General features: G+C 47.3%; 1 protein-coding gene across 4 annotated transcripts; it reads right to left on the reverse strand.

Annotated features, from left to right (window-relative positions):
• Nucleotides 1–29,263: 29,263 nt before the first annotated feature.
• On the reverse strand, nt 29,264–50,605 carry ADGRG5 (adhesion G protein-coupled receptor G5). 4 transcript variants are annotated; one of them, XR_009548288.1, is made up of 12 exons: nt 49,644–50,603; nt 49,320–49,401; nt 48,560–48,737; nt 47,946–48,050; nt 46,934–47,050; nt 45,312–45,464; nt 44,241–44,356; nt 43,757–44,025; nt 38,427–38,538; nt 35,121–35,410; nt 33,677–34,904; nt 29,264–33,334 (listed from the first exon to the last, which is right to left on the reverse strand). XR_009548288.1 is itself a non-coding variant. In XM_060185488.1 (11 exons), the coding sequence occupies exons 1-11, from the start codon at nt 49,705–49,707 to the stop codon at nt 34,804–34,806; spliced, it is 1,584 nt and encodes a 527-aa protein (XP_060041471.1). In that variant the 5' UTR covers nt 49,708–50,605; the 3' UTR covers nt 29,264–34,803. The 4 variants fall into 4 exon arrangements, 2 of the variants coding, with proteins under 2 accessions (XP_060041471.1, XP_007520191.1); XR_009548289.1 differs by having other exon boundaries at nt 29,264–32,537; nt 33,174–34,904; XM_060185488.1 differs by having other exon boundaries at nt 29,264–34,904; nt 44,241–44,353; nt 49,644–50,605.
• Between the last annotated feature and the right edge of the window lie 10,343 nt (nt 50,606–60,948).

Raw genomic sequence — 60,948 nt, forward strand, 5'->3', positions numbered from 1 at the left:
GTAGCGCAGCGGGTTGGGTGCACGTAGCGCAAAGTGAAAGGACCAGAGTAAGGATCCCGGTTCATGCCCCCGGCTCCCCACCTTCCAGGGGAGTCGCTTCACAAGCGGTGAAGCAGGTCTGCAGGTGTCTGTCTTTCTCTCCCCCTCTTTGTCTTCCCCTCCTCTCTCCATTTCTCTCTGTCCTATACAACAACGAATGACAACAACAACAATAATAACCACAACAAGGCTACAACAACAAGGGCAACAGAAGGGGGAAAAAATGGCCTCCAGGAGCAGTGGATTCATGGTGCAGGCACTGAGCCCCAGCAATAACCCTGGAGGCAAAAAAAAAAATGTTTTTAAAGCTTACATCGAAAAGAGTTCTGCTAATGTTTTCCTCTAAATATTTTATGGCTTCTAGTCTAACCTCCAAATCTTTGATCCATTTGGAGTTTACTTTAGTATATGGTAAATATGATGGTCCAGTTTTATTCTGCACATTTCAACTCAATTTCCCCAACACTTTATGTTGAAGAGATTCTCCTTGCTTGTGGTCCGGGAGGTGGTGTAGTAGATAAAGCATTGTACTCTCATGCATGAGGTCATGAGTTCAGTTCTCAGTAGCACATGTACCAGAGTGATGTCTGGTTCCTTCTCTCTCTTCTCCTATCTTTCTCATTAATAAATAAATAAATAAAATCTTTAAAAAATATTTTTTCTTTTCTCCATATAATGTTTTGGGTCCACCTTGTCAAAAATTAGCTGTCTGAAGTTGTGAGGACATATGTTGATATAACATAAGTATTCTTTTTTAATATTTTTATGAAAGGAAGATGTATAGAGAAATATCAGAGCACTACATAGCTCTGGCTTAAGATGGTGCTGAGCATTGAACCTGGGACCTCAGAGCCTCAGGCAGGAAAGTCTTTTTGCATAACAACTATGCTATCTCTTCAGCTCAACAGGTTTTTTTTTTGTTTATTTGTTTTGTTTTGTTTGATTTTTTGCCTCCAGAGTTATTGCTAGTGCCTGCACTACAAATCCACTGTTCCTAAAGTTTGTTTTTGTTTTTGTTTTCAGTTTGTTGCCCTTGTATTGTTGTTGTTATCGCTGTTATTGTTGTTGGACAGGACAGAAAGAAATTGAGAGAGGAAGGGGAGACAGGGGAAAGACAGACACCTGCAAACCTGCTTCACTGCTTGTGAAGTGACCCCCTCTGTAGGTGGGGAAACTGTGGCTCAAACCAGGATCCTTACTCCAGTCCTTGCGCTTCGTGCCATACGCACTTAACCAGCTGCGTTACCACTGCCCCCCACAACCAAAGTATTCTTGACCTCGCAGGGTAGAGGAAGGTCAAGGGCTCAGCCTATGAAATCAGGCTTCAGAGATTCAAATCCCTGCTCTGTCACTGACCATCTGTGTCACTTTGGGTAAGTTACTTAATTGCTCTGTGCCTCAGTTTCCCCATCTGTAGACTAGGAGTAATTGTCATTCTATACTACTAGCAGGTACCATGAGAAGTGAGAAGTGTGAGGCATTGCTATTCAACACACCTGTCAGTTGCGTGTGCCACCTTTAGCAAAATACGGTTAGTATGCTACACAGACTTTGGCAACTTGCTCTCTGTTCTCTTGCCCAGATATAATAGATGTTGTTCCAGGTAAGAACAGAAAGTTCTATTTCGTTTTATCGGGTAGATGCAAGAATCCAATTGCACAGAATCAATTTATTCATAATCCCCTATTGAAGGAAGTTCAGGTACCTGCCAATTTTTAGAATAACACACTGTACTGTCATTGTTATATTTAGGACAGGTTACAGAGAAAGTCTACTGGATCACAGAGTTTGTGCAATGAAGGCTTTTATAAGCACTGCTAAATTTCCCTCTGCCAGGGAAGTGATTTAGCAGGTAGAGTATAGGACTTGCATGCTTGAGGTACCAGGTTCAATCCCCAGTTCTACATAAGTCAGCATGGTGCTCTGGTCCCTCTTCTTTTTTTTTTAAATAAGTAAAGAAACAAACCACTTTTCAAGCCAAATTTGTTACTTGTGATTAATAGTGGTTTACAAGATTATAAGATTATAGAGTGTAGTTTCACACTGCACCCACTAAGTTCTATGCCCCCATCCTCCCAACAATAACCACCATAGTTCTTACAAAGCCGAGACAATTCGTTTACCTTGGTTTTTTTCCCCCCTTTTGTTGCCCTTGTTGTTTGTTGTTGTTGTTGTTGCTGCTGTCGTTGTTGTTGGATAGGACAGAGAGAAATGGAGAGAGGAGGGGAAGACAGAGAGGGGGAGAGAAAGAGAGACACCTGCAGACCCGCTTCACCGCTTGTGAAGCAACCCCCCTGCAAGTGGGGAGCCAGGGCCTTGAACCGGGATCCTTGTACAGGTCCTTGCACTTTGTGCCATGTGTGCTTAACCTGCTGTGTTACCACCACCACCCCCTGGTTATTTTTTAGTTGTTTTTTTTGTTTGTTTATTTTTGCAAATTCTTATGTATCAGTGGTTTAAATTCCATATATGAGTGAAACCATCTGGTACTTGTCTTTCTTCTTTTTATGTTTATTTCACTAAGCACAATCACCTCCAGTCCCTCCATTTTCTCTCAAAGGACACAGTATCATCTTTTTTGACTGCAGAGTAGTATTCCAAAGAGTATATATCACATAATTTCTTTATCCAGTCACCTGTCAATGGGCATTTAGGCTGCTTCCACTCTTTGACTATTGTGAATAATGCAGCTATAAACTTAGGGGTGCTTGTGTCTCTTTGAATTTTGTTAGTGCTTTCATGTCCTTTGGCTAAGTGGCTAAGAGTGGCATTACTGGATCATAAGATATTTCCATTTTTAAATAAATTAATTTATTAAAAATAGCATCAAATTAAACTCCTGTCAATACTATAGGGCAGTGCCTACTTCCTAGTAGACCTAGCATTGTTTTGTTTTTTTTTTGAGGGGGGTTGTCTACAGGGTTATCATTGGGTCTCGGTACCTGCACTAGGAATTCACTTCCCCTGGAGGCCATTTTTTTCCCATTTTTGTTGCCCATGTTGCCCTTGTTGTTGTCATTATTGTTATTGTTGTCATTGCTGTTGGACAGGACAGAGAGAAATTGAGAGGAGAAGGGAAGACAGAGGGGGGAAAGAAAGACACCTGCAGACCTATTCCACCGCTTGCAAAGTGACCCCCCTGCAAGGGAGGAGGTGGGGGTTCAAACTTAGGCTGCAATCCTTAGGCTGGTCCTGGCGCTTGCACCATGTGCACTTAACCCACTATGCTACCACCCGGCCCCCCCAGCTTTGTTTTTTAACCCTTGCTTATCTGAAGAGAGGAGTGAGCTCATAAACATTTTCTCAAAACTTCTTTATCTATTTTCTTTTTTTTTTAATAATTTATTTCTTTATTGGGGAATTAATGCTTTACATTCAACAGTAAATACAATAGTTTGAACATGCATAACATTCCTCAGAATCCATTTAACAATACAACCCCCACTATTTCATTCATCATTTTTCATGGACCTGTATTCTCCCCACCCACCCCAGAGTCTTTTACTTTGGTGTAATACTCCAATTCCATTTCAGGTTCCACTTGTGTTTTCTTTTCTGGTCTTGTTTTTCAACTTTGGCCTGAGAGTGAGATCATCCCATATTCATCCTTCTGTTTCTGACTTATTTCACTCAACATGATTTTTTCAAGGTCCATCCAAGATCGGCTGAAAACGGTGAAGTCACCATTTTTTACAGCTGAGTAGTATTCCATTGTGTATATATACCACAACTTGCTCAGCCACTCATCTGTTGTTGGACATCTGGGTTGCTTCAAGGTTTTGGCTATTACAAATTGTGCCGCCAAGAACATATGTGTACACAGATCTTTTTGGATGGATGTGTTGGGTTCCTTAGGATATATCCCCAGGAGGGGAATTGCAGGGTCATAGGGTAGGTCCATTTCTAGCCTTCTGAGAGTTCTCCAGACTGTTCTCCACAGAGGTTGGACCAATTGACATTCCCACCAATTGACATTCCTCCTGCAGTGCAGGAGGGTTCCTTTGACCCCACACCCTCTCCAGCATTTGCTGTTCCCTTTTCTGATGTATGACATTCTCACAGGAGTGAAGTGATATCTCATTGTTGTCTTGATTTGCATTTCTCTGACAATCAGAGACTGGGAGCATTTTTTCATGTGTTTCTCGGCCTTTTGGATCTCTTCTGTGGTGAATATTCTGTCCAAGTCCTCCCCACATTTTTGGATGGGGTTATTTGTTGTCTTGTTGTTGAGTCTGGCAAGCTATTTATGTTGGTTATTAAACTCTTATCTGATGTATGGCATGTAAAGATCTTCTCCCATTCTGTGAGGGGTCTCTTGGTTTGGGTAGTGGTTTCTTTTGCTGTGAAGAAGTTTTTTAATTTGATGTAGTCCCATAGGTTTATACTTGCCTTAGTCTTCCTTGTAATTGGATTCGTTTCATTGAAAATGTCCTTAAAATTTATACGGAAAAAAGTTCTGCCAATATTTTCCTCTAAGTATCTGATAGTTTGTGGTCTAACATCCAAGTCCTTGATCCACTTGGAATTTACTTTTGTATTTGGTGAAATACAGTGATTCAGTTTCATTCTTCTGCATGTTTCAACCCATTGTTTCCAACACCATTTGTTGAAGAGACTCTGCTTTCCCCATGTAATAGTCTGGGCCCCTTTGTCAAAGATTAGAAGTCCATAGGTGTGGGGCCTCATTTCTGGGCTCTCAATTCTATTCCACTGATCAGTGTGTCAGTTCATGTTCCAGTACCAAGCAGTTTTGATGACAATGGCCCTATAATACAGTTTGAGATCTGGGAGTGTGATGCCTCCGGTTCTGTTCTTTTTTCTCAAGATGGTTTTGGCAATTCTAGGTCTTTTCTGGTTCCAGATAAACATTTGTAGCATTTTTTCTATTCTCCTAAAAAATGTGCTTGGGATCTTGATGGGGATAGCATTAAATTTGTAGATGGCTCTGGGTAATATATTCATTTTGATGATGTTAATTCTTACAACCCATGAACATGGAATATCTTTCCACTTCTTTGTGTCTTTTTCAATTTCTTTGAGTAGTGACTCAATTTTCAGTATACAAGTCTTTCACCTTTTTGGTCAGGTTTACTCCTAGATATTTTATTGTTTTTGTTGCTATAGAAAAAGGAACTGATTTCTGGATTTCAATTTCTTCTAACTTAGTGTTTGCATAGAGGAATGCCACTGACTTTTGAATGTTAATTTTATAGCCTGACACATTACTGTATTGCCTGATGATTTCCAAAAGCTTCTTGCTGGATTCCTTAGGTTTTTCCATGTATACTATCATGTCATCTGAAAATAAGGAGAGTTTGACTTCTTCTCTTCCAATCTGTATGCCTTGAATTCCTTGCTCCTGCCTGATTGCTATGGCAAGAACTTCCAACACTATGTTGAATAGTAATGGTGATAGTGGGCAGCCCTGTCTAGTACCTGATCTGAGGGGAAATGCTTCCAGTTTTTCACCATTGAGTATGATGTTGGCTGTAGGTTTGCTATATATAGACTCCACTATCTTGAGGAATTTTCCATCTATTCCCATTTTTTGTAGTGTTTTGATCATAAAGGGATGTTGTATTTTGTCAAAGGCTTTCTCTGCATCTATTGATATGACCATGTGGTTTTTGGTCTTGCTTTTGTTGATGTGGTGGATCACATTGATTGATTTACGTATATTAAACCAACCTTGCATGCCTGGGATAAACCCTACTTGGTCATGATGAACAATCTTTTTGATATACTGTTGTATCCGGTTGGCTAGAATTTTGTTCAATATTTTCGCATCTATGTTCATCAGAGATATTGGTCTGTAGTTTTCTTTTTTGGTTGTGTCCCTGTCTGCTTTTGGTATCAGGGTGATGTTGGCTTCATAGAAGCTGGCAGGGAGTATTCCAGTGTCTTCAATCTTCTGGAAGACTTTTAAAAGTAGAGGTATTAGTTCTTCTTTGAAAGTTTTGTAGAATTCATTTGTAAAACCATCTGGTCCAGGACTTTTATTTTTGGGGAGATTTTTGATAACTGTTTCAATTTCATTAGCTGTGATGGGCCTGTTCATGTTATCCACTTCCTCTTTACTTAGTTTTGGAAGTTGGTAGGTATCTAGGAAATCATTCATTTCTTCCAGGTTCTCTAGCTTGGTGGCATATAGTTGTTCATAGAAGCCTCGCATGATATGTTGAATTTCTGCAGCGTCTGTTGTGATATCTCCTCTTTCATTTACTATCCGATTTATTTGGGTCTTCTCCCTTTTTTGTTTTCTGAGTCTGGCTAAAGGTTTGTCGATTTTGTTTACTCTTTCGAAGAACCAACATTTACTTTCGTTGATCTTTTGTATGGTTTTCCTATTCTCAATGTTATTTATTTCTGCCCTAACTTTAGTGATTTCTGTCCTTCTAGTTGCTTTAGGATTCCTTTGTTGTTCTTCTTCTAGATCTTTAAGATGTGCAATCAGGCTGTTTATTTGTGCCTTTTCTTGTTTCCTAATGTGTGCTTGTATAGCTATGAACTTCCCTCTTAGGACTGCTTTAGCTTTGTCCCAAATATTTTGATAGCTTGTGTCTTCATTTTCATTGAACTCTTGAAACATTTTGATTTCTTCCTTGATTTCCTCTTTGACCCAGAAGTTGTTAAGAAGTGTACTGTTGAGCTTCCACATTTTGGGACTGTTACTAATCTTTTGTTGATTGTTAAGTGTTAGTTTAATTCCACTGTGGTCTGAGAAGATGCTTGGGATGATTTCAGTGCTCTTGAATTGGCTGATGCTGTCTTTGTGGCCTAACATATGGTCTATCCTTGAGAATGATCCATGTGGATTTGAGTAAAATGTGTATTCCAGTTTCTTGGGATGAATGACTCTGAAAATGTCCAATAGTTCTAGTTTATCTATCTCTTCATTTAGCTCCCTTATGTCTTTACTGATTTTCTTCCTGGATGATCTGTCAAGTTGAGATAGTGGGGTGTTGAAGTCCCCTACTATGATTGTGTTACTGTTAATATATTGCTGTAGCTCCTTCAGTAGAAGTTTGATGTATTTAGATGGCTTCTCATTGGGTGAATAGATATTAATAATTGTTAAGTCCTCTTGATTAACTGATCCTCTGAGCATTAAGTAGTATCCATTCCTATCTTTTTTAATCTTATCTATTTTAAAGTCTATCATGTCAGATATGAGAATAGCTGTTCCTGCCCTTTTTTGTGGGCCATTGGCTTGTATGATAGTTTTCCATCCTTTCACTTTAAGTCTGTGTTTGTCTTGTTGAGTTACGTGAGTTTCCTGTAGACAACATATTGTTGGGTTGTGTTTTCTGATCCATCTTCCTACTCTGTGTCTTTTAATAGGTGAATTCAGGCCATTGACATTTATTGATATCAAAGATTGAAGATATTTTAACGCCATTCTTGTAGAGTTTTAAAGTGTTTTGATATATGTCCTATTTGTGGTGGTCTGGTTGTTTATAGGAGACCTTTCAGAACTTCTTTCAGGGCAGGCTTGGTGATGGTTGCTTCCTTCAACTGTTGCTTGTCTGAGAAGGTTTTGATGCTTCCATCTAGTCTGAATGACAGTCTAGCAGGATATAGTATTCTTGGCTGAAAGCCTTTCTCATTGAGCACTCGATAGATATCTTGCCATTCTCTTCTGGCCTGTAGTGTTTGTATGGAGAAGTCTGCTGCTAATCTTATGGGTTTTCCTTTGTAGGTGACTCTTTGTTTTTCTCTTGCAGCCTTGAGGATCCTTTCTTTATCCTTATTCCTTTCCAATCTAAGTATGACATGTCTTGGTGTCTTTAGGTCAGAGTTAATTCTGTTTGGGACCCTCTGCGCTTCTTGAATCTTTATGTCTTTGGTGTTGTCTAGACTAGAGAAATTTTCAGCTATTATGGCCTGGAGAATGCTTTCTTCCTCCCCTTCTCTTTCTTCCTCTGGTAAGCCAATAATGCGTATATTGTTTCTTTTGAAGTCATCCCATAGGACTCTGTTGTTGTTTTCAGCATCTCTTAATCTCTTTTTGAGATCTCTTACTTCTTTTTTAGTTGTCTCTAATTCATCCTCAATCTTGCTAATTCTGTTTTCAGCCTCATAGATTCTATTCTCTCTGCCCTCTACTGCTTTCTGGAGTTCATCTATTTTGTTGCCCTGCTCTGATACAGTTTTAGCTTGTTCAGCTAGTTGCCTTCTTAGCTCAGCGATTTCAGCTTTCAGCTCTCTAATAACCATGAGATAATTAGAATTTTCTTCCATTTTCTCATTTGTTGTTCCTGCATTTCTGATTACAATTTTTTCAAATTCTTTACTCACTCCTGTTATTATTTCCTTAGCTAATGTTTGGATGTTGAACTCGTTGTTTTGTGCTTCACCCTCTGGAGGACTTTTAGCTGGACTCTTGTCCTGGTTCGAGTCTCCAATATTTTTTCTTGTTGTTTTAACCATTTTATATGTGTTAACAGTTTTTTCAATCCCTGAGTTGGAGCTCAGTGGTGTAAAAGCCTCTTTTTTTTTTTCTCTTCCCTGTAGGCTATGGGAGCCTAAGGGCTTTTAAACTATCAATAGGCTTCTTAGCTTAATCACTGACTCCTGACCAAGAGATAAAGCAGGGTGTGGCAGAGATAATCTAGTGGTTATGCAAAGAGACTTTCACAGCCCCTCAGCTATGCCATCAAGGTATAGGTCTTCTCCTGAGTTTCCCGGTTAGATCTCTGTCCCCTGGTGTCCCTCCCTGTTGCTGCTCCAGATTCTGAGGGTAGTAGCAATGGAGACTCAGAGTTGCACTTAGTGAGTCTTTGGGGAGTCCTTTCCTCCCTTCAGCTGTCCCCTTGTTGGTGGAGCAGACTGGAGGTGGTGTCTCCACTGATAAACTGTTGAACTGTTAGCAGCCACTTAATCTCTCCTTAGGCCCCTCTCTCCTCTCTGTCACCAGCCACGCGTGTTTGTACTCACGGGTGATTTACTGGGTTTCTGTGGTCATTCTAGTCCTGTCTTGTTTTGGTCCGGGTGGTCTCCTTTGGTATTCCTAGTTGATCCGGGAGAGAAGAGGAGAGGAGAGGAGAGGAGAGGAGAGGAGAGGAGAGGAGAGGAGAGGAGAGGAGAGGAGAGAAAGCGATCTATCTGCTGCTCGTAACTCCGCCTCTGGAAGTCGAAAGATCCTTTATCTATTTTCTATTTTTTCTGTGGAATAAATATTTGTATCCCTTAGCCATCTTTAATATTTTTTTATCATTTTCTTACTGATGTGTAGGGCATGAATTCTTTAATACTTAAGAAGAAAATTCTTCCACCAGCCTACTATGTATCTTTTAGTTAAACTTGTGGTGTCTTTGAAGAAGTTTTATAGTATGCCACAATCAATGGACCATTCCTTCTGATTTCTGGCTTTGTGCTCCACTTTAAATATTTTTAAAATCACAAGCACAGGAAAAAGAGAAAATGCATTCCTTTTTTATTTAATATTTTTATAGTTCCACATTTAAACCATTCATCTTTAATCCAGATTACGTGAGGTAGGGGTCAAATTTCTTACCCTCTTAACTGGAGAGACACTTGTCCCAAGTCTCTTTTCAGAATCACCAGTCCCCTCTTGGATGACTTGGGGTATCCTTTTTCCAAATGTAACTCCCTGACATGTTGTTTGGACAGAATATGAGAGAGAGAGAGAGAGAGAGAGAGAGAGAAAGGAGAGAAAGACTGAGACCACAGCATGAAAAGCTTCCTTCAGTGCACTGGGTGTGACCTGGCTCTCATATGTGGCAAAGCTGAGCACTACCCAAGTGATATACTTCACTGACCCTTCTCGTTGACATTTCCAGGTTCTTTATTGTTATGAGCACCTGGCAGAACTCTGTCAATGTTGACTTTGGGGCAGCTGAACTGATGGCAGATGGGAGCTTGCATGTAATACAGCAGAACTCAGAACTGGAAACAAGCACGAGAGGCTCCTGACACGAATGAGCATTTGTGGCTTTGGTTTTGATTTGACTTTCGAATCAGCTTATTTGCCTACACATTTGCACATGATGAACATGCTGCTCTGTGACCCAGAAAATGTGCACACTCACATAACAAACATCCAACCTGTGAAGCATCCTGTCTTTCCAGAAAGTTCATTCATGCCCCTTTGCAGCCCACTGCCCCTCCATTCCCACCCCACGATTACTTTTAAACCACATGCATGGAGAGCATTGATAACATTTGCGGAGAAATAAATAACCCAACTGGAGCATGAGCCCCTTGACAGAGGAGGAAGGGGACTTCCCCTGAAATAAAGGACTTCTCTCTGGGGGGCTGAGAACCACCTTCCTTCACCTGTTTAGTTAAGTAATGGGGTAACCCAGACTGAATCGTCCCAATATCAGCTAGAAGAGCCCTGTTTTCAGCTATTTTTTATTCCCTCAGGGCCACAAATTAAATCCACAGCGTTTACTTAATACTTTCTTTTTTGATGTATGGCTATATTTTAATTTATTTCAAAATTATTGCCTCTACAAAAAGGCACATACTCTTTGTCCCGTGACCAGAGTCAGATGCACTTATAAATGGAAGGCTATTCATGGACCAGATGACAAAATGAATCTCTCTGGGAAACTAAAATCACATTACTGTTGCCACATAGGAGCTGTATGGATGGAAGAAGTAAGCAAACAGCAGAAGAAGGATCTCGAAATTGAAGACAGAAATCAATGACTTGAGGGGCAAGGTAAAAACTGGAGTGGACGAGTGGCCACAGAGTGGGCTGAGAGTTGAAGTCATAGGGGCTCCCTTCATCACTAAAACAGGCAAGGGGCCAGGCGGTGACGCACTCAGTTGAGTGCACGTGTTACAATGTACAAGGAGCCTGATTCAAGTCCTCAGTCTTCCCCTGCACCTGGCTAAGCGCATACATTGTAGTGCACAAACAAGCACGAGCATGAGAGGCTCCTGACACAAGTGAGCATTTGTGGCTTTGGTTTTGATTTGACTTTCGAATCAGCTTCATTTGCCTACACATTTGCACATGATGAACTTGCTGTTCTGTGACCCAGAAAATGTGCACAAGGACCAAGGTTCAAGCCCCTGGTCCTCACCTGCAAAGGGAAAGCTTCATGAATGGTGAAGCAGGCCAGCAGGTGTTTCTCTGTTTCTCCCTCTCTCCATCCCCCAGCCCTCCCAGTTTCTGTCTCGATCCAATAAAATGGAAAAAATTCTCCCCAGGAGCAGCGGCTTCATAGTGCCAGCACTGAGTCCTAGCAATAACCCTGGAGGCAAAAATAAATAAATAAAAATTAGAAAAAGTCTAAATGATTTAAAAAAAAAAAAGACAGATTACACCTGGAACATTCCTGAAACAAGAATTACTTAACACCTATTCCTGTCACCCCCAAGTCCCACGGGATGCCCACCCACCAATAGGGACAGCAGGCTTTGCCTGAGTGACCAGGAGGGGAATACGATTGGTCCCTGCTGGAAGGAGTGACTCCCGCAGACGCCAGCTTTATTAATTAATTGCTCCTTAAAGTCTTCCTGGTTGGCTGATGGGAGCAATTTGGTTGGAGGCCCTAATTAAATGACAACTCATTGTGGCTGAGCCAGAGGAAAGACAGATGCTGGTACTGGGAGCCTCAATCCCATGCTAGGGGCTGGGGGTCACTCCTACTTTGGGTCAGCCAAAGCCCCCACACATACTGGTTGAAGGCTGAGCCCTGGAGGCCCTGGCAGGGCAGGGAGGAGACCTGGGTGGGATTACTTTTTTTTTTTTTTTTTTTTTTTGTATTGCTGAGCACTGCCACTGCACCTGGCCCTGGGTGGATAAAGGAGAAATTATGTTACATAATTCATCCAGTTCTACTTGTGGCTACTGCTCTGTCCCTGCTCCCGTGTGAGGCACCACAACAAGGAGGTAAGGGGCAGTGGCCAATGGGCCCACACTTAGCACTGCCTCCCCACACACCCCTGCACAGGGGAATCAGGGGCCAGGATGGTCAGGGTCTGCACACCCCTTGTCCAACTTCAGAGAGAGACAGAGCCCCAGAGGGAGGCAGAAAACTGCTAAAAACACAGAAAAAAGCAACCAGAAGCCTGGGATCGTGCCTCAGCCTCAGGCAACCCTGCTAGAGCACCCCCACAAATTCTCACCCAGGGTGCCTCCTGCCCCTCCTCCGTGAGAAACTGCCACCTTGATCAGCTGTTGGGTAACACCTTCTGAAGTGCTGTAGGTGTGGCAGTAGTGGGCTCCAGGCTACAAGTTCTCCAGCCCAGAGCTTGCAGCCACAGCACCTCCCCCAGCCTCTCTGCACCCTGGAGCAACCTCAGCAGTCCCCTCCCCACCCCTGCAAAAAAAAAAAAAAAAAAAAAATCTCCTAATAGATGAGACTTTGAGGCCTAGTCATAATATCCCCCATTGGTCACAGGGATGACCGGCCCTGCCTTGTGATTCACCAATGGGGACACTGAGGCTGAAAGAAGGAATAGATTAGGGCTCCACGTGATGGAGCACATGGTTGAGCACACACATTCCTACCCACAAGGACCCAGGTTCAAGTCCTGTGTCCCCACCTGCAGAGGGAAGTTTCACAAGTGGTGATGCAGTGATACAGGTGTCTCTCTCTTCCCCCTCTGTCTTCCCCTCCCCTCTCAATTTCTTTCTGTTCTATCAAAATAAATAAATAAAAACTTTAAAAAGAGAGGGAACAGAACCAGACCACACACCACACCACACAAGGTCAAAGATCAGAGCACACAAGGTGAGAGGGGAATTCGAGCAGGGCCCTGAAGTAGCGGGTCCCTGGTGACCTCAGACAGGAGAACGGTGGAGCTGTTCCTGCTGCCAGCTTAGTAGGTCTGCAGGGAAGAGGACACTGCAGAAACTGACGCGGCATAATTCAGAATCCAGGCTCTTCCTAGCACACAAACACACAGGCTCCCCTTCTTTTTTTTTTATAATATTTATGTATTTATTCCCTTTTGTTTCCCTTGTTGTTTTATTGCTGTAGTTATTATTATTGTCATCGTTGTTGGATAGGACACAGAGAAATGGAGAGAGGAGGGGAAGACAGAGAGGGGGAGAGAGGGACACCTGCTGACCTGCTTCACCGTCTGTGAAGCGACTCCCCTGCAGGTGGGCAGCCAGGGCTCCAACCAGGATTATTGTTGTTGTTATTGATGTCATCGTTGTTGGATAGGACAGAGAGAAATGGAGAGAGGAGGGGAAAACAGAGGAAGGAAAGAAAGACACCTGCAGACCTGCTTCACCATCTGTGAAGTGACTCCCCTGCAGGTAGGGAGCCAGGGGCTTGAACCTCCCTTTATAGACTGCCCACAGAGGAGGGTGGGAACTAGCTAGGGCAGTGACTGAGGAGGGGACACTGAAAAGTGCTCCAGTACTGGGGGTTGGGCTCCACCTTCCTGCCTCCCTAAGAAGGGCAGGCACCTGGTCTACCCAGAATTCCCACCGCAGATCCCACCCACTTATTTTCTTTCTTTTTGTTGGGGGATTGATGGTTTACAGTTGTTGACACATGGATAAAATTTCTCAACTTTTTTGCAAAACACTCTCATCCTCAGCCCAGGTCCTCCTCTGTGGGGCTGACTACTCAGGGTCCCGCCTGCCTCCCCTGGCCATTGGGGAGATGGAGGTCAGAGCGGCCCCTTGGGGGTCCTGGGGTAGCTCCGTTTGCCAAGGACAAAGTGTGCAGAGATACAGGCCAGTCAGCTCTGGGAAAGCCTCAGTGGGACAATTCATTCATTGAAAGAAAAAGCGGGTAAATATATCCATAACTTAAGGGGGGGGGGAGGTTGAGGTGACCATTAACCCAAACACAGAGCAACACAACGCATAGTCACACTTTGACCAACAGAGTGTTTGATCACAAGTAAAAGGTTACCATACAAGGTTTGGTCACAAGCTTTACAATGTACATTTTTCCGGAGGTAAATTGCAGGTACTTTAGGGCAGCAGGGGGGGAAAGGGAGGCAGTTGAGTAATCAGGATGTTTGCTGGCAGTTTATAGGTTAACCACACACAGTAATCTATGGACTTCAATTAAAGAAGCAAGTGGTGGAGGTGGCATGTGTAAAAAGGTGGCCATCATAAATTCCAGAGACCTGGGGGGGGGGAACCTGCCCTTGTCTCAACCCGAAGGGAGAGTTGGGGGTCAACCCGCTTGGACCTCGTGGAAACAACGGCCTGGACATTCCTGGGCCCCACTCTCCAACACTCTCCACCATCATGTAACAGGGTCTGAATGGCCTCTGCCACCATCACTCCTGCAGGAGTCCTTTGCTTTGGTGCAATACACCAAAACCTAGTCCACGTTCTGCTTTGTATTTCCCCTTTCTGTCCTTATGTCTCAATTCTGTCCATGAGTGAGAACATTTTCTCTATATATATGTGACTTTCTGGTTTATCTCATTATACATGGTATCTTCAAGCTTCATTCAAAGTACGGTGATGAAAATGAACTCATCATTCTTAATAGCCAAGTTAAATACTCCATTGTGTATATATACCACGACTTCCTTAGCTCCTCATCTGTTGCAGGACACCTAGGTTGATGCTCACTTATGCTCACACCGTCTCAGGACCCCATGCTGCTGCTAAGTCATGGCTGGACATGTGTGGAGACCAACAGCACACAAAGAGCATTCTGCTCCTTGCAGATCTACATGAAGTCTGACTTGGGAGGGGCAGTCAGATGAGCATTGGGAAAGGAGTACAGGCACCGGGAGGGCGGGGTAGGGGGGTAGTAGGTGGAGTTGTAGCCCTAAAACAGTCTTAAAGACACACAGTCTTAGAAACCAACTTACCTCAACAAATAGCAAGTACATAGTTTTTAGATTTAATATTGACTGGGGACAAGGAGCACCTGGTAGAACATACTTGTTACCATGCTCAAAGACCCAAGTTCAAGCCCCCAGTACTCACCTGAGCGGGAAAGTTTCACAAGTGGTGAAGTCGAGCTGTAAATGTCTCTCTCTCTCTCTCTCTCTTTCTCTCTCTCTTTCTCCCTCTCTATCTCCCCCTTCCCTCTTAGATTTCTCTGCCTCTAACCAAACTATGAAGAAATAATATAAAAACTTTAAAAAATATATTTATTTATTAATGAGAGGGGATGAATGAGAGCATCATTCTGGCACATGGGATACTGGGGATCAAACTCAGCTCCTCATGCTTGGAAGGTCAACACTTTATCCATTGTGCTACTTCCTAGGCCCAATAAATACATTTAGAAATATATTTGTTTAGGGAGTCAGGCAGTAGCACAGCGGGTTAAGCACAGGTGGCACTAAGTGCAAGGACCTGCAAAGCATAAGAATCCCGGTTCAACCCCCTACTCCCCACCTGCAGGGGAGTCGCTTCATAGGCAGTGAAGCAGTTCTGCAGGTGTCTGTCTTTCTCTCCCCCTCTCTGTCTTCCCCTCCTCTCCATTTCTCTCTGTCCTATCCAACAACAACATCATCAATAATAACAAAAAACAAAAAGAAAAAAGAAATATATTTGTTTAGTATTTTGCTAGGACAGGGAGAAATTGAGAGGTATAGGGTAGATATGAAGAGAAAGAAAGATACTTGCAGCGATGCGTTACCACTCATGATTCTCCTCCGCCCCCCCACCCCTTGCAGATGGGGACCAGGGACTTGAACTTAAGTCCTTGTAGATGGTAACATGTACACTTAACCAGGCACCACCATCTGCCCTCCCCCAACAAATACACTTTTAAGTGGCCCTCAGACCTTCAAATGTAGTGGATCTGAAACTGATCTCAAGATTCCCACTTCCAATGATGATAGACTTCATTTTCCCCCTCAATACACAGCTAAAAACAAAACAAAACAATCCGAGTGAAACATTTGAAAGCATTGAAAATATCAAAGTGGGGAAACGGCCTGGTAAACTGAGGTGGTTTTAAGTTCTGAGAGGTTAGCAGAATAACATAACCACTGAAACCACGTTTGCTCTAAGGGTATGTGCAAACACTCGGCTCCAGCTGGAGTCTGTACCTTGAAAGTAAGCAGGATGGAAGGCAAGGTTGAGGGCCTGGTTAAGGAGAGGAATCCTAAACTAAGCACTTCTTGTGCAGACTGGGACCCCTTCCTGGGGGAAGGGGGTGAACCAGAGTGAGAGCTGCTCTAGGAGCCTTGCCCCCCCCCACCCCAGGGAAGGAGAGGAAGCCCGTTCTGAGAAATGGCAGCCACAGGCTGACATGTGTACAATGCGTGGGCTCTGCCACCTAGGCCATGGCCTGGAACAAAGAAGTTCACGCTGTGAACTTAACCTGACGTTTTTCCACTTGTAGGTGCCCCAACTACCTATGAGAAGCAAATATAAGGCTGGAGGGGGAGCTACACTCATCCCAAGCCTTGGGGAATTCCCTCCACAATAATTTTCCAAAGTCAATGACCATAACTAGGTCAAAGATAACAAAATTGGAACCAGCAGTGTTAGACCTGTGGAGACCAAAGGTGAAGGCTGGGATGACTACTCTCAGTATGAGTCTATCTGCAGGGAGTAATACACTACAAAAAGTTACACAACGTGTTTACAAATGAAACTTCTAGAAACTGGGGGCCGGGTGCTGACGCACCTAGTTGAGCACATATGTTACAATGTGCAAGGACCCGGGTTTGAGTCCCTGATCCCCACCTGCAGGGGGAAAGCTTTGCAAATGGTGAAGCAGTGTTGCAGGCGTCTCTCTGTCCCTCTCCCTCTCTATCACCCCCTCCCCTCTTGCTTTCTGTCTGTATCCAATAAATAAAGATCATTAAAGAAACTTCTAGAAACTGCAAGTGTATGTGTGCCTCAATTAAAACAGAAGGCAATGTAGATATTTAGCAGTAGACTAGGTGGAGTAAAAGAGAGAATCAGCAAACTTGAGGAGATGGAACAGAAAGAATCTGGACTTCATAGAGATATAAATCTGGATAGTACTGATAGAATGGTAGGAAATAAAAAATAATAATGATGATGGGCCGGGTGATGGCGCACCTGGTTGAACGCACATGTTATAGTGCGCAAGGACCTGGGTTCAAGCCCCTAGTCCCCAGCTGCATGGGAAAGCTTCACAAGTGGTGAAGCAGGGCTGCAGGTTTCTCTCTGTCTCCTCTCTTTATCTCCCCCTTCCTCTCAATTTCTGGCTGTCTCTATCAAATAAATAAAGATTTTTTAAATTTTGAATAATAATAATAATGGCAGAAAATAGAACACATTTCATCCCAAGAATCTCAAGGAAAGAGAAAATCAATGGGTCAGTGAGAACATCTAAAGAGACAATGGCTGAATATTTTGAGTATATTTAAGAATTAATGGGTGCAGGAAGTAGCACACCTGGTTGAATGCACATGTTACCATGCACAAGCACCAGGGTTCAAGCCCCCAGTTGCCACTTGTGGCAGGGGGTAGGGGGGAAGCTTCATGAGCAGTGAAGTAGGGTTGCAGGTGTATCTCTCTCTCCCTCTCTATCTCCACCACTCCTTTCAACTCCTCTCTGCCCTATCTAAAAGAAAGGGAGGAAAGTAAGAAGGAAGGAAGGGAGGGAGGGAAGGAGGGAGGGAGGAAGGAAAGAAAGAAGGAAGGAAGGAAAGGAAAGGAAAGGAAAGGAAAGGAAAGGAAAGGAAAGGAAAGGAAAGGAAAGGAAAGGAAAGGAAAGGAAAGGAAAAACTAGCCACCAGGAGTGGTAGATTCATCATGTAGGCATCAAACCCCAGCAATAACCAAGGTGGAAATTTTGTTTATAAAATTAAATAACAAGAAGAAAGAAAACAAAAGAATTAGCACAAAATATCCATCAACAAACTTAAATAGCCAAAAAAAAACCAAGTATACTAAATAAAATAAATTTGATACTAAAAGTAAATAAAATTTTTAAATACTTTAAAAAAACCGAGGAGCAAGACAATTTGCTTTCAACAAAATGCCAATTAGACTTACAGGTCATTCTCAAGAGAAATAATGGAAACGAGAGAACAGTAGAAGAATTTTAAGGTGATGAAACAAAATGAAGTTGCTAACCTCAAATCCATACTCAGCTAAAATACTTTCCAAGAATAAGTGCAAAATGCTAAATAAATGAAGTCTGATGAAGCCGAAGATGACTATGCTGACTGAAAAAAAGTAAAGAAAGAAAGGAAAACTACCGAATGGTTTCATTCGTATGTGGAAATTTGAGAACTGTTACATATGAACTTACAAAAAATAAAATAAATAAACAGAAGGAAGCACACTGTTTTTTTCTTTTCTTTTCTTTTCTTTTTTCTTTTTTTGTAAGCAAACTGTTTCTAAGACTTGTGAGGTTATCTTTGGGATTTAGGAGGGTGGGGACACAGAACTTGGGTGGTAGGTATGGTGTGGAACACAAAAGTAAAAGTTTGATCAGTTAGACAACTTTAAATAGAAGAATTTCTGACCATCACAAGACTACATGGAAGAACTGGGAAAAGAGCACACAAGTTTATGCAACCAAACCACCATCAGCCAGGAAGGAAGGAAGGAAGGAAGGAAGGAAGGAAGGAAGGAAGGAAGGAAGGAAGGAAGGAAGGAAGGAAGGAAGGAAGGAAAATGGAAGGGAGGGAGGAAGGAGGGAGGGAGGAAGAAAGAAAGGAAGGAAGGAAGGAAGGAAAATGGAAGGGAGGGAGGAAGAAAGAAAGGAAGGAAGGAAGGAAGGAAGGAAGGAAGAAAAGAAAGAAAGAGGGAGAAGGGAGGGAGGGAGGGAGGGAGAAGGGAAGGGAAGGGAAGTGGAGGGGAAAGAGAAGGAGGGAAAAAACTATACAGAAAAGAGAAAGAGAGAGCACACAAGCAGGCAGAAGATAGTTCATCTGGTAGAGCACAAACTTGACTTTGCATGGGTTCAAGGCTCTGCGCCACATCTGGACACCTGGGATGACACCAAAGAGCTCCATAGGTGGTGGAGGTGCTATGGTGTCTCCTCTCTCTCTCTCTCTCTCTCTCTCAATCTCTTTCTCTCTCTCTCTTTCTCTTTCTCTGACTTTCTATCTTTACTCTCTCAAAGAAATAAGTGAATGGGAAAACTGAGCCAGGGAGGCCATTCAGAATGTTGGGGAGATCAGGACAGGGCAGGTGGAAGCCCCAACACGGTATTGACACCGAGGTCCTGGCCATAGATGGTAGGGCCTCACCACACCTGAGGAGCTCTGGATGTTTGTGAAGCTCTTCTCTGCCAGCCATCTGCCCCCTGGAGAAACCCCTGCAGCATAATGGGGGTAAACCCACTCCCTGACAGCGGAGTTCACATTAACACCAGTACCTGAGGCATCTTTTTGTTTGTTTGCTTGCTTGCTTCACTGATTGATTGTTTTGCTTTTTCTTTTTACTTGATAAGACAGAGAGAAATTGAGAGGAGGAGGTATAGAAGGAGAAACACCTGTAGTACTGTTTCACCACTCCTAAAGCCCCCACACCTGCAGGTGGGGACTGGATGCTTGAACCCTGAACAATGTGCACAGCAATGGGTGTGTTCAGCCAGGTAAGTCACCGCCAGATCTCACCTGAGATATCTGTTACAAACATCCTGAGAGAAAGCAGACATGAGACTGAACAGAAAAAAGAGAATCCAGGGGGTCAGGTGGTAGCGCAGCAGGTTAAGCGCAAGGACCGATGTAAGGATCCCGGTTCAAGGCCTCGGTTCCCCACCTTCAGGGGGGTCGCTTCACAAGCAGTGAAGCAGGTCTGCAGGTGTCTATCTTTTTCTCCTCCTCTCTGTCTTCCCCTCCTCTCTCCATGTCTCTGTTCTATCCAATAACAATGATATCGATGGCAACAATAAACATAACCACACAACGATAAAACAACAAGTGCAACAAAGGAAAAAGAAAAAATTACCTCCAGGAGCAGTGGATTCATAGTGCAGGCACCAAGCCCCAGTAACACACGGAAGCAGTCTAGCTCTTCAACTGCCCTGGAAATGCAATTTACAGTAACAGTGCCATGCACTGCACACCCAGCAGGCTGCCAGAAAAGAGTAAGGCCAAGTTCAACACCAAGGACCTATAGGAACACGCATCCCTGCCGGCTGGGACTGTGAACCTGTTTGACCACTTGAGAGAACAGGCACCATCCGACAAAGGCCTTTTCCTTATGACCCAGAGCCCAGACATTCTACTTTTAGCCATGTAGCCTGGAGAAAAACATGTCCACACACACAGCTCACATTTGAGAAGGCTCCTAAGAACCTTGCATACAACAACCCAAAGTGCAATCTTCCAACAACAGCAGGATGAGTTCACAACCTGGGGCGTGTTGGTGAACTGGAATTTCACCCTGCAAGGAGCATGAGTGAACAAGTCAAATGCTACAGCCTGCACAGACACACTGTTCAGCACTGAAGTCTTCAAAGTCCTCTGCCTTCATGAAGCTTCCTCCCCCATCCCCTCACACAACCCAGGCTGCACTTGGCCCCTGTCCTTGCCCAGACACCATGCCCAAGGAAATGGTCAAGACCACAGACTTCTAGGCACTGAACGTAGGGAGTTTTGTGCTCCTCTAGTCGAGGCACCACAGTGAGAGCATGATGCCAGGACCTGGGTAGATGGTCAGATTCTGGACAGAACAAGGAGATGAATAAATAAACAAACAGAAGATAACAGAGGGGGCTAGACAGGGTGCAGTCAGTGGAGTGCTCAAGGTATCATCATGCAGTAGTGCTAAGGAGACAGCCTGAGAATGTGGAAAGAGGGTCACTAAGTGAAGGTGGCCTCAAATGGGACGCCATCCAGATCCCCCTTCAATTAAAGCTACGTGGAAGCATTGAGCCCACAAATACAATATGGAAAAAAAGAGTATATGAGAGGCCAGGCAGGGGTGCACCCAGTTAAGTACACATTATAGTGCAGAAGGACCTGGGTTCAAGTCCCTACTCTCCACCTGCATGAGGGAAGCTCCACAGGTGATGGAGCAGCACTACAGGTGTCTCTCTTTCTCTCTCCCTCTGTATCTCCCCTTCCCTCTCAATTTCTATCTCTATACAATAAAATGGAAGTTTCTATTATCTTCAGAAAAAAAGAGGATAGTAATATAAAGCTCTGGTGGACAATCAAATAGATGACTGGATGGGGGGGGGAGGGTCGGGCAGTAGTGCAGCGGGTTGCGACGTGGCACAAAGCACTAGGACCGGCATAAGGATCCCAGTTCGAGCCACCAGCTCCCCACCTGCAGGGGAGTCGCTTCACAGGCAGTGAAGCAGGTCTGCAGGCGTCTGTCTTTCTCTCCCCCTCTCTGTCTTCCCCTCCTCTCTCCATTTCTCTCTTTCCTATCCAACAACAAATGACATAATCAACAACAATAATAACCACAACAAGGGCAACAAAACGGGAAAAAATGGCCTCCAGGAGCAGTAGATTCATGGTGCAGGCACTGAGCCCCAGCAATAACCCTGGAGGCAAAAAAAAAAAATATAACTGGATGAACAACTGGGTGAATGAGCAAATAGATGGATGGATGAATGGATGGATGGATGGATGGATGAATAGATGGATGGATGGATGGATGGATGGATGGATGGATGATCGATGGACATTCAAATGAAAAATATCCAGGCAGAGGATGCAGTAAGCTTACCCATTTTTTTTCCTTCAACAAAGATGGAAAAGCTAAGTCTGGGCCTCAAATACATTCTAGCTCACCAGGATAGCGCACTTGCTTTACCATGAGAATGGCTTAGGTTTGAATCCAGCCCCCACCATACTGGGGAAGTCCCAGTGTTGTGGTCGCTCTCTCCCTGAAAATGTGAAGCCCAAGCAATGATAAAAAAAAAAAATTCTTGTTCTCTGGCTGGATATAGACCACCTGATCATTGGCAGACAAGGGTCCTTTATCCCCCCAATCACCACCCCAAGCACTAGCCATAAATACTGGAACCAAGGATTAAAGCAGATGTACCCAGCAGTGACCCCTGGTGGTCACTGTAGGATTGTCCATCTCAACCGTCATTGCCTTGGCTGCTCAGGCTATGAGCAGTCATCTGGGGAGCTCACTGAACCCAGGATAAGGTCCCCATCAAAACCTTCTTAGAAGAATTGCCAGGTTGGGGCCGGGTGGTGGCGCACATGGTTGAGTGCACATGTTACAATGCACAAGGACCCAGGTTCGAGCTCCCGGTCCCCACCTGCAGTGGTGAAGCAGGGCTGCAGGTGTCTCTCTGTCACTCCCCCTCACTATTTCCCCTCCCCTCTCAATTTCTGGCTGTCTCTATCCAATAAATAAATAAATATAATAAAAAAATGTTAAAAAGAAGACTTGCCAGGTCATTGAGGAGGGGCATTTCTAGCATTCTGAGAGTTCTCCAGACTGCTTTACACAGCGATTTGACCGATTTGCACTCCCATCAGCAACATTGCTGGGTTCCCATAAGCCAAAAAGAGAAAGATAAATACCAGATGATCTCAAGTCATAGGTGGAACTTATGCAAAAAGGACAGAAAGGGAAAACACAAAATAAAACTGGAACTGGGTTTAGAGTAGTGCACCTAAGCAAAGGACTCTAGGGAGGGAGGCAGGGTAGCGGGGGAGGGGAGGCTTCGGGGTCCTGGTTCATGATGGTTTAGGTGGAAAAGGACGTAAACTGGGGGGTGAGACTGTTTTGCAGAAGATGAGAAATTGTACCCATGTGTCAACAACTGTTCAGTAAAACAAACTCCCCAAGAAAATGATTAAAAAAAAAAAAAAAAAAAAAACCTCTTGGGAGTTGGGCAGTAGTGCAGCGGGTTAAACGCATGTGACACAAAGCACAAGGACTGGCATAAGGATCCTGGTTCAAGCCCCTGGCTCCCCACTTGCAAGGGAGTCGCTTCACAAGCAGTGAAGCAGGTCTGCAGGTGTCTTTCTCTCCCCCTCTCTGTCTTCCCCTCCTCTCTCCATTTCTCTCTGTCCTATCCAACAACAACGACATCAGTAACAACAATAATAACCACAACAAGGCTACAACAACAAGGGCAACAAAAGGAAAAATAATAAATTTTTTTAAAAATCTTTTTTGACACTATTTGCATCTACAGTGAGTATCAATGGTGGGCCAGGTACCACAGTGAACATTCATATTCAGCAGGGCCTGCTCTTGGCCACCTCAGGGTGAAAGATGGCCAAAGGAGAGCAGCTATTAAGGATGTCTGCAAACAGGTAGCTCACAGCCCATGCTCGAGGCCTCACTCCTGTCTGTCTTTGCTTTGCTCTAACAGAGAGGCAGAGGCTAGTCTGGGTCTTAGCTCCAGCATTCAGCAGTTGTGTGACCATGGGCAAGCCTCTCTCACCCTGTTACTTTGCTTTCTTAAGGGAGTAACAAGTCCAGTAATGAGCAAACTCAGGGTCACAGGGTTGCTGTGGACATTAAATGAGCGTCAGCCTGCAGTGAGAGCCTCCAGCACATAGTAAGAGCTCCCTGCAGTCACTGTTAGGGGAAACAAGGGTCAGAGAAGGAAACACATAAACGCTCACTGGTGTGGTCACTCTGACTTTCATCATGTTTTGTTTTGTTTTGTTGTCAGCACAGTTTCACTGCTCCAGGCTGACTTTTTAAGATAGAGAGAGACAGAGACAGAAAGAAATATCCCAGGGGGTCAGGCAGTAGCTCAGTGCGCACACGTGGCACAAAGCGCAAGGACCTGCATAAAGATCCCAGTTCAAGCCCCCGGCTCCCTACCTGCAGGGGAGTCACTTCACAGGCGGTGAAGCAGGTCTGCAGGTGTCTGTCTTTCTCTCTTCCTCTCTGTCTTCCCCTCCTCTCTCCATTTCTCTCTGTCCTATCCAACAACGAACAACATCAACAACAACAATAATAACCACAACAAGGCTACAACAACAAGGGCAACAAAAGGGGAGGGGAATGGCCTCCAGGAGCGGTGGATTCATGGTGCAGGCACCGAGCCCAGCAATAACCCTGGAGGCAGAAAAAAAAAGAAAAAAAACGAAGAAAGAAACATCCCAGAGCATCCAATTTCCCTCAGTGTGGTGGAGGTCAGGCTGGAAACTGGAGCACCTCAACAATGCAGGAATACTGTCTAGATGAGATGCCTTGCTAACCCACTTCCTATTTATTTATTTGTTTGTTTGTTTATTCATATTTTTGCCACCAGGGTTATGGCTGGAATCAGGGCCTGCACAACAAATCTACCACTCCCATCAGCCATTTTTTTTCTTTTTCTCTTATTTATTTTTTTTATTATGATGGTAACAGAGAGAGAGACAGGACGAGATAAGGGAAGAGAGAGGGAAAAAGAAAGAAAGACACCTGCAGCACTGCTCCATTGCTCGTGAGGCTTCACCCCTGCAGGTGAAGACTGGGGGCTCATACCCAGGTCCTTGTGCACTGTAACAAGTGCATTTTACTAGCTGTGTCACTGCCCAGCCCCCTCTCACTTTCATTATTTTTTAAAAATATATATATAATGAAATCATATCACTGTTTTCTCAAAAAGAAAGGAAGGGAAGGAAAGAGGAAGGGAGGGAGGGGAGGAGGGAAGGAGGGAAAGTCTTCCCTTTGTTTTCTAACAAGATCCAGATTCCAGAGTCCCTCTTTCCTCCTTCTTCCTTCCCCTGTGCCCAGGTTATCCTGGATTCTGTGGGTGTCACTGGGTCGCTCTGTCTGCATGTCTTAGTATAGTATACATGCTTAGATAGTATTTACTTCTGTGCGGCTCTGAATTATATTAAAAGGTCATTAGAACATCAATAGATGCAGCCTCTGGGACCCTGTTTTTTCACTCAGGTCCATGGATGGCAGATTTACCTGGGCTGGGTCCAACCTGTTGGCAATTGCAAGGAGTGCTGTCAGGATTAGCCTCAGACATGGCTCTGGGACCCAGTTTCCTCTATCTGCACCCCAGCGTTGGCAGGCATAGGACACAGGTGTGACAGTGTCCTTCAGAACACAGTAGCAGCAGGCTGGCTTTTCTTGGCACTTGGGCTGGGGAGTCACAACCCTTCCACCAATTGTGAGAGTTTCTATTACCCCACACCCTTGCCAGGACTAATGCCTGACACCAAACAATTCTCATTCTTTTGACCAGAACATTGCTTAAATCTAGCTTATGGGGGGAAGGGATACCAGAGATTAAACCTGGGGCCTTAGAGACTCAAGCATGAAAGTCTGTTGTGAGGGCTAGGTGATGGCGCACCTAGTTGAGCGCATATGTTACAATGCACAAGACCCAGGTTTGAGCTCCCAGTACCCACCTGTAGAGGGAAAGTTTTGCAAGTGGTAAAGCAGGGCTGCAGGTGTCTCTCTGTCTCTCTTCCTTTCTATCTTCCCATTTCCCTTTTGATTTCTGACTATCTCTAGCCAATAAATAAAGATATTAAATTAAAAATAAATAAACATCTGAACTATCTCCCGGTCCCTAGCATCATACTTTCTAGCAAACAAACAGAAGACAATGTCTCCTCCTGCTCACCCATGAGTTTAAATATTACTCCATGTTTGCTAGTCACAGCTGTTTCCTTTCATGAAATGCCACTTCACATTTTTCTCATTTTCTCCTTAATTGCCTAACTTTTCTCACCAATTCTGAGAGGCTCTTGCTCCAGCCCTGGGTCAGTGTGTGTGTGTGTGTGTGTGTGTGTGTGTGTGTGTGTCTTTCCAGACAGGGCCTGACTTTCCACTTCCTTGAAGTTGTTCCTCCTTTAAGATGTCTTCTGAGAAACAGAAACTACTACTTTTCTTTTGGGGGGGAGGGATTTTTATCACTTTATTTCAGAGAGGAAGTTAATGGTTTCCAGTAAAGTTGTTCTATTTCTCATCTCCCTGTAATAGATGTCTGCAAAACACTCACATCCCCAGCTTAGGATTGGGGTTTTGAGAATCAGAGGCTGAAGGAAGCATATGATTCTGTGGTATATTAATGGAGAGCTTGTTACTGGAAAATTCATGAGCAGTATGCATGATATTTAAAAGTACATGTGTGTGTATATGTGTAGCATATATGTGTAGAAGCAAAAAATAGATTAGGAAAAGAATGTAACAGAAATACAGTCTTAAATAAAAGAGCAACCGCAACTTTGAATGGGGTCAGCTATATCAATCTTTCCATCATGGCTAGTACTTGAAACAAGTACAAGTTTTACTTTGGAATTATTTCACCAAGCCAATGTCAGAAATATTATAATCAAACAGTGTTAAATTTGTGCTCTGGAAATGTGAGCACTTAATCCCCCCTGGCGCAGGCCCCCTAGTCTGCTCCATGTCTCCCAGAGGGCCTCTTGCTCACTGGTCTCGAGCTCTCAGACCGTATTCCAGAACCCACAAATGCCTCTGTTCTCAGCTCTCCTTTTGCTCCTTGAGTCACCTTCTCTGTGAAAAATTCAAATACGGGCGGGTTTTGTTTTGGTTCTATTTTGATCGTACACGCAGGTAAGCCCAGGGCCTCACATGGCACAACCTGAGGCACCTTCCCACCCCAGTTTTTTGTTATTTTTTTTAGACAGGACAGAGAGAAATGGAGATAGGGCAGGGAGACAGAGAAAGCATGAAGCTTCGCTCATGAAGTGTCCCCCCTGCAGGTGCGGGGCAGGGGGCTCAAACCCAAGTCCTCACGCATGGTAAAATGTGTACTTAACTGGGTGTGCCACCTCCCACCCCATCCCCGTTTATATCTTACTCTTTTCTAGAGGGATTTAAGAGAGCCAACACCAAAGCACTGCTCCACCATCCATGGAGTTGCTCCCTGCTATCCATGGTGTTCCCATGTGGTGCTGGGAATTGAACCCAGGACCTCACACACATGGAAGACATGCACTTTACGTGCTGAGTTATTTCCCATGGCCCTTTAAGTTATATTTCTGTTAATGTTTTCTAAATTAGCTTCATTGAGGTTAAAGTGTGCTCTGTATAATTCCTATACTTGGAATACCTTGGTTGTTTTTTTGTTTTGTTTTACTTTGATTTCTAATCTAATCGATTCCCACCCCCCAGGGTTATCACTGGGGCTCGGTGCCTGCACTATTAATCCACTGCTCCTGGAGGCCATTTTTCCTTTTTTTACTGTTGCTGTTGTTGTTGGATAGGACAGAGAGAGAAACTAAGAGTGGAGGAGAAGACAAAGAGGGAGAGGGAAGGATAAGACACCTGTAGACCTGCTTCACTGCTTATAAAGTGACCCCCCTGCAGGTGGGGAGCCAGGGGCTTGAACCCAGATCATTGAACGGGTCCTTAAGCTTCATATTATGTGCACTTAACCCAATGTGCCACCTCCCAAACCCCCCTAATCAATTTTTTTAAACTAGTTCTCAAGTGCCTGGGAGATATCTGATTGTGGGATACAGAATTCAAAGTCCAGGAGATCAAACATCTTATTCCTGTTGTTCAAATCTTTCTTATCCTGGAAGACTTTTTTTTTTCCTTCTTTCAGTTTTGCTGTCAATAATGAAGCGAAGCTGTTGAAATACCTCACTTTGGGGGCCGGGCGGTATCACAGCGGGTTAAGCGCACATGGCACAAAGCGCAAGGACCAGCATTAAGGATCCTGGTTCGAGACTCTGGTTCCCCACCTGCAGGGGAGTTGCTTCACAGGTGGCGGAGCAGGTCTGCAGGTGTCTATCTTCCTCTCCCCCTCTCTGTCTTCTCCTCCTCTCTCCATTTTTCTCTGTCTTATCCAACAACAACGACAACAATAATAGTAACAACACCAATAAACAACAAGGAAGGGCAACAAAAGGGAAAAATGGCCTCCAGGAGCAGTGGATTCATAGTGCAGGCACCGAGCCCCAGCAATAACCCTGGAGGCAAAAAGAAAGAAAGAAAGAAAGAAAGAAAGAAAGAAAGAAAGAAAGGAAGAATTAAAAAGAAAGAAAGAAAAAGAAATACCTCATTTCACTAGCAACTTTGTCTATTTCTTCCCTTTTTATCAGTTTTTAAAGGTCAAGCTTATCAAAGTAAGTGTGCACATAATAAAATTCACCTTTTGAATCACTAGTTTCGTTTTTTAATATTTTATTTATTTATTATATTTTCCTTTGGCCTGTGGCCTGTGAAGCAACTCCCCTGCAGGTGGGGAGCTGGGGGCTCGACCAGGATCCTTACGCCGATCCTCAAGTTTCTTGCCAAGTGCGCTTACCCCACTGCGCTGCAGCCCGACCCCCACTAGTCGAGTTTTTATCAATACAGTCAGGTAGTCATCATCACTCTCAAAATCCACAATCCGTTTATCACCTCAGACAGACAGTTCCCCATAAACCTGACGTATGCTACATCAGCCAGGTGACAGATAGCAACATGGAGGGAGATGACCATGGCTTTTTGATCTCTGTGTTCTTCCCAAATAAGTGACTCAGTTTAACCATGTGAAAACATCAGACAAACCCCAGATGATGGACTTGCTACAAATTCCAGAGCTGTACTCCTAAAACTGTCAAGATCAACAAAAACAGTCTGAAAACTCTACAGCCAAGAGGAGACTAAGAGAGCACTGTGACTTAGTATATAATATGATAGCCCAGATGGGACTCTGAAAGAATTCCATTAAAAAAGGAGGGGGGAGGTCATTAGCAGGCCGGGAAGTACTGCACTGGCTAAAGTCCTGGACTCTCCAGCAAGAGGTCCTGCCTTTTCTCTCCGACTGCTCTCAACAGCTCTCTGCCTTTGGCAAACTGCAGTTCCAGCCAGTGTTTGTAAGCATACTGCTTCCTTTTATTTATGGGAACGCATAAAACACTTTGTGCTTCCTGGTTCTCTGGATATGTTTTTCATCCTGCTAGAAAAATATTTGTCTCATGTCTTCAAACGCTACCTTTTCTCTACTCCCTTTGAATTCTTTTTTCTGGCATCCCAAAATATAAGATCTTCCTGTTCAGTTCTCTAGCTCTTCATCTCTCTTTCATAATGTCCATTTCTTTGCTTCTCTTTGCTACTTTCTTCACATACAAGTGGCTCACTCTCAATCAACCTGTTGACTATCCACTGATTTTTAGATTTCAAAAATTAAATCTTTTGTTACTAGAATTTCCACACATTTTGCGCCCCCCTCCCCATATCTCTCTACTTCTAATGGTTTTGGTGTGTGTGTGTGTGTGTGTGTGTGTGTGTGTGTGTGTGTGTGTGTGTGTGTGTGTGTGTTTACCAGAGCACTGCTCAGATCTGGCTTGTGGTATAAGGGATTGAATTTAGGACCTAGGAGCCTCAAGCATGAGTCTGTTTGCATAACCATTATGCTATCTCCCCTGCCCATCCTATTGGTTTTCTATGTTCATCTTTATCATTATGTCCTTTACTTCTTTTCTATTTTATAGATTTTGGATAGAAGCAAAGAGAAATTGAGAGGGAAGGGGGAGACAGGGAGAAACAGAGAGAGATAGAGAACTGCAGCACTGCTCAGCCACTGGTGAAGGTGAGGACCCCCGCAGGTGAGGACTGCAAGCTTGAACCCGGGTCTTTTGATCATTGTGACATATGTACATTGCCAGTTGCACAAGCACTTGGACCCTATTTCTTTTTATTTTAATTTCTTTATTGGGGAATTAATGTTTTACGTTTGACAGTAAGTACAATAGTCTGTACATGCATAACATTTCTCAGTTTTCCATATAACAGTACAACCCCCACTAGGTCCTCTGAAGGACCTGTATTCTCCCCACCCAACCACCCAGAGTCTTTTACTTTGGTGCAATACACCAATTCCAGTTCAGGTTCTACTTGTGTTTTCTTTTCTGATCTTGTTTTTCAGCTTCTGCCTGAGAGTGAGATCATCCCATATTCATCCTTCTGTTTCTGACTTATTTCACTTAACATGAATTTTTCAAGCTCCATCCAAGATCATGGACCCTATTTCTTTATTGATCATTAAGATTTATTGATTTACTAATGGAGATAAACTTAGAGAGAACCAGAGCATCGGACTGTAGTCTGTGATGCTGGAGAATCAAACTTGTAAGTTCAACACTTTTAACTACTGCACTCGTGGGAGCTAACATTCACGGGTCAGTTTTGATTTGAGCAGATCACTTGACTTTACGGGGGGTGGGGGCAGAGAGTGAGAGGCCCCTCCTGAGCTACCAGGGAAGCTTCCCTCTACTGAGCCTGCTCCCCACCCAGTTGGGTCCTGGGCCCAGGACCAGCTCACCTCTCTCCAGAGCCTTTGCTCAGAACAGGCCCCACTTCCCACCCTTCTGTCCTCAGCTCTTCCCCAAGCCACTCTCCCCACCAGAAAAAAACCTTCGGGGGGGGGGGGGTGCTGAGAGGATAGAGCACTGGGTTAAATGCACACAGTGCGAAGCACAAGGATCCTGGTTAGAGCCCCCAGCAGTGAAGCAAGTCAGCAGGTATCTCTCTTCCTCTCCCCCTTTCTGTCCTCCCCTCTTGTCTCAATTTCTCTCTGTCCTATCCAACAACAACAGCAACAACAATGGGAAAAAGATGGACACCAGGAGCAGTGGATACATAGTGTAGGCACCAAACCCCAGTGATAAACCTGGAGACAAACAAAACCCCAAAACCTCCCTTGGCTGAGGGCCTTGGGATTGGCCCTCCTTACAGACAGACAGATAATTCAGGCCAGTCAGTCCCCCCTCTGCTGAAACCCGAGCCCTCCTTAGTTCTCCACCTGTGGCACTAGGGTCATCTGTTCATGCCTGGCTGGGTGGCACCTGTCCCCACTAGAATGTGACAACGTGATATGGTCAGTGGATGGATGACTGTACAAGGAGGCACTGCACCTGTCGCCACAGTGTCCCGGGTCTGGCAGCTGAGGCAGCTGTGAAAGAGAGGAACAGCTGCTGTTGTGGGGGAAGGGCAGGGGTGTAGAGCCAGGAGGCTGCCCCATCCTGGGTCAGGGTGTGGGCCCAAGGTGGCTCTTTGGTCCAAACATCCAGAGGTTAAGGGTGGCAGGGAGGGTACAAACTGAGATAGACATATATTTTAAATATAAGAAAGTGCTATTATTATTGTTGTTGTTGTTTTCACCAGCATAGTACTCAACTCTGGCTTCTGATGGTGCCTAGAATTGAACTTGGGACTTCCGGTGCCTTAGGCATGAAAGTCTGTGGAGCTACTATGGATGATGCTTCCACCACCCCACCCACCTCCAAAGCTGGGATCTTAAAGATGCCTCAGGACAGTTCTCCAAGCAAACAGGAGACATACATGGTGTCAAGGACTAAGACCAGAAAGAACCAGTTCAGGAAGCCAGAGCAGCTCACCGCAAAGGTAGAGGAGGGCGAGGAAGGTGGGGTGGGGGGCTGGAGAGGGGGAACAGGAATAAGCTCTATTTGGAGCCTGGAAAGGAGGGAGGAGAGAGTGTGGGAGGGTTTCAACAGAACAAGCAAACAAAGCCTTTTGGATCGAGGGCAGCTGGGCCTGGCATGGGGAGGGAGGGAAGTCTGTGAGAAGGACTGATGGGGGCAGAGTGGATGGTGGTGGATCAGGGGTCCTGGGGGTGACTTTGGCTGCACAGGGGTGGGCAAAGTCCCACACTGAGTCTGAGGACTAACTAGTTAGCAGGGCTAACTCAGGGGGCAGAGAACTTCCAGTCAACACAGCTGGGTTGATTTGAAGGGTAAAGTGTGATACATCAGACACCTGGGTTAACACTGCCTTTCAACAGAGCTGCCAGATGAGGCAAAAGAAAAAAGGGACATGGAGATCTTGCACAAACAGGCACAGAAAGAACATCAGAGGTTCCTGGTTCAATCCCCAATGCCACCTGAACTGCAGTAATGCTCTGGCTTCTCTCTCTCTGTCTTTCTCTCTCTGTCTCTCTCTCCCTCCCCCTCCCCTCTCTCCCTCTTGTGAAACTCTACCTCATATGCAATAAGTCTGAAAAGGGAGGAGGGGGGAGATCTTGCAAAGATGGCTCATAGGTAGAGCATAGGATTTAACTATGTAAGGCTCAGGGTTCAAGTCCCAGAATCATTATCTTCTTTCTCAATAAGTGAATTTTTTTGTCTACTTTTTTGTAAGATTTTATTTATTTTGGATAGAGAGAGATAAACCAAGAGGGAGGGGAGACGGAGGAGGGGGAGAGACAGAAAGACACCTGCAGCACTGCTTCATTGCTCACGAAGCTTGCCCCTGCAAGTTAGGACCAGAGGCTTGAATTTAGATCCTTGTGTACTGCAATGAATGAGTGCATTCAACCAGGTGCACCACTGCCCAGACCCCAAATAAATACATCTTTAAAAAGATGGAGACCTATAAGGTGCCCAGCTACACTTGACTTTCAGATAAACTATGAATCGCTTTACGTATAAGGCCCCCACAACGGACTCCCAGTATTTCATCTGCCAAATCTGCTCTCAACAACCTGCCCCACCCACCACACACACAGAGACCTCTTGTCTGTGGTCCTAAAAAGTGGCCTCCAGACTCTATCACCCCATCTTCTCAGGGCCTGGGCAGGCCCAGACCCCACCAGGAGGAGAGGTATCCCTGACGTGCACCTTCACCCCATATGGAGCCTCTCCAGGAAGTGGTCCCTGCCCAGAGTCTGGACCCCAACCAGCCAGGGCCACATGCCTGGGGCTGTTTCCTGGAACCAACAGATGCATCTCGTGTCATGGTGGCCACATCCGCAGTTGGGTCACTCTGGGCTTGGTAGAGGCTGAGAAACAGGACTCAGAGTTGGGAGCTGGAGTTTGGGGGGATCACATCAACAGACCCAACCTGAATCACTGGTGCTGCCGATAAAGGGCCTGGGGTTCCTGTGGTCCCAGCACCCCCACCCCACCCCACCCCAAGCATGGAGACCCACCCCAATGCTTGAGTTGCCTGGGACAGCTCAAGCTTAGGTGGAAGCCAGGGAGCCAGGGAGGGTCTCATGGGGGGTGGGTCTTCTTGGAGTCCAAGTGAGAAAGCGCCCTGGTAAAAGCATGATTCAGTGAGCCAGTGGGAACTTAGAACGGTAATGGAGGGCTGAGGACATGAGCAGCAACCTGGTGACTTGAATCAAGTGACAGATATTCCTAAAAGGCAAAAGGCCAGCAAGGCTGGGGCACAGGTCACTCTGGGGAAAGTGGGTGGAGGAGGTAACAAAGTTGAGGGGCAGCAGGGTGTACCTAGCTGTCCAAGTGCTGGACCTGGGGGTGTGAATGGCCAGCCTCTGACTCTAGTGACAAAATCACAAAACACTAATAGCAACAGCAATGCCCCTATATGGGGTACTGACTCTGAGCTGAACCTTCTGATGGACTATCTTAACTCATTTTTAAAAGAGTACTCCTATTTTGCTATACCCCACCTCAGCGAGTATCCTGTTTTCCAGATGGGAAGTGGCTTGTCCTCAGTCAAAGCTAGCAAGTGGCATTTGAGTCCAAACAAGCCGGCACCAGAGCCCACCATGCACCATCCATGGAAAGGCTGTTTGCCTGGAGAAATGGACAGACAGCGCCTGCTCCCCACCTAGAAGCACAGAGGTCCAGCATTAACTCCCTCCCGTGGCAGTTCAGAATCACTACAAGGTGCCTGGAGCCCTCCGCAGTGCCCACAGCCGGCTCCGCATGTCATTCACTCATGGCCCCTGCTCCCCCCCACCCCCCACCTCCGTTGTGTGATGAGGTCATGGGCAAAGACAGTATTTCCAGCCCAACTTTTGGAGGTGATAGTCTCTGCGCATGGGGCAAATAGCGCCACCTAGTGTGCAGCCTGGGGAAGGCGCTGACATCAGGAATTGTCTCCTCTTGCTCTGAGAGGTAGGTCAAGGGCACCACACCCTCACTTTGACCAGAGAAAATCCAGTCCTACCCATCAGCCATCATCAGCACCGGAGCACCGGGTCCAGCTGGCTCAGGTAGAGGGGAAAGCAGCAGTCCTCTGCCACACTGGGGTCATCAGGTCTAACGGGTTATAGGGGTCCTGCAAGCAGAAGAGGGGCCTCTGGGGAGGGTAGACGAAGGGCTTAGAAGGAGGGTCAACGTGGTTTTTTTTCTTTCTTTTTCATTCTTTCTTTGGGGTTTTTTTATTGCCACTGCTCCTGCTAGTCATCCCCCCATTTTTTCTTTTTGATAGAGACAGAGAGTAATTGAAAGGGGAGAGGAAGATAAAAAGGGGAGCGGGGTGGTGGTACATCTTGTTAAGTGCATGTATTACCATGCACAAGGACCTGGGTTCAAGCCCCTGGTCCTCACCTGCAGGGGGATAGTTTCATGAGTGGTAAAGCAGGACTTCAGGTCTCTGTCTGTCTCTGTCTCTCTCTCTCTCTCCCTCCCCCTCCCCTTAAACTTCTCTGTTCTATAACATAAAATAAATAAAGTTTAAGAGAGAATGAGACCTGCAGACCTGCTTCGTTGTTAATGAACCTTCCTCCCTACAGGTAGAGACCAGGGGTATGAACCCGGATGCTTGCACATAGAATTATGTGTGTGCTACCTGGTGTGCCAGAGGAGTCAACATTCTTCACAGGATTAAGGCAAAACAAGTCTGAGGCTTAGATGAACCCATGTGGTCTCAGATACCAGGTGGGCCTCTATACCCAGAGCTGGGGGTGTCCCCAGCCAGAGTGCTGCCTGAGCCTTCCTAAGGCAGTGTCTTCTGTGGCAGACTGACCACATATGACCCCTCCTGCAGCAGGCAGGCAGCTGGAGGTGATGGGGCCAGGCCAGTGTGAGACTCCCCCAGCCACCGTGGCCCTCTTCCTCCCAGACCTTATTCAGCCTGAGGCAGTACCAGAGCACATGCCCCACCAACACAGATGTGGAATCCCTGAGTTAGTGAGAAATGACAGGCCCACAGCTAAACAGACCCACAGTCTAGCCCTGTAATGAGACCTCAGGGCTTGGGGAAGCCACTCCACAGGGCACCTCTGAAAAAAGCTATTAGGTCTGGGCTGCAGCAGCCAGGTGAGCTGGAAGGTCCACGTCAGGTGGTCCAGGCTATCTCGTTGTTTTGGTGGAGCTGAATGTCTCCATCTCAGCCTCAGCCTTGGCCTCTGAGCGACTCCACCGGAAGCAGAACCACAGGAAAAGGAAGAAACCTGTAGAACAAGGGCCTGTCATGGGAGCCATGTGGGGTCTCCCCAGGGCCCAGGAGAAAGCCTCAGACCCCCTTACTGGGGTGGTCAGAGAGACAAGAGGGCTGCCCACTACCAGTCCAGAAAGTGCCTGCCGCAGAGTAGGCCGTCCCTCTTATAGGAAGATGTCATCCCAACCATCCCCCAACTTGCCCCGTCCCCCACCGTCTTGGGGCCTACCGTGGAGCGAGTTGAAGATGGTGAAGAGGAAGAGCTGGGGCTCCAGAAAGTCCCCAAAGGAGAAGAATCCCAGGCCCCAGGTGGTGCCTAGCAGCACAGTGAGGCCCAGCACGGTGCCCACATCCCTCCAGGGCCGAGAGCCCAGTGTCTGCTCCTGTGCCCGATCCCGAGCCCGCAGCCTGTGCAGCACCCACAGCACCCACACCAGCACCCCCAGGTTGAAGAAGCACGTGAGGCCACCGTAGCCCAAGACCAGGACGGCGTGCACTGTGGAGTCCCGCACCCAGCACCTGTGGGGAGAGCAAAGCGTCAACATCGGTGCAGCTCAGGGCTGAGGAAGCCATGTTTGAGCAGGACACTGCTCAGCACTGCTTAGGGTGCTGCTGTGGATTGAAACTAGGACCTCAGAGCCTCAAGCGTTAAGTCTTTTCCCACTATAGGCTCCCACGGCTACAGCAGCGCTTGGGCATTGCATCCTGGCTTCCCCAGTTGGATGAGCATAGCCAGGGAGCACTCTTTCTTACTGGAAGCTAACAGCCTGGCAGGCACCTCTCCATCAATCTAGAGGCCTGCCAGCAGGGATCTGGGTAACTGTCAAGGGGGTCATTAAATTGCTTTTTTGTGTCTAAGAGGACACAAACATGTCACCTCACACCAGCAAGAATGGCTAGTGTCAAAAAGACAAAAGAAAGGCTGGGTGGTATAATGTGTGGTAGTATGCACACATTATAGTACACAAAGACTCGGGTTCAAGCTCCCTAGTGCCCATCTGCAGGGGGGAAGCTTCATGAGAAGAAGCAGTGCTTCAGGAGTGAGTGTGTGTGTGTGTGTGTGTGTGTGTGTGTGTGTGTGTGTGTGTGTATGTGTGTGTGTCCACCCCATATCTACCTACCCCTTCCCTCTCAATTTCTGTCTATCCAAAATAAATAAACTATTTTAAAAGAAAAAGAAAAGAAAAAAATCTGCCTGGAACAATGAAGTCTCAGTGGCGACACACACACACACACACAAAATTTTTTTCTTAAACATAAGAGAGAAATGCTGGAAAGTGTGTGGAAGAAAGGGAGCCCTTGTGCACTGCTGGTGGGAATGGAAATTAGCATAGCCAGTGTGGAAAAGCGTAAGAACTTTCCTCATAATAAAACGATACTGAACTGCCACATGATCCAGCAATTCCATTCTGGGAATTAAGAGAAAACTAAAACATAAATTAAAAATAAAAGTTCATTGCAGCTTTATTGTGACCATGGAAAGAAGCTTAGTGGTCTTAGGTGGATGAGTGAAGATTAAATATGGTATATAGGCAACAGAATGTGATTTGGCCGTGGAAAAAGGGAATTTTGTCATTTGCAACAAGACTGGTGGGTGTCGAAAACATTATGCAAGTTGAAATAAGCCAAAGTCTGACAAATACTATATGATCCCCATTTATATGTAGAATTTTTTAAATTTTATTTATTTATTAATGAGAAATATAGGAGGAGAGAGAAAGAACGAGACATCACTCTGGAACATGTGTTGCCGGGGACTGAACTCAGGACCTCAAGCTTGAGAGTCCAATGCTTTATCCACGGTGCCACCTCCTGGACCACATATGTAGAATTTTTTTTAATGAAGCTCATAGGAGCAGGGAGATAGCTCACTTGGTAGAGTGCACACTTTACGATGTTCAAAGTCCTGAATTTGAACCCCCAGCCACCACATGGGAACACTGTGCAATGAGGAAGCTTCATGAACAGTGAAACAATGCTGTGCTGTCTCTCTCTCCTCCCCCCCCTTTCTCTCTCTCATTTTCTCCTGCCTCAGAACCCATGTGCAGAGCCACACCAGGTCAGCACTATCTCTCATTTTCTAAAAACAGAAATCACTGCAGCAGTGCTTGTCAAAAAAAAAAAAAAAAGGAGTCCTACATCACCTCTCTTCTGAGCAACCAAGCTGACTGTCACTGTGGGAAGACTAACCCAGCTGCGCTCCTCTCTATGCCGAGTTCTCTTGTCCTGGGGGCCGGAAGGGGCAGTGGTTGGGGTCAGTCTCTGGAACCAGCCTGCACATCACCAACTTCCAGCTCTACCACTGACCTCTGCCATTGGTCTCCTAGGCAGGCTTCTTCAACTGCCCTGCCTCTGTTTCCCTACAGTGAGGAGGACAATGGCAACCACTTCTTGTGCAGCGGAGACAGGCTAATGGGGTCAACCAGTCAGCTCACCTGGGCAGTGTTTCTGCATTGTCATTCATATAACACAGGTTCAAGCCTGGCCCCCACTATGCTGGGGTGTCTTTCCCACACTTCCCATCTATCTGTCTCTGTCTCTTTCTTTCTATCTGAAAAAGTCTGAGTAGAATGGTAAAGACCCAATGATGAAAGAAAGAAAGAGAGGAAGAGAGAGAGAAAGAGAAGGAAGGGAGGAAGGGAGGAAAGAAAAGAAAAACGGAAGGAAAGGGAGGGCAGGCAGTGGAGCACTTGGTTAAGCGCACATAGTACAAAGTGCAAGGACCCAGGTTCAAGCCCCCAACTCCCCACATGTGTGTGGGGGGAGGTCACTTCACAGGTGGTGAAGCAGGTCTCCCTCTCTATTTCCCCTTCCTCTCTCAATTTCTCCCTGTCCTATCCAATAAAATGGGGGAAAAAAATGGCCACCAGTAGTGGATTCGTAGTGCTGGGACTGAGTCCCAGTGCCAACCCTGGAGACAAAAAAAGGAGAAGGCAGAGGAGGAGGAGGAGAAGGAGAAGGAGAAAGGAAGGAAGGAGGGAAGGGGGAAGGAAAGAAGGGAAAGAAGAAGGAAGGGAGGATACAGAGACAGGCTGACACACAAAGCTGACAGTCCTGTGCTGGAGACCTCTTGCAGTAGAGGAAGGGCCAGAGGACACATGAAGTGCTTCATAAACTATTCTCCCTAGGTTGGCTGCTGGAAGCACATTATCAAAAGAAAAAAAAATGTCCTAGAGCACAGAAAGAGGCTGAGCCTGTTCTCCACAAGTGTTTGGAGGCTGTCCAGGCTGAGGCCAGGAGGAAGACCTGAAAGAGAGCAGTCAGGAACAGGCTGGGTACTGGCAGGACAGGCCCCAAACAGACAGGGGTCCACACCCTAGCACAGGGGTTTCCAGGGGGGCCTCAGAGTCAGTGCCTGGGATTCCTGAAGCTACCTGAACACACACCCCCATGCTGGGGACTCAGCCAAATGGGTATGGCAAAATCTTCCTCCCCAAGAAGTGTCCCAGCTAAATCAAAGAACCCTTCCCTGCCCACTGGATACACTATCCGGGTCCCCCGTGGCCCTCCCACCAGAGCCAAGGAAAACACTCACATGGACATGTTCCGGGAGCCACTTCCTTGGCTGTTAGAGAAGGTGATGTTTTGGGGGCCATACACGGAGCTTTTGATGGCCAGGAGGAACAGCACAAGGAACACCGGGATCCCTGAGGAACAGCACAGAGACCTCAGAGGCAGGTGACTATAAGTCCTGGGGCTGCTGAACAGAACCCTCTGGGGTGGGATGGGCTGAACGAGCCTGCTCTGAGTTCCCTGCTGCCCTGCTCAGGCTTCTGAGCCATCAGCTCAGGGCTCTCAGGAGACTGTTCCCCACAGTGACAAGAGAACAAGGTGCCATAAGGCGGGGGAGTGGAGGTGGCGGTTGTAGTGGTGATATAGGACAGGTGGTGTCTGGAGGTAAAGGGACAAAGGGCTGAGGGACAGGGGAGGAAACAGATAATGAAGAGTGAAGTGAGGGTGATAAAGACAAAGGTGAGGGGGTGACGGTAAGGATGGAGGGGTAGAGATAAAGGAGGGGGTGGAGGGGTGGTACTGGACATACAGATGGTGGAAGTGATGGTAGTGCTGAAGGTAGAGGTTATGGAAGAGGTGATGGTGGCCCTGAAAGCAGAAGTTATGGAAGAGGTGATGGTGGCCCTGAAGGCAGAGGTTATGGAAGAGGTGATGGAGGCCCTGAAGGTACAGGTTATGGTGGCCCTGAAGGTAGAGGTTATGAAAGAGGTGATGGTGGCCCTGAAGGTAGAGGTTATGGAAGAGGTGATGGTGGTGCTGAAGGTAGAGGTTATGGAAGAGGTGATGGTGGTGCTGAAGGTAGAGGTTATGGAAGAGGTGATGGTGAACCTGAAGGTAGAGGTTATGGAAGAGGTGATGGTGAACCTGAAGGTAGAGGTTATGGAAGAGGTGATGGTGGTGCTGAAGGTATTGGTTATGGAAGAGGTGATGGTGGTGCTGAAGGTAGAGGCTATGGAAGAGGTGATAGTGGTGCTGAAGGTAGAGGTTATGGAAGAGGTGATGGTGGTGCTGAAGGTAGAGGTTATGGAAGAGGTGATGGTGGCCCTGAAGGTAGAGGCTATGGAAGAGGTGATGGTGGCCCTGAAGGTAGAGGTTATGAAAGAGGTGATAGTGGTGCTGAAGGTATGGTTATGGAAGAGGTGATGGTTGCCCTGAAGGTAGAGGCTATGGAAGAGGTGATGGTGGCCCTGAAGGTAGAGGCTATGAAAGAAGTGATGGTGACCCTGAAGGTAGAGGTTATGGAAGAGGTGATGGTGGTGCTGAAGGTAGAGGTTATGGAAGAGGTGATGGTGACCCTGAAGGTAGAGGCTATGGAAGAGGTGATGGTGGTGCTGAAGGTAGAGGTTATGGAAAAGGTGATGGTGGCCCTGAAGACAGAGGTTATGTAAGAGTTGATGGTGGTGCTGAAGGTAGAAGTTATGGAAGAGGTGATGGTGGCCCTGAAGTTAGAGGTTATGGAAGAGGTGATGGTGGCACTGAAGGTAGAGGTTATGAAAGAGGTGATGGTGGCCCTGAAGGTAGAGGTTATGGAAGAGGTGATGGTGGTGCTGAAGGTAGAGGTTATGAAAGAGGTGATGGTGGCCCTAAAGGTAGAGGTGATGGAAGCAATGATGGTGGCCTGAAGGTAGAGGCTATGGAAGAGGTGATGGTGGTGCTGAAGGTAGAGGTTATGTAAGAGGTGATGGTGGTGCTGAAGGTAGAGGTTATGGAAGAGGTGATGGTGGCACTGAAGGTAGAGGTTATGGAAGAGGTGATGGTAGCCCTAAAGGTAGAGGTGATGGAAGCAATGATGGTGGCCCGAAGGTAGAGGCTATGGAAGAGGTGATGGTGGTGCTGAAGGTAGAGGTTATGTAAGAGGTGATGGTGGTGCTGAAGGTAGAGGTTATGGAAGAGGTGATGGTGGCCCTGAAGTTAGAGGTTATGGAAGAGGTGATGGTGGTGCTGAAGGTAGAGGCTGTGGTCCTGAAGGTAGAGGTTATGGAAAAGGTGATGGTGATGCTGAAGGTAGAAGTTATGTAAGAGGTGATGGTGGTGCTGAAGGTAGAGGTTATGGAAGACATGATGGTGGTGCTTAAGGTAGAGGTTATGTAAGAGGTGATGGTGGTCCTGAAGGTAGATGTTATGGAAGAGGTGATGGTAGTGCTGAAGGTAGAGGTTATGGAAGAGCTGATGGTAGTGCTGAAGATAGAGGTTATGGAAGAGGTTACGGTGGTGCTGAAGGTAGAGTTTATGGAAGAGGTGATGGTGGCCCTGAAGGTAGAGGTTATGGAAAAGGTGATGGTGGCCCTGAAGGTAGAGGTTATGGAAGAGGTGATGGTGGCCCTGAAGGTAGAGGTTATGGAAGAGGTGATGGTGGTGCTGAAGGTAGAAGTTATGGAAGAAGTGATGGTGGTGCTGAAAGTAGAGGTTATGGAAGAGGTTAGGGTTTAGGTGATGGTGGCTCTGAAGGTAGAGGTTATGGAACAGGTGATGGTGGTGCTGAAGCTAGAGGTTATGGAAGAGGTGATGGTAGTGCTGAAGGTAGATGTTATGGAAGAGGTTACGGTGGTGCTGAAGGTAGAGATTATGGAAGAGGTGATGGTATTGCTGAAGGTAGAGGTTATGGAAGAGGTGATGGTGGCCCTGACGGTAGAGGTTATGAAAGAGGTGATGGTGGTGCTGAAGGTATAGGTTATGGAAGAGGTGATAGTGGCCCTGACGGTAGAGGCTATGGAAGAGGTGATGGTGGCCCTGAAGGTAGAGGTGATGGTGGCCCTGAAGGTAGAGGCTATGGAAGAGGTGATGGTGGCCCTGAAGGTAGAGATTATGGAAGAGGTGATGGTGGCCCTGAAGATAGAGGCTATGGAAGAGGTTATGGTGACGCTGAAGGTAGAGGTTATGGACGAGGTGATAGTGGCCTTGAAGGTAGAGGTTATGGAAGAGGTGATCGTGGCCCTGAAGGTAGCGGCTATGGAAGAGGTGATGGTGGCCCTGAAGGTAGAGGTTATGGAAGAGGTGATGGTGATGCTAAAGGTAGAGGTTATGGAAGAGGTGATGGTGGTGCTGAAGTGAGAGATTATGGAAGAGGTGATGGTGGTACTGAAGGTAGAGGTTATGGAAGAGGTGATGGTGGTCCTGAAGGTAGAGGTTATGGAAGAGGTGATGGTGGCCCTGATGGTAGAGGTTATGGAAGAGGTGATGGTAGTGCTGAAGGTAGAAGTTATGTAGAGGTGATGGTGGTGCTGAAGTTAGAGGTGATGGAAGTGGTGATGGTGGTGCTGAAGGTAGAGGTTATGGAAGAGTTGACGGTGGTGCTGAATGTAGAGGTTATGGAAGAGGTGATGGTGGTGCTGAAGGTAGGTGTGCTAGAGGGTGTGGTGGTGTCAGAAGTACTGATGGTGGAGGAAAAGGTGGTGGCAGGTGGTGCTAAAGGAATATGGGGATTGAGGTGATGGTGGTTTTGAGGGTGTTGGTAGTGAGGTGCCGAGGGTGTGGGTGGAGGTGGAGGGGATGATGTTGTGCAGATGGATGGATATGTGATGGCACCCATGAAGGTGGATCTAGGGAAGATGGTGACAGTGAGGATAGATGTGGGGAGGTGATGATGGTGTGGAAGGAGTGGGTGGTGGAGTTGATGGTGGAGACAGATCTGGTAGCAATGATGCCACGTGGTTCTGAAGGGAGATGTGGCAGAAGTTTGATGGTTATTTACAGCGGGAGTTGGAGAGGCGATGGTGAGAAAATGGTAGTGGAGGTGGTAATGAAGGGAGAGGTGGTGGAGGTGATTGGTGATGAAGGCAGGGAGGGAGAGGTGGTAGTATTCTTCATGTGGTGTTAATGGAGGTGTTGCTGTTAGAAGTGATGACAAGGGAGTCGGGCAGTAGCACAGTGGGTTAAGCGTATAACAACTGGCATAAGGATCCCGGTTCAAGCCCCTGGCTCTCCACCTGCAGGGGAGTTGCTTCACCGGCAGTGAAGTAGGTTTGCAGGTGTCTGTCTTTCTCTCTCCTCCTCTCTGTTTTCCCCTCCTCTCTCCATTTCTCTGTCCTATCTAAGAACAATGACATCAATAACAACAATAACTACAACAACAATAAAAAACAAGGGCAACAAAAGGGAAAATAAATAAATATTTTTTAAAAATTTTTTAAAAAGAAGTGATGACAAGGAGGCCTGGTGGTGGCACACCCAGTTGAACACACACACACACACACACACACACACACACTGCCATGTTCAAGGCCCTGGTCCCTACCTGCAGAGGGAAAGCTTCACAAGTGGTGAAGCAGGACTGCAGGTGTCTATCTATCTCTCCCTTCTCTCTCAATTACAAAATAAATAAATAAGATATATAGTTGTAAAAGCAATTATGGGGGAATGGGTGGTGGTGCACCTGATTGAACACACAGGTTACAATATGCAAGGACCTGGGTTCGAGCTCCCAGCCCCCACCTACAGGGGGGAAGGCTTTGTGAGTGGTGAAGCAGGACTACAGGTGTTTGTCTCTCTCCCTCTCTACCACCCCCTTCCCTCTAGATTTCTGGCTGTCTCTATACAATAAATAAAGATAATTTTAAAAATAAAAAATAAAGGGGATCGGGCGGTAGCGCAGTGGGTTAAGCGCACATGGCACAAAGTGCAAGGACTTGCGTAAGGATCTGGGTTTGAGCCACCGGCTCCTACCTGCAGGGGAGTCACTTCACAGGCAGTGAAACAAGTCTGCAGGTGTCTATCTTTCTCTCTTCTCTCTCTGTCTTCCCCTCCTCTCTCCATTTCTCTCTGTCCTATCCAACAACGAACGACAACAATAATAACCACAAGGCTACAACAACAAGGGCAACAAAAGGGGAGAAAAATGTCCTCCAGGAGCAGTAGATTCATGGTGCAGGCACTGAGCCCCAGTAATAACCCTGGAGGCAAAAAATAACATAAAATAAAATATAGAATAAAATAAAAATAAGTTAGGGAGTCGGGCGGTAGCGTAGCGGGTTAAGTGCACGTGGCACCAGGCTCAAAGACCAGCTTAAGGATCCCGGTTTGAGACCCTGGCTCCCCACCTGCAAGGGAGTCGCTTCACAGGTAGTGAAGCAGGTCTGCAGGTGTCTAACTTTCTCTCCCCCTCTGTCTTCTTTCCATTTCTTTCTGTCCTATCTAACAACAACAATAATAACTACAACAATAAAAAACATGGGCAACAAAAGGGAAAATAAATTTTTTAAGTAGTTAGAGGAATTGTAATATATAATGTGGTATTGCATGCCCAGAAGAGTGGGGGGCCAGCGTCACTGAGGTGAGGAGGAGGGTAAGATAAGGCAGGAGGGGGAAACCCTCAGGCTTAGACCTGACTCAGGGAGAGGAGGGGTGAGAGCCTACCCCAGCCCACAGCACAGAGTTTGAGCACATATCGGCGCACGTAGATGTTGTAGACACGGCCGAGCAGCAGGTAGAGGTTGAAGCCCTCTATGGCCATCCAGGAGAAGCAGCTGAGCAGCGCGCAGTGCAGCGTGGCCGCCAGCGCCGAGCACAAGGGCCGGGGCACTGACGGCGTGGCCAGCATGGGGCTCAGCAAGAAGGCCAAGTTCAGGAGCAGCAGGGAGGCCTGCAGGTTCATGTGGATGGGGGCGACCGGGTCGCTCTGCTTCCTGTGGGAGTGGGGGGGGGGGGGGCGGGGCAGCGGGGTGGCACAGTCCTCTTTGGCCTGAGGACCTCACCCTGGCAGGGCCCCCGCCTCACCCCCCTACACACACACACACACACACACACACACACACACACTGAGACAGGGCCAGGCAGCCCACCCTGGGGAGAGGGAGAGAGGGAGGGAGGAGCAGCCTGTGCTGCTGCCCTGAGTGGGTACCTGGCCCAGAAGTGCATCAGCAGGGTAAGCAGGGAGGCCACGGTGGAGATGCTGCAGCCCACGATGCTGATGTAGGTGAGAGGCTCCAGCAGCTCTGCGCGGGTTGGGGACAGCTGCTGTGGGAGGTGGGAGGCCAGAGGCGGGAGCAACATCATCGTGGAGGTACCCCCCCCCCACACACACACACACCCCAGGTCAGGGAGAGGCACCTGCCAAGACCTTGGCTCCCAGCCCATCTCCTCTCCTCTCTGAGAATCTCCCTTCTCTTTCTACACATGGTGACCCACACACACTTCTCCCGCTGTGTGTGGACAGGTGCAGCCTGAGAGCCCTCACTCCTCCTGCCCACCTAGCTAGTTAAGCCTTGGGTATGTGGGACCTCCTTGACCAGTGAGACTTTATCCCAAGACTCTGGTGGGCCACGCCGGGGTAAATGAAGCTCTCTTTCTACTGATGTGAAGGCTCATAGGAACTGAATCTAGAACTTGTTGCAGTCCTATTACAGCCTGCTGGGGGAGATCAGGGCTGCACAAAGCAAGCAACGATAGGCAGAAACAGAAGCCTGCCTTGGTGCTACTACACCCTGGATCAGGCTATGCCTGAAGCCCATCTCAACTTTTAAAGGAACACATGCCCATGTGTTTCTATTTTTCACTAGCCCATTTGAGTTGGGTTTTCTATCCCTTGTAGCTCTGTCCTGGACATGGTGCCCTCTGCTGCTCTGCCCAGCTTCCTGCAGACTAGATGGACACTTATTTTTTTATTTGATTTTCTTTTACTTTGCCTCCAGGGTTATCACTGGGGCTCAGTGCCGGCACTACAAAGCCACTGCTCCTGGAGGCCATTTTTTTCCGTTTTTTATTGGCTAGGACAGAGAGAAATTGAGAGAGGAAGGGACGGTAGAGAGGAGGGAGAGAAAGACACCTGCAAACCTACTTCAGTACTTGGGAGACTTTCCTCCTGCAGGTGGGGAGCCGGGGGCTCGAACCCAAATCCTTGCATGGGTCCTTGTGCTTCGTACTGTGTGTGCTTAACCCAATGCACTACCGCCCAGTCCCGATGGACACTTACCATGAGAACAGCAAAGTAGCTGAGGTGGCTGCAGCGGCAGAGCACTTGGGAGGGTAGGGGATGCTCAGTGCGGCAGCCCTCAGGGCTCCAGACCCCCCAGTGACGCTTGCTGACTCCCTCCTTCCAGAAGACGCAGGTTGCCTTGTAGTTTTCCTAAAGTGCAACAAAATCAGCTGCACCCAAAGGATATGGGGCGGGAGGAGTCTGGAAATCGTGGGTGCCAGATGTGATCCCATGGCACCTTTTATCCCCACTGGCTGGGCTTTGGCATCAGACCAACCGAGATTCCCTCATCCCCCATGAAGTCTGAGTGGGCTGGGGCAAATGGCAGTGCTTCTCTGCGCCTTGGTTTATCTAACTGCCAAATGGGCTCATGAATTGCCAGGCCACAAGGATATGGGGAAATGAAGAAAGTGGAGTGCCCAGCTCTGGCCTATACGACAGGAGCCCTACCTCACCAACGCCACCCCCACCCCGCCACCCTCCACACTCCACCACAGGGAACGCCAATGGTCCAGATTAAGCTACAAACAACCCAAACCCCAGACTCCATGGGTGCAGAGTTGGGGAGAAGAGGAGAGAGACAGCATAGAAACAGCCTCGAGGGGTCACTCTGGACTCTGACAGAAGCAAGGGCAAAGACTTCCAGGTGGGGGGAATGGCAGAGGTCAGACCTGGAAGGAGGACAGGGAAGGCTGGCCAGGCTGTGAGTTCAGCCGGAAAGACATGGGGAGGCAGCAGCAGACTGGGCAGAGGCTCCAGGGCTGGTCCCCCCCACACACACAGCCTGTCTTCCAGGTTGGCATTTCCACTCCTTTTGAGGGCCTGTCCTCCCAGCATAGGGTGATGGAAGAGTCCAGCCCAGTCCCTGGGTCATGCCATCCAGGCCTGGCCAGTCTACACAGTCCTCCCCCTGAGCACAGCCCTTTAACTGCCATATTGCCACAGAGTGGGGAAGCCAAAGCAGAAAGTCAGAGCTGAGGTGAAAAGAGACTATATCATGGCAGGATTATAGCAGCACCTAGATCCAGCCACACCTGAAGCCAGCACAGCCAGGACATCTGCTTTGCCTAAGCCATCACATATGGATGTAAATTGGCTGGAGTTAGCTTTCTGTCACTTGCAACTCAGAATCCTGATTAATGCCACGAGTAAAAGTTTCTGTCTCTTATTTCTTTGACAAAGTGTGATTGACTTTTTTTTTTAATCCACAGGTATAAGAGATAGGCAGATAGCATAAAGATTATGCAATAAGACTTTAGTGCTTGAGACTTCAATGCCCCTGGTTCAATCCCCAGCACCATTATAAGCCAAAGCTGAGCAGTGCTCTGGTGGAAAAGAGAAAAAGAAAAGGAGCAAGACTCTCATGTCTGAGGCTCCAAAGTCTCAGGTTCAATCTCCTGTACCACCAGAAGCCAGAGTTGAGCTCTGGTAAAAATGAGAGAGGTGGGGGAGAGAAAGGAAGGAAGGAAGGAAGGAAGGAAGGAAGGAAGGAAGGAAGGAAGGAAGGAAGGAAGGAAGGGGAAAAAGAAACCCACAAGTCTAGATTCAGTCAAACCAATGTTCAACAGAAAGGCCCTCAGAGAGCAGGGTTGGGCAGGAACAGGGTGCCCCAGCAATACCAGACTTTGATTGTGCCAGAAGCTGATGTCGATCGGGTCTGTGAGGTTTTTCACATGTTCATGGTCCAGCTGGGCCCCCAGAATCAAGTTGTTGAGCAGAAGAGCCTTGGTGTCACTCTGGAAGGGCAGCAGAGGAGAGTGGACAGAGGGACGCCAAGAACCTTTAGAAAGGGTTGAGTGCTCGCCCAATCCAACCACCCCCAACCCTTCCCCCAGGCACAGCTGACACCAGCCTCTGCACTCTGTCCCCTTCTTCTGGGACCCTGTCCCCACCACCTTCACCTCTCCCCTCTCATCTAGAACATTCCAGCTGTGCCCTCCACCTCTCTATGATCCTAAGTCACTTTCAAAGACCAAGTTCAAAGGCACGTTCTCCAGAAGCCTTCCTGGACTTGGCAACAACTTCCAACCCTGATGGATCTTACTCATTTACAGATTCAGCTGGTTTATTCTATTTATATATCTGCTTGTTTGTTTATGAGAAAGGACCCATGCATCATTCTGGCATGTGCAATGCTGAGAGTGGAACTCAGGATCTCATGCTTGGAGAGCTCAATGCTTTATCCAGTGTACCACCTTGCAGGCTGTTATTTAGCTTTAATAGTGAAATACTTTGCTTTTGTGGAGCATTTGTTTGTGGAGAGTGGAGCCTTGGGCATGCATGATTTTACCACTCCCAGCCCACTTTTTCATTCAAGGGGAGAGACCGAGAGAATGGGGGAGATTCCACATCACCAGAGCTTTCCCCAGTGTTATGGCACTCCCATATGGTGCCAGGGTGCCAGGGAGGCAGGTTAGAGCAGGTCTGTCAGCTCTCACTAGAACATTCCTGCCTATCTGCTGACACTGAAGCCCAGCAAGTGGCAGTGGCTGGCTCAGCTTGCACAAGGGCTGGTCACATTTGCCCCCACCACCACCACCACCACCACTGCCACCATCATCTGGCAGCATATGGATAGACCCAGCACCAGCCTGCCTGGGTCTAGAGGGCCCTTGCCCAGGGCTCACCCACCTGGAAGAAGTGGGTGAAGAAAAAGTAGATGCAGATGAGCCGCAGCTGCTTGAGCTGCTTCCTACAGGGCTTTCGGGTCAGCTCAGCAGGGAAACGCATGGTGTGCTGGGCAGGGAGGGGGCACAGCCTGAGTCCAGTGCTAAGACCTCCAGACCTACCCCAAGGCCTCCATTGTCCCCTCGCCCACCCACTCCACCAGACCACACCCAGTCTTCCTCCCTCAGAGTCCCCCATGGAACCTGCTCCTCCCAGACTGCACTGCGTACCGGACTCTCCAAAACCCTGGATGGGTCTTCCTCCCAGACCGCTCCCACCTTGAATTGGGGGTGTTTATACCATCCAACAGGGGCTCAGGGAATGAAGCATCCCAGCCCTCTAGCTCTAGCCTGGCAGCCCAGGGGACCCCCAGCCACTCCCCAATGCTCTCCCCAGCCCTCTCAATCTACAAAAGCAGAAAGAGGAGGCTGCCCGGGACACACCATATAAAGAAAGGCGTCAGCCATGTTTATAGAGGAGGCAACTCACAGTCCAGGCAAGATAAGGAAGCCCACGCCCAGAACCCTAGATGGCTTCTTCAGTGGCAGCCCTGACCAGTGCCCCCCCCACATACATACCTGCCCCCCACCACCAATGCCCGGGAGACGCTGCTGAGGAGTGGTGCCACTCAGGGTCAGACCACTGAATTTGCAGTCCAAGTTGAAGGCCAGGCTGTGGATGTTGAGCGTCTGCAGGGTGAGGTTAGAACCCGAGAAGGTGGTGTTCAACAGACTCCACTCTAGGCCTCTGATGAACCTGAGGGTGTGAGACGTAGTCAGAGCACAGGTGGAGGGGTGGGGTGAGAGGGTCAGGGATGAACAGTATGGTTCCCCCATCTCACACCCCATCACCTGTCTTTGTACTTCTGCCCACAGAGTCCATGGAACTCTAATGTCTATTCTACTCATCCCCTCCACCTGATTATTCAAGTGCCCCATTTGTTGACACCTCCTCCAGGGAGCCTTCTAGGCTGTTCCCTGAAGAACGGAGTAAAGGATATCATAGTCAGACATCAGCACTGGCCTCTCCTTCAGAGCCACTTGTTCTTTTGGTCACAGACCCTGAGGAGCCCAGTCCAAATCTGAGAATCTCTTCTTTAAAAAAGGCACAGAGCCCTACAAGCCTGCCACTGATTTCATGGCATCCATGGGTATAGGACCTGGCATTAGTCCACTAGAGGTACTGTCGCTGGAGACCACTACCACAAACATACACACACACACACACACACACACACACACACACACACAGTAGGAGTTCTGGCACCTTGTGTTGGAGAAATAAAGGGGGAGGTAGACCAGTTGACTCACAGTGGGCAGAATGGGACACTGAACTCACTCATTAGAAAGAAGCTTTTTGTTGCGGAGCATGACTGCTCTCTCCATCTTCTTCATCCATTGCAGGGGCTCTTGGGACACCTCTGTGCATGGGGGTGGGGTGGGGGCGGTGACAGCTGTCAGGTCTGCACTGCAGCCCCAATCTGCAATCCCTACACTCACCCACTCCACCAGGGCCCTCCTACTACCAGCTGAGCCTGCTGGGTCAATGTGGGTGCCACCCCAGGAGCCCCACAGGCTGCCTTTCAACCACCCTCAGTGCAGGGCTCTGTTTGTACATTATGGCCCAGGGCTGGAGAGCCCCAGTCCAGCAGAGCTTACTCACCTTCTTTCCTGCTCTGAGCGGCCACGAGGCACAAGCCGAGGAGAAGGGCCCCACAGCGCTCCATGTGCTACACCAGTCTCCTCCCAGCCCGGCTCAGCGAGGTCTCTGCCTTCCGGCACCTATACGTCCTCCTGGAGCTGGTCCAAAGCAACTCGGGGGTCTCACAGCACCTGCATCTCACAGGGGAAGAGACTGGGCCTCGGAGAGTAAAAGGCTTGAGTTCCTCAAGACTGCTGGAAGCTGAATCTCCTGAGCCATGCGGTACCTCTGTTAGCAGCCCTGGATTTAAAAGCATGAGGTACAGAGTTGGCTACCCCAGCATCACATGTGCCAGAGTGCTGCTCTGATTCTCTCTCCTTGCTTGCTGCCTCTCTCTCTCTCTCTCTCTCTCTCTCTCTCTCTCTCCCTCTGATGATCAGATGTTTTTATTTTTAGGGAGGAGGAAATATTTGCCGATAACAGCTCTTCCTGACTTTTCCTGGAACATCTTCCCCCTGCCCTTGCCCCACCCCCACCAAAATGGGCCCTGCAGTGGTTTCCTCTCAACTGAGAGAGGTCCAGCCAGCCATTAAACCACCATGTGACTCTAGACAAGACTCTTGTCTCCTTCTGCTTTCACTTTCCTAGGATTTAAAATGAACTGCCTCGGGGTGGAGCAGGAATGGTGAAAGAACTGCATGGTGACTAAACTGAACTCTTCTAAGGGCTGGTGAAGGAGCTCAATTGTGCTGCTTTGCCATGTGCCCGACCTTGGTTTGAGCCTGGCCCCCACTGCATTGAAGGTCGCTTCAGTACTGTGGTTTCTTTCTCTTTCTTTCTCTCTCTCTCTCCCTCTCCTCCTGTTCCACCGCTCCCTCCTTATCTACCTACCTACCTCTGCCTTCTCTATCTCTACCTAAAATATAAAATTAAATTAAATTAAAATAAAATAAACTGCTAACAGCACAGGAGATGGCACAGTAGATAAAATGTTGTTCCCCAAAGTACTCAGACCAGAACTCAATCCCTGGCATTGCATCTGCCAGAGTGATGGTCTGGTTCTCTCTCTACTCCTTTTTCTCTCTCACTAATTAATGAGTCAGCCTTTCTTTTAAAAAATGAGGGAGTTGGGCGGTAGCGCAGCGGGTTAAGTGCACGTGGCGCAAAGCGCAAGGACCTGCAGAAGGATCCCGGTTTGAGCCCCCAGCTCCCCACCTGCAGGGGAGTCGCTTCACAGTGGAGAAGCAAGGCTACAGGTGTCTCTCTCTCTCTCTCCCTCTCAATCTCCCCTACTCCTCTCAATTTCTGTCTCTATCCACTAACAAATAAGTAAATCTATTTTTAAAAGATTTAATTTAAAAAACAAAGTGAGGGGGCTGGGTGGTGGTGCAACGGGTTAAGTGCACATGGCACAAAGCACAAGGACTGGCGTAAGGATCCAGGTTCGAGCCCCCATTAAAGGTTGACTTACAATGCAAAGCACAAAGGCCAGCATAAGGATCCCGGTTCGAGCCCCCGGCTCCCCACCTGCAGGGGAGTCACTTCACAGGCAGTGAAGCAGGTCTGCAGGTGTCTATCTTTCTCTCCCCCTCTCTGTCTTCCCCTCCTCTCTCCATTTCTCTCTGTCCTATCCAACAACAACATAAATAACAACAACAACAATAAGACAACAAAGGCAACAAAAAAGAATAAGTAAATACTTAAAAATTTTTTAGGGAGTCGGGCTGTAGTACAGCGGGCTAAGCACAGGTGGCGCAAAGCACAAAGACCGGCATAAGAATCCCAGTTCGAACCCCGGCTCCCCACCTGCAGGGGAGTCGCTTCACAGGCGGTGAAGCAGGTCTGCAGGTGTCTATCTTTCTCTCCTCCTCTCTGTCTTCCCCTCCCTCTCTCCATTTCTCTCTGTCCTATCCAACAACAACAACAACAATAATAACTTCAACAATAAAACAAGGGAAAAAATAAATGAAATAAATATAAAAAAAGTACTTAAAAAAAAAGTTTTAAAAAAAAAATTTTAAATAAGAGGGTTCAGATAGCATTATGATTATACAAAGACACTCTCATGCCTGAGGCTCCACAAAGTCCCAGGTTCAATCCCCTGCACCTTCATAAGCCAGAGCTGATCAGTGCTCTGGTAAACAAACAAACAAAAAGATCTGATTGACTGCACATGTCACCATCCACAAGGACCTACCTGCTCCTCAAAATGCCACTAAAATGAAAGGGAGTAAATAAAAAAGTCACAGAGCAGCAATGACAGAGACACAGAAGACAACAGCAGGTGAAAGATGGCCACAAAACTTTGGAGGCCCCACAGCATTAACATTAGCCGGGCAGTAAGAAGTTGAGCCTAAGTGTCTGCAGTGGGGAAAGGTGTGATGTGGAGGGAGTAACCAAGCTCCTTCAAAAGCCTTATAGCTCTGGGAGTGCACAGAGCCTCTAAAGGTGGAGCTGAAGGGAAAGGCTGCTGGGGGATGTGCTCCAAGAAAAGGCAGAAGAAAATCAAGGAAGAAGACAGGAGACAGGAAACCCCAGTGGAGCAGATGAGGCCTCCCCAGGAAATGTATAAGAAGGCCCAGGATGATGGCTGTGCAGTAGGATGAAGACACATCCACGAAGCATCCAGAGGGCGCTGGAAGAGAGGACTCGGTGAAGAAAGAGGAGGAAGAGAAGACACACATTGTGTGACATTCATGCAGGAAAATGTTAACAGAGGTGTCTTGTAGAAAACTTGCAAATCGGGAGTCAGGCGGTAGCACAGCGGGTTAAGCACACGTGGCGCAAAGCACAAGGACAGGCGTAAGGATCCCGGTTCAAGCCCCCGGCTCCCCACCTGCAGGGGAGTCACTTCACAGGTGGTGAAGCAGATCTGCAGGTGTCTATCCTTCTCTCCCCCTCTGTCTTCCCCTCCTTTCTCCATTTCTCTCTGTCCTATCCAACAACAGCAACAATAAAAACAAGGGCAACAAATAAATAAATATAATTTTTAAAATTTTTAAAAAGAAAAAGAAAATTTGCAAATCTTTTCAACCACCAGGTTCCAGATGCCAGCATGATGCCTACCAGACTTCCCTAGACAGACAACCCCACCATTGTGTCCTGGAGCCCCGATTCCCCAGAGCCCTTCCCCACTAGGGAAAGAGAGAGACAGGCTGGGAGTATGGATCAACCTGTCAACGCTCATGTTCAGCGGGGAAGCAGTTACAGAAGCCAGACCTTCCACCTTCTGCATCCCACAATGACCCTGGGTCCATACTTTCAGAGAGATAAAGAATAGGAAAGCTATCAGGGGAGGGGATGGGATACGGAGATCTGGTGGTGAGAACTGCGTGGAGTTGTACCCCTCTTATCCTATGGTTTAGTCAATGTTTCCTTTTTATAAATAAAAAATTAAAGAAAAAAGAAAAGAAAAAAGAAAATTTGCAAATGAAAATCTAAGTGAGGCAATTAATTTTAAGAAAGCTAAGTTATATAAGAAAGAAAATGTAATCTTGTTACACAGATTCATGTACTAGGAAGTAAAATGTGTATTTTCATAGCAGGAACATTAAATGGAAGGGTTTTTTTTCTGTGTAAAAGTCATATTGAAGAGCTGGGAATACAGCATAGCAGTTACACAGAAGACTCTCATGCTTGAGGCCCTGAGTACCAAGGATCAATCCCCAGCACCACCATAAGCCAGAGCTAAGAAGTGCTCTGATAAGAGTGGGGGAGGGAAAGGGACCAGGTGGTGGCGCAACTGGTTAACCACATGTATTACAATGCGCAAGAATGTGGGTTTGAGCCCCCAGTCCCCACCTGCAGGGGGAAAGCTTTACAAGTGGTGAAGCAGGGCTGCAGGTGTCTCTCTGTCTCTCTCCCTATCACCCCTTCCCTCTTGATTCCTGGCTGTCTCTATCCAATAAATAAAGATAATAATAAAAAAATTTAAAAAGAAAAGAATAGGGAAGGGGGAAGAAGAGGAAGAGGAGAATGAGGACAAGAGGAGTAAAATGTAACAATAAATCTGATGCCAGGCAGTGGTACATACAGTTGAACACACATTACAATGTGCAAGGACTCTAATTCAAGCCCCAGCTCCCCACCTGCAGAGGAAGCTTCATAAATAGTGAAGTAGAGCTATAGGTGTCTCTCTTTCTCTCTTTAGCTCCCTCTCCCCTCTCAATTTTTCTCTGTCCTAACAGATAAAAAAGAAAGAGAAGAAAAGGAAAAATGGCTGCTAGGAGCAGTGGATTCTTCATGCAGGCACCGAGTTGCAGTTTTATGACCTCGGTGGCAATAAAAAAATTAATTACCCAGGACTTGTATTGACCCTAGGCAAAATCCATCTGCCATCAGGCTCAAGAACAAAACTAAGATTGAAGCTATAGGAGGCCAGGAGGTGGCACACCCAGTTAAGCACACATAGCACTAAGTGCAAGGACCTATGCAAGGATTCAGGTTTGAGCTTCCCCTCCCCACCTGCAGGGGTCGCTTCACAAGCATACTCTGTAAACTATTCTGTACTTTGTTGTTTTCACTTGAAAGTACATCTTAGAGAGCATTCCTTGGCAGCTGCTAGAGCCTCTGCTTTTGCCTTCACAGCTGCATGGTGTAATGTAAAGCTGTGGGGACCATCTTGGGACTGAAGCAGCACTGCCCACAAGCGTTTGCAGAGGTGTCAGTCTTCTGCTGGGACAAGCAGTGAGGCTACACTTACATCATTTCCCACACCGCAAGTTCACCGTCTGCCCCTGTTACCTAGACTTTTCCTAATCACTTCCTAGAAACATTCTTACGTAACAGGAAAATTTGCTCTTTCTCACTAATACAAGTTGAGAATCTTCTTCCTAACTTGCCATTTGCCTTTTGAGAAAGTCTTTTTGGTGTGTGGAAGTCTTTTTTATATAGAGACAGATTTCGGGTTTTTTTAAATATTTTTTTATTATTTATTGGATACAAACAGTCAGAAATCTAGGAGAATGGAGAGACAGAGAGGGAAAGAGACAGAAAGACACCTGCAAACCCTGTTTCACTACTTGCAAAGCTTTCCCCCTGCAGGTGGGGACCGGGGGCTCGAACCTGGGTTCTCACGCATTTCAACATGTGCGCTCAACCAGATGCGCCACCACCCATCCCCCTAGAGACAGTTTTGATGTAAAGAAATGACCAGTGTTTTTCTCTTTGGGCTTCTGGATTTTTAGTCAGACCAGAAAAGTTTTCACTCAGACATTATAAAGGAAGCCCCCTAAGTTTGTGCTACTGCTTTCAAAGGTTCATTTTGGATGCTGGTGGGGCTGGGAAGATAGCACAAGGTTTATGCAGAGGGACTTTCATACCTGAAGTACTGAGTTCAATACCAAGTTCAATCCCCAGCACGACCATAAGTCAGAGCTAAGCAGTGCTCTGGTAAAAATTAATTAATCAATTAATTAAATTTAAATAAAAATAAATCAAGTCATTTTGGACACTAACACCTCCAGTTCATTGGCATTGAAATACGATATGAAGTATGGACTCCACTACCCCTCTGGGTTGTTATCCATTTGTTTTTTGGGTTTTTTGTTTTGTTTTGTGCTTCATTAACATATGTGGTCAAGGCCTATGAAACAACTCACTTGGAGAATATGTAACCCCAGTTCAAGCCTGGCCCCCACTACATTACAGGAAGCTTCAGTGCTGTGGTGTCTCTCTCTCTCTCTTTCTCTCTCTGTCTCTTTCTCTGCCCCTCTGCCTCTCTGTATTTATCTCTATATAAAAAAGAAAGAAAGAAAGAAAGAAAGAAAGAAAGAAAGAAAGAAAGAAAGAGAGAAAGAAAGAAAGAAAGAAAGAGAGAAAGAAAGAAAGAAAGAAAGAAGGAAAGAAAATGAAATGAAAATGAACGCATGGGTCTATTTCCAAAGAAAGCTGAAACTTTGTGCCACTGGAGTGCTGTGTGGTTTGTTTGTTTGTTGTTTTTGTTTTTTCTATGTGCTTCTAGGGATCATAGTCAGGAACACACATGTGAGGCATGTGTTCTGCCAGTGACTTGCCTCCCCAGCGTAGAGTTCTTATTTATCTGATTGTATCACCTTAGATAATTCTCTTACCATCTCAAAACTTCAGAGAAACAAAAAAGGGAACAGGGCTAGAGAAATCCAAGAAAGTCACTGAGTGAACCCACTAGCACTATAGTTTCAGGGGCCTGGTCATACAGAAAACAAAACAAAACAAAAAAGGCCTGGGTCTTTTTCCACACTCTCATGGCACAAATGAGGAAACAGAGGTCCAGACAGTGGTGCTGAGCTTAGGCTTTTTTGTCATGCTATTCCCAGACAGACACAGATGGAAAGGAAGCCAAACACCACCACCCTGCCTACAGAAATCAAGACCAAGGCAGAATTGGGGCTGGGCAGCAGCACCCCCAGTAAAGCACACATATTACAGTATGCATCGACCTGGGTTCAAGCCCCTGGTCCTCACCTGCAAAGGGAAGCTTCAGGAGCAATGAAGCAGCGTGGCAGGTCTCCCCACACACATACACACACATACACACACTCTTTCTACCTCCCTCTCCCCTGTCAATTTATGTCTCTGTCCAAAAATAAATTCAAAAAAGAAAACACAGGGGGCTGGCAGTGGGGCACCTGGTTAAGCGCACATCACCCATGCAAAGACCCGGGTTCGAGCCCCTACTTCCCACCTGCAGAGGGGATGCTTCACAAGTGGAGAAGCAGGTCTGCAGGTGTCTATCTTTCTCTCTCCCTCTCTATCTCCCCCTCCTCTCTCAACTTCGCTCAGTCCTATCCAATAAAATGAGGGGAAAATGGCCACCAAGAGCATTCATAGTGCTGGCACCAAGCCCCAGCGACAGGAAAAGGGCAGCAGTGGAGGAAGGAAGGAAAATTCACCAGTAAAAAAAAAAAACTAACTAAAAGCAACACCTCCTCCACCCAACACAGAGGTTGAGGTTTCCATCCCCAGCTTTTCAGGTGCAAACTACAGTCTTCACTTCAGCCTGTGAGCTTCACTATCGCACCCATGCCGGGACCCCATGCCCTGGGCTAACTCTCCTTTCATGCTGCAGCCTGCTGCTCAGGGCTGTCTAGGAACAGAGTTTCCTTGCCTGGTTTCCAAGACGTCTTCCAGTGACCATGAGGAAATGAAACACCACAGGAAAATGGTTAAGCCAGGGCTCAAACTCAGGGTTTCAGATTCCAAGGCAAGAGTTCTCCCCACTCCCATACATTGCGGCCTCCCAAAGATGACTGGGTAGCCGGCTGCTATGTGAGTGAGGATGGCCCTACTTAGGCCAACGGAGAACATAGAATAGACTTTGCAGGCCAAGCAGTGGCACACTCGGTAGAGTGCACACCTTACCACGTGCAAGACCCTGGGCTCAAGTCCCCACCGGCAGATGGGAGCAGTGCTGCAGGTGTCTCTCTTTTTCTTTCCCCTCTCAATTTCCTTCTATTTCAATCAAAAAGAAAGAAAAAAGGGGGGAGGGAGGTGTGTTTCTCGGAGTGGTGGGTTCATCATGCAGTCCCCAAGCCCCAGCAATAACTCTGGAGGCGGGAAAAGGAAAAAATAAAATAAAACTTTTTCTTTAGCATGAATCCAAGGAATAGACCCAAGTCCTCACAGATGCATGATATCACTAAGCGGCCTGTCCAGCCCAGTGTTTATTTTAAGTCTATATACTCACAGAAAGAAAGGAAGAGATACCAATATGACACTCTTCCACCCTGAAAGCCCTTCTGGTGCTGTCCATGGTGCTCCCCTGGGGAGCCAGAGACTAAAGCCAGGGTTTCATGGACAGTAAGGCCTGTTCTCTATCTACTGAGCTACTGCCTGTTCCCAGATTTGAGCCTTTTAAAGATGCAGATTTGACCACTCCCAGTCACTTGACCTTTCTGACTTTACACTTTTGGTCATCTGTCAAATGAGACCAAGGACAGCTGGTTTCCAAGAAGAGAAACTTAAGCCACCATTTATCTTCATAATCTACAACCCTCCCCTGCTTGCCCTCTGCTCCCCCCCACACACACACACATACACACCAAATCAGGACCCTGAACCAAAGTTCCCAGCCATCTGAGCTCAAGAAAGGAAAACTTCTGAGCTCAAGGTTTGGGAACCTTTGCCTTCCTCTCCAGAGCTGACCACACCCAAGGTCACCCACTCCCCAACAGCACCAGAATGCTGAGCCAGCCTTGCCATACCTACCTCCCCCCACCCTCCACCCCCCCACCTCCAATCAGCTGGTGCTGCCAAGCACAGGCTGGAGTCCCTTGTTTCTGTGGTGGTGCAGAGCAGGCCCTTTGCCAGAAGGCCCCAGAAGGGCTGTTTTTAACCCTGTTTCATAGTTACAGAAATGGAGGTCATGTCAAAGCCCAGAAGGCAGCTATGGCAGAGCTACTGGCCTGAGACACACTGTCTCCAGCTCAAGCAGGCTGGCTCTGAGAGGAGGAATACCTGCCCTGAGTTGCCCGGCACAGACTCTGGGCCCCTCCCAGTTCTGAGTTCCTGGCAGGCCCTCACCCCTGTCACCTGAGATTCAGGTTAATGGGCTAGCCCCCTTTAATCCCAGAACCAGGAAAGCACTAATTAGTGACCTAGCCAGGGGGCCACATAGAGAGAGCTCCAAACTAGTCCTTGATTTTCGGGCTCTGTTTTCAAAAGCAGAGATATCTGTATGTACCCGGATCTGGAGGTGATACTCCACCCCCTCAAAGCCCCTAACCAGGAGCTGGCCGAGAGAACAGAAATGCATGCCCAGCAGAAATGTGGCCAGTCCTGAGCTTCCCTGGCAGGACCAGACCCAGGGCCTGCTAACACTTGTTGGGAGCCTGACAGATAAGAACAGAGAGCTGGGGTAGGGGATACAGGGACCCGGTGGGGCTGACCTGAGGAGGCGTCTGACTATCCATCTGTTCGTCTGTCCGCTGTGTGTGAGACTGCAGGAGGAAGGGGAAGTAGGGGGGCCTCAACACTGCAGCGTCTCTGCTCAGTTCTCCCCACAGTCACACTCCCATTTCACTTCTCTCTGCCCTCTCCACCCAGTGCCCACACAGCACACTCTCACTTCACCTCTTTTCCCACCAGCAGCAGCCTTGTTGCTTCCTCTGCACGGAGCACTTACCACCTCCATCTCCAATCACAGACCCAGCCCCCCTCTCTCTACACCACAGACTCCCCGTCTCAGGTGAGAAGTACTTCTGAGAGGCAGGCAGCCGCACCTCTGCAGGGGTGCTGGGAGTGGACGTGGAGAGGGAGCAGGGTCCATCAGTAAGGTAGTCTTCAGCCTGCCAAACTCACCTCGGCCCAGTGTCCATGGGCAGATATAACCTCTCCCTGGGCCTCAGTTTCTCCATCTGTAGAAAAGGGAGAAATGACCTGGCGATCAGTATGACTGGTGATGGTAAGGGTTTGAATGGCACTGCCTGGGATCAAATGGGAGTCCCATCCTACATGTGATTGAAACACTCTGAAGCTCAGTCACACCTCAGAACCATAACCCCACTCCACCCCACCCCACTCCCACTGGACCTCCCTCAAAATGAAGACGGGGGGGGGGGGGGGAGGTCAGGTGGTAGCACAGCAGCGGGTTAGGCACACGTGGCCCAGAGCACAGGGACCGGTGTAGGGATCCCGGTTTGAGCCCCGGCTCCCCACCTGCAAGGGAGTAGCTTCAAGGGTGAAGCAGGTCTGCAGGTGTCTGTCTTCCTCCACCCTCTCCCCCCGCCCCCCCCCCCCCGTCTTCCCCTCCTCTCTCGATTTCTCTCTGTCCTATCCAACAATGAATGACATCGACATCAACAACACTAATAACCACAGCAAGGCTACAACAACAAGGGCAACAAAAAGGGGGGAAAAAATGGCCTTCAGGAGCAGTGGATTCATGGTGCAGGCACTGAGCCCAGCAATAACCCTGGAGTCAAAAAAAAAAAAAAGGAAAGAAAGAAAGAAAGAAAAAATGAAGACAAGGACAGGACCACTGGGAAGAGCAGGCTTACCAAAGGCAATGCTACAGTCTCTGAAGGTGACAGCTTTTACAGGGTTGGGGGTGGGGTGGGGCTGAGCAAGAGACAGAACATCAGAACAAAAAAGGAAAAAGAAAAAAACTAGTCAGGAGTCAGCTAGAGCGGAGTCGACTAGAGAAGGTCTCACTAGGGGCAGAGGTCAGACTACAGGACCATTGCTGGGACGCTGAAATGCTACCCAGCTCCTGCATGAGAGAGAGGTCAAATCACACTTCCTCCACCACACCCTATGGTGAAGGGGACTTGGTTCACCCTTGCTGAGAAAGGGGGAGGGGCGCCCTTTTCTGGGAAATCTCTCTAGACCAAGAGCCAAAAAAGGATAAGAAAGAGCAGAACAGACAAAATAGCTCACCTTGATAGAGCTCTGCTTTGCCTTGTGCCTGATGCAAGTTTGAGCCCAACCTCCACCACAGTGAAGGAAGCTTCGGCGCTGTGGTCTCTTCCCCCCCCACACTCCCCACGCACATCTCCTCTCTCTCTCTCCCTACCCACTCCCTTCTCTCTCCCTCTCTCTCTCTCTCTCTCTCTAAAAGTCAGCAAGGAGCAGTGAAGCAATAGCAAAAGAGAGAGAGCGAGAGAGCACGCACTAAGTTGGAGCACCTGCTGGAGAACTGGAAATAAGTGGGGGCCCCTGCAGCTGCAGAAACACCCAAACTCAGCAGAACTTCCTAGTCCCCTCTCTAGACTCCTTCAACTCGGGGGACACTAGGTCTCAGGTCTCAGGTGTTGAGGGACTACTGAGGTTGATGAGGAGAAACTGGAAATCTCTCTCTCTCTCCCTCTCTCCCTCTCTCTCTCCCCCCCTCCCCACCCTAGGAAAAGACTTACTTTTATTTTAAATATTTATTTACTTATTTATTTATTTATTTATTTTAATGAAAGAGAAGTACAGAGAGAGAGAGAGACCACAGCATAGCTCAGCTCTGACTAAAGGTGGCGCTGGGACTTGAACCTGGGGCTTCAGAGCCTCAGGCATGAAAGCCTTTTGTATAATCTTGGTGCTATCTCCCCAGCTCAAAAGCCTTGTTTTTTTTTTTTCCAGGCATGTGCTCTTCTACCCCTGGGTAAGACAGGGTACAGACGGAACCCTATAGGATAAATGCAGGCAGGTCCCAGCAGAGTCTCTTTGCCTGCCACCACAGGTAATAAGGATAGTCATAAGCCAAGAACCCAACATGTTTTCCTAGGGTTCTGGGGGTGAGGGTAAGGCTGGTGATGGAAAATGTGCAGGTGGCTGAGTTGATGGGGAACTTAAAACTCCAGCTACACATCACCACAGAAGGGTGCTCTCTTTCTCTAAATTATGTTTATTTTTTATAGAG

Source organism: Erinaceus europaeus, chromosome 2 (genome assembly GCF_950295315.1).
Source record: "Erinaceus europaeus chromosome 2, mEriEur2.1, whole genome shotgun sequence".
NCBI classification, from domain to species: domain Eukaryota; kingdom Metazoa; phylum Chordata; class Mammalia; order Eulipotyphla; family Erinaceidae; genus Erinaceus; species Erinaceus europaeus.

Excerpts from the sequence above, each read along its gene's own strand:
- ADGRG5 (XM_007520129.2), bottom strand. The coding sequence starts at position 49,707 with ATGGAGCGCTGTGGGGCCCTTCTCCTCGGCTTGTGCCTCGTGGCCGCT. Across the intron at positions 44,357-45,311 it reads GCTACTTTGCTGTTCTCATG|CAGCTGTCCCCAACCCGCGC; the intron begins GTAAGTGTCCAT and ends CACCTCCCACAG. Across the intron at positions 35,411-38,426 it reads GGCTCCCGGAACATGTCCAT|GTGCTGGGTGCGGGACTCCA; the intron begins GTGAGTGTTTTC and ends CTCTCCCCACAG.